This window comes from Ranitomeya variabilis, chromosome 7, assembly GCF_051348905.1.
Source record: "Ranitomeya variabilis isolate aRanVar5 chromosome 7, aRanVar5.hap1, whole genome shotgun sequence".
In the NCBI taxonomy this organism is placed as follows: domain Eukaryota; kingdom Metazoa; phylum Chordata; class Amphibia; order Anura; family Dendrobatidae; genus Ranitomeya; species Ranitomeya variabilis.
In genome coordinates this window covers 188,857,780-188,922,210 of record NC_135238.1, presented here as the reverse complement: position 1 = coordinate 188,922,210, position 64,431 = coordinate 188,857,780, and the positions used below count along the sequence as shown (strand labels likewise).

Genomic DNA, 64,431 nt, shown 5'->3' with positions numbered 1-64,431 from the left:
GCACAGCCGCCGCACCCAGCACAGCCGCCCACAGCCACGCACAGCCGCCCACAACCGCTGCACCCAGCACAGCCGCCGCACCCAGCACAGCCACGCACAGCCGCTGCACCCAGCACAGCCACCGCACCCAGCACAGCCGTCCACAGCCGCCGCACCCAGCACAGCCACCGCACAGCCGCCCACAGCCACGCACAGCCGCCTACAGCCACGGACAGCCGCCGCACCCAGCACAGCCACCGCACCCAGCACAGCCACGCACAGCCGCCCACAGCCACGCACAGCCGCCGCACCCAGCACAGCCGCCCACAGCCACGCACAGCCGCCCACAGCCACGCACAACCGCTGCACCCAGCACAGCCGCCGCACCCAGCACAGCCACGCACAGCCGCTGCACCCAGCACAGCCGCCGCACCCAGCACAGCCGTCCACAGCCGCCGCACCCAGCACAGCCGCCGCACCCAGCACAGCCGCCGCACCCAGCACAGCCGCCCACAGCCACGCACAGCCGCTGCACCCAGTACAGCCACCGCACCCAGCACAGCCGCCGCACCCAGCACAGCCACCCACAGCCACCCACAGCCGCCGCACCCAGCACAGCCGCCGCACCCAGCACAGCCACCCACAGCCGCCGCACCCAGCACAGCCGCCGCACCCAGCACAGCCACGCACAGCCGCCCACAGCCACGCACAGCCGCCGCACCCAGCACAGCCACGCACAGCCTCCCACAGCCACGCACAGCCTCCCACAGCCACGCACAGCCGCTGCACCCAGCACAGCCACCACACCCAGCACAGCCGTCCACAGCTGCCGCACCCAGCACAGCCGCCCGCACCCAGCACAGCCACGTCACATACAGCCGCCCACACTCAGCACAGCCACATACAGCCGCCCGCACTCAGCACAGCCGCCCACACTCAGCACAGCCGCCCACACTCAGCACAGCCGCCCACACTCAGCACAGCCGCCCGCACTGATGGGGGCGCAGGATGGAGCAGCACGTGATAGGATGGGGGCGCAGGATGGGAGCACATGACAGGATGGGGATGAGGTTGGAGCAGCACATGACACGATGGAGTGGCACATGACAGGATGGGGGCGCAGGATGGAGCAGCACATGACACGGTGGAGCAGCACATGACAGGATGGGGGCGCAGGATGGAGCAGCACATGACACGGTGGAGCAGCACATGACAGGATGGGGATGCAGGATGGAGCAGCACATGACATGGTGGAGCAGCACATGACAGGATGGGGGCGCAGGATGGAGCAGCACATGACACGGTGGAGCAGCACATGACAGGATGGGGGCGCAGGATGGAGCAGCACATACCAGGATGGAGACCATATTCCAATATAAATGCTCGCCACCCGGGCGTAGAACGGGTTCAATAGCTAGTGATTATATAGTGTGTATCACTTTTTGAATAATTTTGATTCGATATTTTCACAGATGTGACGTCACTAACCAAAAGGAGAATCAGCCATTTAGATTTCTTTTCTATTATGCTGTTTGCCGTATGGAATCCAAAAATATATTGTAATAGTGCAGGCAACTTCAGATGGTAGAACACTTGGTCCTTGAGCATAAGAGCAAAAAGAAAATCTTTTCTTGCAGCTGTGAGGTGACCCTTCGCATTCGTCTATTGGGCTCTAAACACCCCGGTCTGACACTGGGGAGACATGCTGCTACATCATTGGGAGAGAATGGAAAACCCCTTGTAGCATTAGTGAGATAGAAGTCATGGGACAAGCCAAGTTAGAACAGAAATCAAGAGAAGCACTAACCTGTTCTTGAAAAGAAGTAAAATGATTGTGTTTTCATCAGTACTTCAGAGAAGATGCCGATCATCGCAACTGCTTATGAAATAACAGAAAGGTAGATAGTGAATTCACTTAGCTTGACTACACAATTTTGGAAAAGTGCTTGAGAAATCATGGATGGAGATATAACGGTACTGCAAAAACACTTGGCCAAGTTGAATCAAGGTATAACTTACAGAGAGAAATGATGCTCCGCAGATCTGTGAGATGGCACTGAAGACATGCACATCCCCGGCGAAAAAAAACGGATCCGGCGGAAAAAAACGGATCCGGCGGGAAAAAAACGGATCCGGCACAAAAAAAAACAGATCAGCAGGAAAAAACGGATCCGTCGGAAAAAACGGATCCGTTGGAAAAAAAACTGATCTGGCTTGTCAAAAAAACAGATCCGGCGCAAAAAAATCCCCGATTGGCGGGAACAAAACGGATTAGGCAAAAAGAAAAAACGGATCGGCGGAAAAAAACGGATCTGGCGGAAAAAAACGGATCTGGCGTAAAAAAAACGGATTAGGTGGAAAAAACGGATCGGTGAAAAAAAACGGATTAGGTAAAAAAAAACGGATCGGCGAAAAAAAAACGGATCTGGCTTGTAAAAAAACGGATCCGGCGCAAAAAAACCCCGATCGGCGGAAAAACATGGATCCGGCGAAAAAAAACCGGATCTGGGGTAAAAAAAACCGGATACGGCGCAAAAACAAACAGATTGGCGGAAAAAAACGGATTCGGCAAAAAAAACGGATCTGCGGAAAAAAACCGAATCCGGCGGAAAAAAAAAACGGATCCGGCGGAAAAACGGATCGGCGGAAAAATACGGATCCGGCGAAAAAAAACGGATCTGGTGTAAAAAAACGGATCCGGCGCAAAAACAAACCGATTGGCGGAAAAAAACAGATTTGGCAAAAAAACACGGATCGGCGGGAAAAAAACGGATCCAGCGGAAAAACAAACAGATTGGCGGGGAAAAAAAACGGATTCGGCAAAAAAAAAACGGATCTGCGGAAAAAAAACGAATCCGGCGGGAAAAAAAACGGATCCGGCGGAAAAACGGATCGGCGGAAAAATACGGATCCGGCGGAAAAACGGATCGGCGGAAAAATACGGATCCGGCGGAAAAACGGATCGGCGGAAAAAAAACGGATCCGGCGGAAAAACGGATCGGCGGAAAAATACGGATCCGGCGAAAAAAAACGGATCTGGTGTAAAAAAACGGATCCGGCGCAAAAACAAACCGATTGGCGGAAAAAAACAGATTCGGCAAAAAAACACGGATCGGCGGAAAAAAAACGGATCCAGCGGAAAAACAAACAGATTGGCGGGAAAAAAAACGGATTCGGCAAAAAAAAAACGGATCTGCGGAAAAAAAACGAATCCGGCGGAAAAAAAACGGATCTCGCGGAAAAACGGATCGGCGGAAAAATACGGATCCGGCGAAAAAAACCGGATCTGGTGTAAAAAAACGGATCCGGCGCAAAAACAAACCGACTGGTGAAAAAACGACGGATTCGGCAAAAAAAAAACGGATCGGCGGAAAAAAACGGACCCGGCGGAAAAAACGGATCCGGCAGAAAGATAAAACCAATCCGGCGGAAAAAAAAAGGATCCGGCCGACAAAAAATGGATCCTGCGTCTAGAGACTACAGCCGTCGGCCTTACCATTGCACCACAAGGTCAAGTGATCCCAGGTACTAATTTTTGCTAATTTTACTAATTTTACTAATTTCCTGTATCAGAGTCAAGTATCAGACTCCGGTATCAGAGTATTTCTGAGGTTTGACTTTCATTTGTGACTTTGATATGTGAAAGTCAGGTATCAGAATCAAGTATCAGACTCCGGTGTCAGAGTATTTCTGAGGTTATTTCTGATGTTACTGTGATTTGTGACCATGTTGCAGCGGTATACTGACTTATGTTACTGACTTTATGGCAGGTTCATCCTGCAGACACTAGATGGCGCTGTGGCTCCCGATGACGTCACGGCTCCTTGCAGCCTCTAGTCAGTAATAGCAGCACTAGACAATCGCCGGGCGCGGTGGCGTGCGCCTGTAATCCTAGTTACCAGGGAGGCTGAGTGCTGGAGCGCTTGAGTCCAGGTGTTCTGGGCTGCCCTGTGCTATGCCGATTGGGGTGTCAACATCAGGTCGGTATTTGTGACCCTGGGGGACCTCAGAACTAACCAGTGGTCCTGAAGTGGGAGGAGGCCGGACGCGGCCTAAGAGACCCCATGCCGATCAGCGGTGCGGATCGCCCCGTCCATAGCCCTCGTTGTAGAGTCTACAATGGGGAGCAGGCTGGACAACACAGCGTGACAACCACTTTTTATACACACAGAAAATATTCATTTTAGATCGGGAAATCATTATTAATGTAGAAAAGGATCCAATTTCTTAAAATTGTGATGTTTATTAGAAAATTCAATGCAAACATTCAAGACTGTCTATGTAAATACTATGCATTGAACTTTGTACTTAGTTTTCTAATAAACATCGACATTTTAAGACGCTGAATTGTTTCTACATTTGATCCCTTGGCTTCCGTGCTACAATGCCCCTAGAGTCGGAGCTGTTTTTTCTTTTTTCACCAGATCATTATTAACCCTCAGTCACATCTGCAATAATTATTATTCGGTTGCTGCTTTGAAGGTAAAAATAATGAACTATGCAAAATATGAAAATGTAAATATATATATATATATATATATATTCCTCCTGTACTTTCTCACTATCTCCCCAGATTCTGATATTACGTCTCCTTATCTCTCTGTGATGCGGTTACACTGAGCGCTACTGACACCTACTGGCGAAACCAATAAAATGCTTCCATCTGTTGTGCAGTACTAGGTGTTACCAGCAGAGGCCACTCCAGCTCTAAACCTTCAGGACGAAACATGAATCACCTGCAAATATCACATTATAATGAGGTTACGCTGAAGGCCTCATGAGAAAATGACCTATTGTTTATATCAGGTTTTTTTTCTTCAATTTATTTTTTTCCATATAACAATCTGTATTAAAAATATAGTAGTAATATAATATATCAAAAATTATTAACACAAATAAATATATTTTAAAAATTACCAATAATAAGTATAAAATAAACAGACCACAAATCAACCCCCTAAAAACACAAGAAGATCCTAAGGGTGCGTGTCCACGTTCAGGATGGCCGGCGCTTTGGGCGGAGCGGAAAACTCGCTCTGCCCTAAGCCCCGCCCCCTTCTGGAGACACGATGATGCCGGATGTGTTCATTGCACACATCCGGCATCATCGCACCCCACACATAGGGCCCTGTGATTTACCTTGCAGCGGCGCAGCAAGGTAAACGGACATGCTGCGATCTAAAAAGACGCGCCGCATGTCCGGAATCGCAGGGCCGCCGGGTGCGTATTAGCACGCATAGTGGAGACGGGATTTCATAAAATCCCCTCCACTATGCTGTAACATCTGGACGCGGCAGATTGAATGCTGCGGCTCTGCTCAGCGTTCAATCCGCTGCTATTCCGGATGTAAAACGGCCCGTGGACACATACCCTAAGACAAACACACTGACGAGCAAAAGAGTAACAATGTTTTGACCTTTTGACTTTCAGGCTCCATATCTCACCATCCACTACTGCTTCCAACGTGAGACTCCCATCATTTTATAGACAATCATCTTGGCTGTCTTATACACAAATGTATTGTTTATTGTTGATGCGTTTCAGATTCCACCGACTCCTTCCTCAGGATAACCATACAAAAATCAATCAATTGTCCTGCAGACGTTACACAAGTCTGGAAGCTGCAAATAAGGTGAGAGACTTCAACTTCACTATTGTGATGAGAAGCGTTGGCTTGAGTTTGCAAAAACGTATGACAAATGGACAGTATAAGATTGAAGATGGGTGATTTGGAGCGATGAGATGAAAGGCAACAGACTAGTCTCTGATGGGTGCAAATGGGTCTGGAAGAAACAAGGGAAAACGGGGCCAATGGCTGCAATCATTGAAGGAACTGTCAAGTTTTGGTAGAGGAAACCTGATCATATGGGGTTGTTTCAGGGTATGTACACACTTTCCGGATTTTTTGCGTTTTTTCGCTATAAAAACGCATACATATGCATCCCATCATTTAGAATGCATTCCGCAATTTTTGTGCATATGTCACTTTTTTTTCCCGCGAAAAAAATGCATCGCGGTAAAAAACGCAGCATGTTCATTAATTTTGCTGATTTTTTGCGGATTTCCCACCATATTATTGCATTTGGAACCCCCGGAAAAATCTGCAAAAAAATCCACACAAAAAATGCGAGAAAAACATGAAAAAACGCACAGGATTTCTTGCAGAAAATGTCCGGTTTTGGTCAGGAAATTTCTGCAAGAAATCCTGACGTGTGCACATAGCCTCACAGCCAAAGATGTTGGATACTTGACCAGGATCGATGGTGGTCTCACGGCTGAGCTATATGTGTATTTTGATCTGACGTTTAGATCGGACTCGGACATCACTAAGATGACAGTTCTGTTCGATTTTTACACAGACCCATAGACTTGCATTGACAATTTTGTTCTGACGTTTGGATCAGTATGGAACATATCTCCATGATTTTGTATGGACTACAAACAATCCCGGACATGTGAACTGCCCCATTCACTATTTTAGGCACAAGTGTTATCTGTGAAAAGCACGGATAGCACATCCCACCCTATTTCCTTATAGATTGTAGCTTGCGAGCAGGACCCTCACTCCTCCTGTACCTGCTGATCTGTGTCACTTTGTGATATATTTATTGTCTGTTCATGTCCCTGCTTAATTGTAAAGTGGTCAGAAAATGTTGGCGCTATAGAAATAAAAATATCATCATCACTAGTATAAGAAAATATAACGTGTGAATGAGCCGTTGATAATTATCAATTGTATTAATTAATTTAGTTCCAAGTTTATTAAGCTAATTTATAGATGAATGGGAAAGTGTCTAATATTTCTAGGGAAGACCACAAATGTATTACATAGGGCAAAAATGTGACGGGTTTGGCAGAGGTTTTAGGACAGTTAGGCCGGCGTCACACTAGCGAGTTTTACGGACGTATGAGCGCAAGAAAATACGTCCGTAAAATACGCATTACACACGGCCCAATGATTCTCTATGGCCCAGCTCCTATCAGCCGTATTTTACGGATCTGTATTATACGGCCGTAGAAAATCGCAGCATGCTGCGTTTGTCACCGTATTGCGCAAAAAAATCGCCAATGAAAGTCTATGGGGGCGAGAAAAATATGGATTACTCACGAACCAGCAGTGTGACTTGCAAGAAATACGCAGCGGTGTTATAGAGAAAAGCCGGCAATTCAATTGCCGGCTTTTGCTATCTCCTTCCCAAACCCGACAGGATATGAGACATGGTTTACATACAGTAAACCATCTCATATCCCTTTTTTTTTTGCATATTCCACACTACTAATGTTAGTAGTGTGTATGTGCAAAATTTGGGCCCTCTAGCTATTAAATTAAAGGGTTAAATCACGGAAAAAATTGGCGTGGGCTCCCGCACAATTTTCTCCACCAGAGTGGTAAAGCCAGTGACTGAGGGCAGATATTAATAGCCTGGAGAGGGTCCATGGTTATTGGCCCCCCCCCTGGCTAAAAACATCTGCCCCCAGCCACCCCAGAAAAGGCACATCTGGAAGATGCGCCTATTCTGGCACTTGGCCACTCTCTTCCCACTCCCGTGTAGCGGTGGGATATGGGGTAATGAAGGGTTAATGTCACCTTGCTATTGTAAGGTGACATTAAGCCAGATTAATAACGGAGAGGCGTCAATTATGACACCTATCCATTATTAATCCAATAGTATGAAATGGTTAAGAAAACACACATTATTACAAAGTATTTTAATGAAATAAAGACAGATGTTGTTGTAATATTTTATTAGACTCTTAATCCACCTGAAGACCCTTGTCACCTGAAACAGAGTAAAAAACAAACAAACAACAATATTCCATACCTTCTGTCGTTCTGTCCCACGTTGCAAATCCATCTGAAAGGGTTAACTAATTTTACAAGCAGAAGCCTGTTAATGCAGCCGCACCTGCCTGTAAAAACCAGGGGAATGAATGGAAAGCAGGGTGACCTGTAGTTACCTTGAGTTGCGGTGATGCGCCCTCTGCTGGATGTCCTCATGAACTGGAGCCTGTGAAAAGTTCCCACGCTCGAGTTCATATGAGGACATCCAGCAGAGGGCTAGGTAGTAGGTAGGGATGTGAACGCTGTGTTCTGGGATGGGTGGGCGCAGAGGAGTCTGCGGGATGTGCCATGGTGCTGTGCCTGGATTTGCCATTGTGCCACGTCGGGATGTGCCGTGATGCTTGGATGTGCCGTGATGCTTGGATGTGCTGTGGTGCCGGCATGTGCCGGTGCCTGCGCCGGGATGTGTCGGCGCCGAGATGTGCCGTGGTGCCGGCATCTGCCGGTGCCTGCGCCGGCATGTGTCGGCGCCGGGATGTGCTGTGGGGCTACGCCGGGCGGTGCGGTGGGTCCGCTGGCCGTGCTGGGGTCTGCTGCAGGCATCATTGCTGTGTGTGTCTCTGTGTGCAGGCGTCGTCCGATGGGACTACAAGTCCTATCGGACGATGCCTGCTACAGTGACAGTGAGTGACACATTAGCCAATGATGGGACAGTAGTAGTCCCATCCAGAAGCAAAAGCAGGGGAGAAGCCAGCACTGCTGAAGGTCAAAACGCAATATCTAAAGTGCACATGCACATAATAAATTCTGACTGTATTGTACTGCTTATGTATTGGTATGTGGCTGACCACCACTGTTGCCGCGCACGCTGGGTCATATGCGCCATTCTGTCTGGGTTCACTATGATTGATAGGCTGCTGTGCACACACACACAGCAGCCCTGCCCTGCCTCAGGCTCTAGTCAATTAGGCAGCTGTGCCTCAGCCAGTTTCATGCTTTAAGGCCGGGGTCACACTAGACCGTAATACGGACGAGTGCTATGCGATAAAAAATCGCATAGCACTCGGCCCAATGTTAATCTATGGTTCAGCTCCCATCATCCGATATTTTCTCCACCGTATTTCGGATCCGAGGGAACTCGCAGCAGGCTGCGATTGTCAGCGTATCTCGGCCGAGACTCGCCAATGCAAGTCTATGGGTGCGAGAAAAAATCGGATTCCACACGGACCATGCGTGTGCATTGCGAGAAATACGCAGCGGTGTTCTATAGAAAAGCCGGTAATTCAATTGCCGGCTTTGCATTTCTCCTGCACAAACCCGACAGGATATGAGACATGGTTTACATACAGTAAACCATCTCATATCCCCATTTTTTTTGCATATTCCACACTACTAATGTTAGTAGTGTGTATGTGCAAAATTTCAGCGCTGTAGCTGCTGAAATAAAGGGTTAAATGGCGGAAAAAATTGGCGTGGGCTCCCGCGCAATTTTCTCCGCCAGAATGGTAAAGCCAGTGACTGAGGGCAGATATTAATAGCTAGGAGAGGGTCCATGGTTATTGGCCCCCCCGTGGCTAAAAACATCTGCCCCCAGCCACCCCAGAAAAGGCACATCTGGAAGATGCGCCTATTCTGGCACTTGGCCACTCTCTTCCCACTCCCTGTAGCGGTGGGCTATGGGGTAATGAAGGGTTAATGCCACCTTGCTATTGTAAGGTGACATTAAGCCAGATTAATAATGGAGAGGCGTCAATTATGACACCTATCCATTATTAATCCAATTGTTGGAAAGGGTTAAAAAACACACACTCACATGATTTAAAAGTAGTTTAATGAAATAAACACAGCGGTTGTTGTAATAATTTATTGTTCTCGCAATCCATCAGGACCACCCTCGCTTGGAAAAATAATAAACGCACAAGATACATACCTTCTGGTGAACCGTCTCGTCCCACGAAGTAATCCATCTGAAGGGGTTAACTAATATTACAAGCAGGAGCCCTGCAAATGCAGCTGTGCTCCGTGCCTGTAATCCCCGGCGAATGAATGAAATGTAGGTCATTGACCTACATTTCCTTCAGTCGCGGTGAGGCGCCCCCTGGTGGATGTCCTCATATGACCTGGAGCGTGGGAAAAAGTTCCCAGGCTGCAGTTCATGAGAACATCCAGCAGGGGCGCATCACCGCGACTGAAGGAAATGTAGGTCAATGACCTACATTTCATTCATTCGCCGGGGATTACAGGCACGGAGCACAGCTGCATTTGCAGGGCTCCTGCTTGTAATATTAGTTAACCCCTTCAGATGGATTACTTCGTGGGATGAGACGGTTCACCAGAAGGTATGTATCTTGTGCGTTTATTATTTTTCCAAGCGAGGGTGGTCCTGATGGATTGCGAGAACAATAAATTATTACAACAACCGCTGTGTTTATTTCATTAAACTACTTTTAAATCATGTGTGTGTGTTTTTTAACCCTTTCCAACAATTGGATTAATAATGGATAGGTGTCATAATTGACGCCTCTCCATTATTAATCTGGCTTAATGTCACCTTACAATAGCAAGGTGGCATTAACCCTTCATTACCCCATATCCCACCGCTACAGGGAGTGGGAAGAGAGTGGCCAAGTGCCAGAATAGGCGCATCTTCCAGATGTGCCTTTTCTGGGGTGGCTGGGGGCAGATGTTTTTAGCCACGGGGGGGCCAATAACCATGGACCCTCTCCTGGCTATTAATATCTGCCCTCAGTCACTGGCTTTACCATTCTGGCGGAGAAAATTGCGCGGGAGCCCACGCCAATTTTTTCCGCCATTTAACCCTTTATTTCAGCAGCTACAGCGCTGAAATTTTGCATACACACACTACTAACATTAGTAGTGTGGAATATGCAAAAAAAATGGGGATATGAGATGGTTTACTGTATGTAAACCATGTCTCATATCCTGTCGGGTTTAGGCAGGAGAAATGCAAAGCCGGCAATTGAATTACCGGCTGTTCACAGATATCGCACTGAATGAAATATAAATACAGAATATATATATATGTGTCTCAATGATATATATATATATATATATATATATATATTGTATATGTGTTTTCCCGAACATTTGAGCACATAAATCCATTAGATGTTGGTTTTGCAAGCTTGCGAGAAAATCTCGGCATACGGATGCCATACGGATGTCACACGGATGTCACACGGATCATTTGATGCGAGGAAATCGCATCCTCGCACTGCACACGGATCACTGTTTTTGAAACATTTGTGCGATTCTCGGCCGTGAAAAACGGACCGTTTTTTTATACGTTAAGTGTGTCCCCGGCCTAACTTTGGTGTTGGTTTGGCAGTGTGGGGGCCAGATCTGATATGTCCGCACAGGACCTGATCGGCCTCTATCCGCGCTCGCCTTCCTGGCACTAAGGGAGTGATTCTGTCAATGCTCCAGGTACAGTTTGTCATGTAATGTTATTTAATGTGGTTTGTCCTTTTTTTTTTTTTTTTCTCACTCTCAATACATTTAGGAGGCCGTAATGGCACAATGTAATAAAAAACGTAGAGTTAGGACTGCCCCATTATGAGATTGCCGTGAAGTGGCGGGGTAGCTCAAAGAATTGATCAATTATTTGCTAAATATCTCATATTTGAAATACAGTCAGAATTTATTATGTGCATGTGCACTTTGGATATTGCGTTTTGACCTTCAGCAGTGCTGGCTTCTCTTCTTTTTGCTTATGTATTGGTATGTGGCTGACCACCACTGTTGCCGCGCACGCTGGGTCATATGCGCCATTCTGTCTGGGTTCACTATGATTGATAGGCTGCTGTGCACACACACACAGCAGCCCTGCCCTGCCTCAGGCTCTAGTCAATTAGGCAGCTGTGCCTCAGCCAGTTTCATGCTTTAACTTTGGTGTTGTTTGGCAGTGTGGGGGCCAGATCTGATATGTCCGCACAGGACCTGATCGGCCTCTATCCGCGCTCGCCTTCCTGGCACTAAGGGAGTGATTCTGTCAATGCTCCAGGTACAGTTTGTCATGTAATGTTATTTAATGTGGTTTGTCCTTTTTTTTTTTTTTTTCTCACTCTCAATACATTTAGGAGGCCGTAATGGCACAATGTAATAAAAAACGTAGAGTTAGGACTGCCCCATTATGAGATTGCCGTGAAGTGGCGGGGTAGCTCAAAGAATTGATCAATTATTTGCTAAATATCTCATATTTGAAATACAGTCAGAATTTATTATGTGCATGTGCACTTTGGATATTGCGTTTTGACCTTCAGCAGTGCTGGCTTCTCTTCTTTTTGCTTATGTATTGGTATGTGGCTGACCACCACTGTTGCCGCGCACGCTGGGTCATATGCGCCATTCTGTCTGGGTTCACTATGATTGATAGGCTGCTGTGCACACACACACAGCAGCCCTGCCCTGCCTCAGGCTCTAGTCAATTAGGCAGCTGTGCCTCAGCCAGTTTCATGCTTTAACTTTGGTGTTGGTTTGGCAGTGAGGGGGCCAGATCTGATATGTCCGCACAGGACCTGATCGGCCTCTATCCGCGCTCGCCTTCCTGGCACTAAGGGAGTGATTCTGTCAATGCTCCAGGTACAGTTTGTCATGTAATGTTATTTAATGTGGTTTGTCCTTTTTTTTTTTTTTTTCTCACTCTCAATACATTTAGGAGGCCGTAATGGCACAGTGTAATAAAAAACGTAGAGTTAGGACTGCCCCATTATGAGATTGCCGTGAAGTGGCGGGGTAGCTCAAAGAATTGATCAATTATTTGCTAAATATCTCATATTTGAAATACAGTCAGAATTTATTATGTGCATGTGCACTTTGGATATTGCGTTTTGACCTTCAGCAGTGCTGGCTTCTCTTCTTTTTGCTGTTCTAGTAGTAGTCCCATCATCCAGCTAATGTGTTGAATGTAAAAAAAACCAACACACACACACACACACACGTACATACAGTCATGGCCAAAAGTATTCACACCCCTGCAATTCTGTCAGATAATACTCAGTTTCTTTCTGAAAATGATTGCAAACACAAATTCTTTGGTATTATTATCTTCATTTAATTTGTCTTAAGTGAAAAACCACAAAAGAGAATGAAGCAAAAAGCAAATCAATGTGATCATTTCACACAAAACTCCAAAAATGGGCCAGACAAAAGTATTGGCACCCTCAGCCTAATACTTGGTTGCACAACCTTTAGCCAAAATAACTACGACCAACCACTTCCGGTAACCATCAATGAGTTTCTTACAATGCTCTGCTGGAATTTTAGACCATTCTTCTTTGGCAAACTGCTCCAGGTCCCTGATATTTGAAGGGTGCCTTCTCCAAACTGCCATTTTTAGATCTCTCCACAGGTGTTCTATGGGTTTCAGGTCTGGACTCATTGCTGGCCACCTTAGAAGTCTCCAGTGCTTTCTCTCAAACCATTTTCTAGTGCTTTTTGAAGTGTGTTTTGGGTCATTGTCCTGCTGGAAGACCCATGACCTCTGAGGGAGACCCAGCTTTCTCACACTGAGCCCTACATTATGCTGCAAAATTTGTTGGTAGTCTTCAGACTTCATAATGCCATGCACACGGTCAAGCAGTCCAGTGCCAGAGGCAGCAAAGCAACCCCAAAACATCAGGGAACCTTCGCCATGTTTGACTGTAGGGACCGTGTTCTTTTCTTTGAATGCCTCTTTTTTTCTCCTGTAAACTCTATGTTGATGCCTTTGCCCAAAAAGCTCTACTTTTGTCTCATCTGACCAGAGAACATTCTTCCAAAACGTTTTAGGCTTTTTTAGGTAAGTTTTGGCAAACTCCAGCCTGGCTTTTTTATGTCTCGGGGTAAGAAGTGGGGTCTTCCTGGGTCTCCTACCATAGAGTCCCTTTTCATTCAGACGCCGACGGATAGTACGGGTTGACACTGTTGTACCCTCGGACTGCAGGGCAGCTTGAACTTGTTTGGATGTTAGTCGAGGTTCTTTATCCAACATCCGCACAATCTTGCATTGAAATCTCTTGTCAATTTTTCTTTTCCGTCCACATCTAGGGAGGTTAGCCACAGTGCCATGGGCTTTAAACTTCTTGATGACACTGCGCACGGTAGACATAGGAACATTCAGTTCTTTAGAGATGGACTTGTAGCCTTGAGATTGCTCATGCTTCCTCACAATTTGGTTTCTCAAGTCCTCAGACAGTTCTTTGGTCTTCTTTCTTTTCTCCATGCTCAATGTGGTACACACAAGGACACAGGACAGAGGTTGAGTCAACTTTAATCCATGTTAACCGGCTGAAAGTGTGATTTAGTTATTGCCAACACCTGTTAGGTGCCACAGGTAAGATACAGGTGCTGTTAATTACACAAATTAGAGAAGCATCACATGATTTTTCGAACAGTGCCAATACTTTTGTCCACCCCCTTTTTTATGTTTGGTGTGGAATTATATCCAATTTGGCTTTAGAACAATTCTTTTTGTCTTTTTTTCATTTAAGACAAACTAAATGAAGATAATAATACCAAAGAATTTGTGTTTGCAATCATTTTCAGGAAGAAACTGAGTATTATCTGACAGAATTGCAGGGGTGTGAATACTTTTGGCCATGACTGTACATACAGACATACAGTACATACAACATGCAGACACAGTACATACAGACATACAACATACACCATGTGACATGCAACATGTGGCGACATGAGAGGGAATGCGACATATGACATGCAAAATGTTACATGCAACATGCGACGACATGCAACATGCCACATGCAACATGCAACAACATGTGACATGCAACGACATGTGACATGCGTCAACATGCAACATGTGACAACATGCGACATGCGACATGTGACATGAGATGACATGCGAAATGCAACATGTGGCAGCATGCGACATATGACAACATGTGACATGCAACATGCGACGACATGCAGCATTCGACGACATGCAACATGCGACGACATGCGACGACATGCGACATGTGACATGCGGCGACATGCAACATTCGACAACATACGACGACATGCAATGACATGCAACATGTGACATGCGACGACATGCAACGACATGCGACAACATGCAACATGCGACGGCATGCAACAACATGCAACATGTGACATGCGACGAAATGCGACATACAACATGCGAGGGCATGCGACATGTGACAACATGTGACATGCGACAACATGCAACATGAGACATGTGATATGCGACATGCACCATGCGAGAACATGCAACATGTGACGACATGCAACATGTGACATGAAACATGCAACATGCGACGACATGCAACATACGACATGCAACATGCCACATACAGTACATACATACAGTACATACATACAACATACATACAGACGTACAGTACATAAAACATAGAGTACATACTCACTATCACTTGTCACTTTGTTCCTCGAAGCCAGTGTTACCTGTAAAAAATATTAAAATAATAAACAAACACTATACTCCCTGATCCGCAGAAATCCAATTAAAACGAGTGTCCCTCGCCGATCTCCCGTGGAGAGCAGGAGCATCAGCTGATGCGACCGCTCTCCAGGGGCTCCAGGAATACAATGATGGAAGGTATCCTTCCACAATGTTTTCCCCACAATGTATTCCTACGCCCCTGTGAGAAAATAGTCCCTAGTCTCACTTTTGGCATTGCTGTGTGAGAAAGTTCCCACGCAGCTTTTTGCCATAAAGTGAGACCAGTGAACTATAGTAACCTCTCAGTGATGCACTGCAGGAGCCATTGTCTCCTGTCAGTGTGTCACATAGGGTCCTATAGAGCAGTGACATCACCCGATGTCACTGTTCTATAGGGGAGATCGTCATGGGACACTTGTTATTAATTGGACTACGGTGGACAGGTAGTATACGGTTTATTATTTTACATTTTTTGCAGGTGCCGAAGTATGGTAAGTATGCTTAAATGAAGAATATTAACCCCTTTCTGCCAGCTGACGGAATAGTACGTTAGCTGGCAGATCCCCTGCTTTAAGGTGGGCTCCGGCGGTGAGCCCACCTTAAAGCCGCAATATGTCAGCTGTTTTGTACAGCTGACATGTGTGCGCAATGAGCGCGAGCGGAATCGCGATCCGCCCGCCCCCATTAACTAGTTAAATGCCGCCGTCAAGCGCTGACAGCGGCATTTAACTAGCGCTCCCGGCTGCACGGCCGGAAGTGCTCACACCGCTGACCCCCGTCACATGATCAAGGGTCAGCGGTGCATTGCCATAACAACCAGAGGTCTCCTTGAGACCTCTATGGTTGTTGATGGCCGATTGCTTTGAGCGCCACCCTGTGGTCGGCGCTCAAAGTACACCACCATTTCTACTACATAGAGGTGATCTGTACTTCACCTCTATGTAGCAGAGCCGATCGTGTAGTGCATGCTTTTAGCCTCCTATGGAGGCTATTGAAGCATGCCAAAATAAAAAAAAAAAGTGTTTAAAAATATAAAAAATATATAAAAGTTTAAATCACCCCCCTTTCGCCCCAATCAAAATAAAACAATTAAAAAAAAATCAAACCTACACATATTTGGTATCACCGCGTTCAGAATCGCCCGATCTATCAATAAAAACAAAGGATTAACCTGACCACTAAATGGCGTAGCGAGAAAAAAAATAAAAACGCCAAAATTATGGTTTTTTGGTCGCCGCGACATTGCATTAAAGTGCAATAACGGGCGATCAAAGAACGTATCTACACCAAAATGGTATCATTAAAAATGACAGCTTGGCATGCAAAAAAGAAGCGCTCACCTGACCCCAGATCACGAAAATTGGAGACGCTACGGGTATCGGAAAATCGCACACTTTTTTTTTTTTTTTGCAAACTTTGGAATTTGTATCCACCACTTAGATAAAACATAAACTAGACATGTTAGGTGTCTATGAACTCGTAATGACCTGGAGAATCATAATGGCAGGTTAGTTTTAGCATTTAGTGAACCTAGCAAAAAAGCCAAACGAAAAACAAGTCTGAGATTGCACTTTTTTTTGCAATTTCATCACACTTGGAATTTTTTTCCCATTTTCTGTTACATGGCATGGTAAAACCAATGGTATCGTTCAAAAGTACATCTCGTCCCGCAAAAAATAAGCCCTCATATGGCCATATTGACTGAAAAATAAAAAAGTTATGGTTCTGGGAAGTAGGGGAGCGAAAAACAAAAACGAAAAAACGGAAAAAGCTCTGGGGGTGAAGGGGTTAAAATACTTTTTTCCTAATGTGGGTGTGTTTTATTAATCCTTTAATACTATTGGATTAATAACGGATAGGCGTCTTATTGACGCCTCTCCGTTATTAACCCGGCTTAATGTCACCTTACAATAGCAAGGTGACATTAACCCCTTATTACCCCATATCCCACCGCTACACCGGAGTGGGAAGATAGGGGCTAAGTGCCGGAATTGGCGCATCTTACAGATGCGCCATTTCTGGGGCGGCTGCGGACTGGTATTTGTAGCTGGGGGGAGGGCCAATATCCATGGCCCCTCTCTAGGCTATGAATATCAGCCCGCAGCTGTCTGCGTAGCCTTTCTGGCTATGAAATATAGGGGGACCCCACGTCATTTTTTTGGGGGGTCCCCCTATTTTAATAGCCAGTAAAGGCTACGCAGACAGCTGCGGGCTGATATTCATAGCAGGCTACAAATATTGGCCCTCGGCTGTCGGCTTTCCCCCTCTGGCGCAGAAAATTTCGCGGGAGCCCACGCCATATTTTTTTTTCTTCGTTTTTTTTTAACTGAAACATATTGTTCATTAACCCCTTTCTGCCAGCTGACGGAATAGTACATCAGCTGGCATTATCCCAACGCTTTGAGGTGGGCTTCGGCGGTGAGCAACATGTCAGTTGTTTTCATTACAACCAAAAAAATTATGTTTTTTTGGTCGCCGCGACATTGCATCAAAATGCAATAATGGGCAATCAAAAGAACGTATCTGCACAAAAGTGGTATCATTAAAAACGTCAGCTCGGCGAGCAAAAAATTAGCCCTCACCCGACCCAATATCTCAGAAAATATAGACGCTACGGGTATCGGAAAACGGCGCAATTATTTTATTTCTTTTTAGCAAAGTTTTGAATTTTTTTTTACCACTTAGATAAAAAATAATCTACACGTGTTTGGTGTCTATGAACTCGTAATGACCTGGAAAATCATAATGGCAGGTCAATTTTATGCTGTGTGCACACGTTGCAGATTTGGGTGCAGAATTTTCTGCACAAAATCTGCATCTCCTTGCTGAAAACGCAGCTGCGTTTTTTATGCATTTTTTTCACGTTTTTTTCATATTTTTTGCGTGGTTTTCATGCGGGTTTTTTGTGTGGTTTTGATGCAGTTCTTGGTGCGGTTTTTGCGTGGTTTTGATTCAGTTTTTGCTGCAGTATTTGGTGCGGTTTTTTGCGTGGTTTTGATTCAGGTTTTTGATGCTTTTTTATGCAGTGTTTGGTGAAGTTTTGATGCAGTTTTTGATTCAGTTTTGATGCAGTTTTTGGTGCGGTTATGATGCAGTTTTTGGTGCGGTTTTGATGCAGTTTTTGGTGCGGTTTTGATGCTGTTTTTGGTGCGGTTTTGATTCAGTTTTTGGTGCAGTTTTGATGCAGTATTTGGTGTGGTTTTGATGCAGTATTTGGTGCTGTTTTGATGCAGTTTTTGGTGCGGTTATGATGCAGTATTTGGTGCGGTTTTGATGCTGTTGTTGGTGCGGTTTTGATGCTGTTTTTGGTGCCGTTTTGCTGCAGTTTTTGATACAGTTCTTGGTGAGGGTTTGATGCATTTTTGGTGCATTTTTGATGCAATATTTGGAGCAGTTTTGATGCAGTTTTTGGTGTGGTTTTTGCGCGGTTTTGATTCAGTTTTTGCTGCAGTATTTGGTGCTTTTTTGCGTGGTTTTGATTCAGGTTTTTGATGCTTTTTTATGCAGTTTTTGGCGAACTTTTGATGCAGTATTTGGTGCGGTTTTGATGCAGTATTTGGTGTGGTTTTGATGCAGTTTTTGGTGCGGTTTTGAAGCAGTTTTTTGTGCGTTTAGGCCATGTGCCCACGCTGCGGATTCCGCTGCGGAATTTTCTGCAGCGGATTTGATAAATCCGCAGTGCAAAACCGCTGTGGTTATTACTGCGGATTTATCGCGGTTTCTATAGCGGTTTCCGCTGCGGATTTACACCTGCAGTTTTCTATTGGAGCAGGTGTAAACCCGCAGCGCAATCCGCACAAAGAAATGACATGCTGCGGTATATAAACCGATGCGTTTCCGCTCGTTTTTTCCGCAGCATGTACACTGCGGAATTCATTTCCCATAGGTTTATATTGTACTGTAAACTCATGGGAAACCGCTGCGGACCCGCAGCTGCGGAAACGCTGCGGTTCCGCAGCAAAATCCGCAGCGTGTGCACATACCCTTATGATGCCGTTTTTGGTGCGGTTTTGATGCAGTTTTTGGTGCGGTTTTGATGCGGTTTTGATGCAGTTTTTGGTGCGGTTTTGATGCTGTTGTTGGTGGGGTTTTGATACAGTTTTTGGTGCAGTTTTGATGCTGTTGTTGGTGCGGTTTTGATGCAGTTTTTGCTGCAGTTTTGATGCAGTTTTTTTGTGGAGTTTTTTCGCGCTTTTGATGCATTTTTTAATTTTTTTTGGTGCGGTTTTTGCGTGTTTTTTGTGCGTTTTTGTATGCATTTTTGAAAGCTAAATAAAGATGTATTATTGAACAAAAAAAAGATTTGTGATGTCATTATTGTCCAACCTCCTCTTTTACATTTGTCCAACCCACACTCAATTACACACAGATAGATAGACATATAGATGATAGATGAAATGGATAGACAGAGCTACATATAGATAGATCTATAGATGCATACATCTATCTATTCCTATATCTATCTATAGATATATCTGGATAGATATATCTATTGATAGATGTATGGATAGTGTAGGGTGCGTGTCCACTGTCCAGATTACATCCAAATTAGCTGCAAATTGGATGCTGCGTACTTGTAGTCCCATCAGATGATGCCTGCACACACCCCAAAAGACCCCCCGCACAGCCCCGCACACACCCGAACAGTCCCGCACACACCCGAACAGTCCCGCAGACCCCGTCCGCACACACATACACGCACACCATCACCGCCCACACACTTCCCTCCTCCCGAACTGCAGCGTTTCTCGGACCCACATCCGCATCTAAACTGCAGCTCTTTTTTACATCTGCGGTTTTGCTGCAGATGTGCCCGACTCAATGAAAGTCTATGGGTACAGAAACGCTGCAGTTTGGCAAAAAAAGAAGTGATATGCTGCTGAAAAAAAAAAGCTGCGTTTCGGTGTGTCTTTTTCCGCAGCATGTGCACAACAAGTCTGCTGCTCCCATAGACTTACATTGGTTGAGCACTACACTGCGGATTTGATGCAACTCTGGGCAGCAAAAAACCCTGCGGATCTGCAATCAAATCCGCAACGTGTGCACAGCCTTAGCATTTAGTGAACCTAGCAAAAAAGCCAAGCAAAAAACAAGTGTGGGATTGCACTTTTTTTGCAATTTCATCGCACTTTGACTTTTTTTTCACATTTTCTGTTACACGACATGGTAAAACCAATGGTGTCGTTCAAAAGTAGAACTTGTCCCGCAAAAGATAAGCCCTCACATGGCCATATTGATGGAAACATTATGGCTCTGGAAAGAAGGGGAGAGATAAACGAAAAAAGCTCCAGGGGTGAAGGGGGTTTAGAAACATGGATATGGACATATCTATGGAAATAGACATAGATATATAGATATATCTGTATGTATCTATCTATCCATCCTATATCTCTGTATCTATCTATCTATCTATCTATCTATAATAATAATTTTTATTTATATAGCGCCAACATATTCCGCAGCGCTTTACAACTTATAGAGGGGACTTGTACAGACAATAGACATTACAGCATAACAGAAATCACAGTTCAAAACAGATACCAGGAGATATGAGGGCCCTGCTCGCAAGCTTACAAACTATGAGGAAAAGGGGAGACACGAGAGGTGGATGGTAACAATTGCTTTAGTTGTTCGGACCAGCCATAGTGTAAGGCTCGGGTGTTCATGTAAAGCTGCATGAACCAGTTAACTGCCTAAGTATGTAGCAGTACAGACACAGAGGGCTATTAACTGCATAAAGTGTATGAGAACATGATGAGAGGAACCTGATAATGTTTATTTTTATTTATTTTTTTATTTTTTTTAGGCCACACAGGGATAGTTAGGTTAATGCGTTGAGGCGGTAGGCCAGTCTGAACAAATGCGTTTTTAGGGCACGCTTAAAACTGTGGTGTATTGGGGATTAATCGTATTAACCTGGGTAGTGCATTCCAAAGAATTGGCGCAGCACGTGTAAAGTCTTGGAGACGGGAATGGGAGGTTCTGATTATTGAGGATGCTAACCTGAGGTCATTAGCGGAGCGGAGGGCACGGGTAGGGTGGTAGACTGAGACCAGAGAGGAGATGTAGGGTGGTGCTGAGCCATGGAGTGCTTTGTGGATGAGGGTAGTAGTTTTGTACTGGATTCTGGAGTGGATGGGTAGCCAGTGTAATGACTGGCACAAGGTAGAGGCATCGGTGTAATGGTTGGTGAGGCATATGATTCTGGCAGCAGCATTCAGGACAGATTGGAGCGGGGAGAGTTTGGTAAGAGGGAGGCCGATTAGTAGAGAGTTACAATAGTCCAGACGAGAATGAATAAGTGAGACAGTAATAGTTTTTGCAGAGTCGAAAGTAAAAAAAGGGCGAATTCTAGAAATGTTTTTGAGATGCAGATAGGAAGAGCGAGCCAGTGATCGGATGTGGGGGATGAATGAAAGCTTGGAATCAAGGATGACCCCAAGGCAGCGGGCATGTTGCTTTGGAGTAATGGTGGAACCGCACACGGAGATGGCAATGTCAGGCAAAGGTAGGTTAGTAGAGGGAGAGAACACGAGGAGTTCAGTTTTTGACAGGTTCAGTTTCAGATAGAGGGAGGACATGATGTTAGAGAGAGACATCTGTGTGTAATGGAGTGTGCGTTGGACAAATGTAAAAGAGGAGGTTGGACAGAAATGACATCACAAATCTTTTTGAAGCTAGAGGAGGTTCCTGCTTAGTGGCAGTGCAATGCATCATGGAACTTGTAGTATTAGAGCACAATAACTCAGGAGAAAGGAAGTTGTCGATTAACCCCATGAGAGCTAGATCCAGCACTGAAGATGTGCTGCTACAGCATGATAAAAGGTAATATTGCTAAAATAAAGACAGTGGATGTTTTCAGTAGCACATAATTGCAAGATTTATGAAAAAAAAAAAATTATTGTAGTGGACAACTTATTTAAGTCTGAAGTTCCAGCCTGGACTCACCGGACTCAAGTTAGTCTGCAGTTAGCTATTAGTTATTAGCTATTCGATTTTCATGTATGGCAGTTAGCTATTAGTTATTAGTTAGCTATTCGATTTTCATATATGGCAGTTAGCTATTTGTTATTAGTTAGCTATTCGATTTTCATGTATGGTTAATTATACATAGAGTGGATATTGTTTGGGTAAAATTTTGATCAGGACTTTGAGATGTTTATTTTGACTACTTGTGGTCCTGGGTTATTCACGTAAATCGCTTATGCCGCACATAATCAAACGCACTCAATCGTACGTAAATTCAATTTGAAAACAGGTACCCTTGACCACTAGTATTAAAAATGAACATATCAATGTCCTGAATAATATTTACCAAAAAAATTATCAACTCTGTGTAGTTCAGAAGTTATTCACATAAATCGCTTATGTCGCGCATAATCAAACACACTCAATCATACGTAAGTTCAATTTGAAAACAGGTACTCTAGACCACTAGTACTCAAAATGACCAGCTCAATGTCCTGAACAATATTTGCCAAAAAAATTATCAACTCTATGTGTAGTTCAGAAGTTATTCACGTAAATCGCTTATTTTTGTATGTTAACAGAACCTTGGAAGAGTTTCACCAGTAACTTGCTAGAACTATCATCAAAATGTACTTCATGGCCAGAATGTTGTCAACTACATCCAGTAAGACATTAATTATTCACAGAATCAGCTTACCTTGAACCACAAGTAGTCAAATGAAACAAGTTCAAGTTCTGCACATAATCTGAAATAAAATATCAGAACTCTGTATAGTTCAGAAGCGAAAAGGAAAAATCACTTATTTCCATGTGTGAAAATAAACATGGTAAAATGTCGTTAATAATGTATTAGGTGTGTTTTCAAAATGTTTTATACCTTGTCAGTAAACAATGCAATCAGTTTGGGAGTTAGGCCGGAGTCACACACAACATATAAAAATACAGTCCGTTTTTGATGGCCGAGATAAGCAGAAAATTTCCTGAACAGTGATCCGTATTCAATGCGAGGATGCAATTTTTTCTCCTACAATTATCCGTGTGCCATCCGTGTGGCATCCGTATGGCGAAATTTTCTCGACGGCTTGCAAAATGGACATAGAATGGTTCCATGGCCTCAAATATTCCTTATAACATATATACAGTCTATATATACACTGTGTTCCAAATTATTATGCAAATAATATTTCCTCATATTTTCTCTAAATTACCTATCTGAATTGCAGTCATTGTTATTTTCCAGTCATCTACTATTCTAGTATAATTGCAATGTTTTGGAAAAAACTGCCTATGAAAACAGTATCTTTTTTAAAAAAAATAAACACTCAAAATGCATGTTCCAAATTATTATGCACAGCAGAGTTTTCAACCTCTTTTTTTTATTTTGAACAAAAAAAGGTCAATTGTGAAGTTATAAGCATTATCAGCTTATTACAAAATGAAATCAAACAGTTTTCAAGTGAAAACTTTATTCTAGGTGATGTTACATTTGCACATAGGACCCCTTGTTCGAAAAAAGCTTCTGAACTCTCTCGTCCATTGAATTTGTCAGTTTTTGGATGGTTTCTGCTTCATTTGTTTTGCATGTGGACAGAATACCCTCCCAGAGCTGTTGCTTAGATGTGAACTGCCTCCCGCCATCATAGACACTCCTTTTGATGATGCTCCAGAGGTTCTCAATGGGGTTGAGGTCAGGGGAAGATGGTGGCCACACCATAAGTTTGTCCTCTTTTATGCCCATAGCAGCCAGAGATGCAGATGTGTTTTTTGCAGCATGAGATGGTGCATTATCATGCATGAAAATGATCTTGCTGCGGTTCTTCCTCTTGAACCATGGCAGGAAGTGTTGTTTTAGAAACTCCACATAGATTATGGAGTTCATCTTTACCCCTTCAGGGATCATAAAGGGGCCGACAATCTCTCTCCCCATGATTCCAGCCCAAAACATTACTCCACCTCCTTGTTGGCGCCTTAGCCGTGTTTTCATGGGGTGTCCATCAACCAGCCATCCTCCACTCCATCCATCTGGACCAACGAGCGTTGCGCGGCACTCATCGGTGAACAAAACAGTTTGGAAGTCAGTCTTCGTTTGTTTTAAGTTTCTTTTTATTAGTTTTACACAAATAACAGATAGGTAAATGGTAACATGTGGATTTGAGATACATCAGTATGACATATAACCCAATCTCGGGAAGGCTAGTTCAATAATAACATGTAACATTAGTGATGAACATGTAGATAAACATGTGGATAAACATAAGATTACAGTAAGATGCAATCATTAAGAAAGTTCAGATTTGAAGTCTTGTGACTTCCCGAAGGCTAGATCAGAAACCAAAAACAACTCCACATTAATGCGACATTTAACCAATACACACATACTGTAAATAGAAAGAAAGAAAGAAGAGGAGAAAGGGGGTAGGTGATAGATCCACTAGAAGGGGAGGGTTCGGCTTATCGTAAAATAGGTGCAAGGGATTTAGAGGGGGGACATCGACACGTTCATTTCTGGATTAGGAAGAGATCCAAACCTCTAAAGAGATTTCTAATTGTTAATGAGAGCCAAATACTCATCACTTGATCTGAAAGATTTCCAGGGGACCTATGTTGTGTGGAATTTCTCTTGTGAGAAAAAAGTGAAAGCAGAAATTTCTTCTATATAGTATAACTGGTCCACTTTGTTGACCCAATCCGAAATGCTCGGGCAGTTTTTAGTCAACCAGTGGACTGGGATAAGAAGCTTAGCTGCTGATAGAAGGAAAGCCAACAGGGATTTATTTTTATATTTCGAGTTGTCCCCCTTCCAGTTTAAAAAAATGAGTGTCAGGGAGGGTGGATGTAGTAATTTGCATATTTTAGTTATATGTTTTAATACTTCTTTCCAAAAAGTTTGTAGTATTTCACAAGACCACCACATATGCAGAAAAGTACCAACGTCTTTAGTACATCTCCAACAGGTTGGTGAAGAATTAGGATACCAAAGATGAGATAGAGTTGGAGTAGTGTACCATCTAGTGACTATTTTATACGAATTTTCCTGTACTCTTATACAACTAGATGGGCCATGCGAATTTTTGTAAATTTGATCTACCTCCCAGTCCTGAAATTCAGTATCAAGGTCTTTTTCCCAGTTATGTATGTAAGCTCTGTGATATATGTGATGCAGTAACCCCTGTAACAGGTAGGGGGCGCTGCATGGTCTCCCCGGAATCTGCACGGAGTTGTATTGAGGCCGTGAGAATTGACCTGCAGTGATGTCAGGATCACGTGACCAGTCCATGTGATCCATTACTGTGGGTGTGGTTACAGGTACATAACGTGACCAGAGTGTGGGTCACATGTTCCTGTGTGGTTCCAGTGTTTGGACCTGAAGGGTCCAAGTGCAAAATCCCTGAGGGAGTTCCTGAGGGCTCGGTGTGTTCCTGTGTTGGAAGCCTGGGAGGAGGCTTCCTGGAAAGCACCTGCTGGCGTGGGAGGTCCTAGTAGGAGGACCGGATCCCGGAGCCGTGCACAGTGGAACTGGGGAAGCTGGAGTCCTTCGGTGAGGTCTGGACTGACTAGTGTGTGCCGGCCAGGCAAGTTGGTGATCCCTGTAAGGCAGCTTACCCGGAGGTGTGGACTGGCGAGGAGTCAGCAGGTGGAGCCGGAGCTCCCGTCAGGTATCGTACAGGCCGTAGTGCTTGTGAAGTCTATGAACTATGTGGTCTCCCTTGGGAACTGGTTAAGGGAGGACCAGCGTGTTAGTGTCCGTGAGGCAAAGCCGTACACTGAAGTGTTAGAAGCTGCAAGTAAATATTACCAGTTGGTGCCTGTTGTGTTTCATGTTATGAACTGTGCGTAACCCGGTTTATGAGGCTTAATAAACCGCATGGACTGCTTTGTTTTATAAACCCGTGCCCGTGTGCTTGAATATCGCGGCCAAGTGAGTGTCCCCCAACACTCTCAGTGAGAGAAACCTTACAATTGGTGGAGAATTTTGGCAACAATCCCGCTAGCACACGTGGAGTTAATTGCTGTGGCAGAGCCACGAAGATGACAAGCGTCTAGCGGTAACTCGGCGGGGTTACGAAAGTGACAAGCGTCTGCTGTGACTCGGCGGGGTCACAAAGGTGACAAGCGGCAGCGGTGGAGCCGTGCAGAGCCGTGTGGAGAGTAGCCGTGGTTGCAGCGAGAGGTTCCACAGCAGGCGGAGCTGTAGTGGCTTGTGGTTGGCAGCACCTGGAGGTGCCGGTTGTGTGTGACTGCAGCGGGAGCTGTGGCGGTACCAGCAGGAGCTGGTGAAAGTGACATAGAGAAAAAAAAAAAAAAAAATCTTTTTGTGCAGACTCTTAAAAGGCCAGTACAAGCCCAGAGACATTGGGGTGTACTGTGTGAACTGGGGCCTGAGTGCCGTGGGGGAGTCCACGGGGTGTATCCCAGGGAGGGGAGTATCCCTAATAGTGAGCGGTGGCCCAAACGGGGATGGTTGCCCAAAAGGGGGCGGAGACCCAAAAAGGGGCGGTAACCCGAATAGGGGTAATGGCCCAAAAAGGGGTGGAATCCCGAAGGGGGGCTGAATCTCGAACCGGGGTGGTATCAAAAAGCGGAGCACTTGCCCAGAAAGGGGGTGGAGCCAAAAAAGGGGCGGCAATCAGTGAGGTGTCACGACTGTGTCCTTTTTGGCTGGATGGAAAGTGTGTGCAAGGGTTGATAGACCCGGGGAGAGAAGCGTCTGTGCTGGGAACCCGTCCAGAAGATTCTGTGTCACCTGGCGACACTGAATATCTCCAGGTAGCCACTATCTACATTGTCGCAGCGGAGGTTTCCACATACCATGAGGTGGTTGTAGACCCGATCTTGCCGTATCCTATGGTAATAGGACAATGGAGCGCCCCCACACCGCCGCAGGGCCGAGGGGTACCCGGAGCCGGGCCTCTAGGTCTCAGTCCTGGGGTTGTCACGGTGGCTAGACCCGGTCCGTGGCCCTGTCTGTCAGTGGGGGACGTCCGGTGCAATAAGTGATGATGATGGTGCAGTTGTGGGGTGCAAGTCGCGGTAAATAACGAGGACACCAGGTTGCAGTCTCTTTACCTCTTTACTGAAGGTTTTGGAGACCTCAGTCCAGAGCGCTGTTAACTGGGTTGTCCGAGACCGGCCGGTCCAAAGGCACATCAGGAGTTCTCTTTACAGGTGGGAATCAGTGTCTACCTTCTAGCGCTGGATGTTGTAGTTCTTCCCTGCTGAGCTCCCGGGATAGTCCTCACAACTGTTTCTGTCTGTCTCAGATGTTCGTTCTCTCCGTCCCCCAGATGATATGGTAGGACGCACCCGTATGACGGGGTAGGCCTGGAGTTCTTCCGGGACCCTAGAGTCGCCCCTCTCCCACAACTGCCTCCGTTGTCTGCTTAGGTGTTAAGTGAGACAGCCAACCTATAATTAGCTGTCCGGCCGTGGTTTGCAGTGTACTTAAAGTCTCTTACTTGCTCGGCGTTCCGGCCACCGACTGTTTGCGCCTCAGAAGGATGTTGCCTCGGTCTAACAGCACGACTCCTTCTGGTCCCAATACTTCTTTACTGTATTCCCGTTGTGCACTGGTTAGTTCTGTTCTGAGGAGTCTGCCAGGATCCCATCCCCGACAGGTCCTCTCACTAGCTCTTCCCAGCTACTTCTCCCTGTCTTCCTGTCCAACCCCCAGTTTTACCATAGTGTGAGGAGTGGCCTACTAGATAGGACCACCCCCCCTGGTGGCCGGAGTGTGAAGTGTAGTGAGGTGTTACCTGGTCAGAGAAACTCCTTTAGTGCAATCAGACGTACCATAGCTCCCCATAGTGGCGGAGCCACAGTACTGCAACAACCAGGACTCTGGGGTGCTGCAACAAGATTTGGTAGCACTGTGGGAAAAGGCTGAAGTGTTTGTGGATATAATGTGGATGTCAGTTAGTAATGTTGAGAAGGCAGGCCTGACCAGAGGGAAAGGTGCGACTGTCCAACTAACTGACCTGACGTCACCTGAAGTGTGCCACAATACGACTGATAGTGGTCTGCTGGATAAAACACGTGGAGCTGACACCCAGACAGAGAGTGACTTGCAGGGTCATCAGACTGTGGGGTGTGACACAGATTCTGGGGGTGACTGTGACAAATCATGGCCAGTAACAAGCGCATATGCCCTGGTGACAGGTGGAGGACGGGGTCCAGGACCTGTGGTAACGGGTGGAGGACGGGGTCCAGGACCTGTGGTAACAATAATTAATAACAAGAATAATAATAATAATTAGTAACAATAACAATTCAATACAATTAAATGTCATAAGGACTTCAAAAATGGCGTTATTAGACGTAGGCGCCGCGAGCTAAATTTCCAGCGCTTTGCCTTTTGCTGATTCGTCAGACCGCTCGCGGTCGGTGGCCAGTAGGAATCGCTGGGAGAATTTAGTTGTGATTTTTAAGAGTTTTAGACGTGTGTGAAAGAAATACTGCAAAGTTAGAATGCTTTAATAAATAGAAGTGTTGATACTTTATTATTATAAATGAACAAAATGCAAAGAGAATGAAAAAGAAGGAAATCAAATCAGGATTCGGCATCCTTCGAAATCGCATCAAAGAACGTATTCTTCTGTGTACACTCGCACAAAGTCATGGATGATGTAGGATTATAGCCGGGTGTATAAACCATTATACAAAACGGGGGGGAATGATCATCATTTACATAGGAAGGTTAAAATACAGTCGTTGACTGAAACAGAAACAGCTGTGTAGGAGGCTTAATACTGGGCGAAGAACAGCCGAACTCTATACAAAGGTGAGGTTGTGGAAGACAGTTTCATGTTATAGATCTTTCACCATTAAAGTAGAGAGGAGTGCAGTGGATCCCGGGCGCTGCTGCTACTAAGGTTAATCCTCAGGTATGCTTAAGGGAGGAGTAGGTTCTACGCACACATTTTTATTTATCCTCTGTTCCGGGATCCACCTCACTGATCTTTCCTTTCCTTGTTGTGTCCTCTTTCCATTTGGTCTGCATACGGCGGATATTGGATAATATCTAACTCTTTACATAGTTGTGCCGCACACAACCTGTTCAGATGAGCGACCAACCCTCTGACTTGCCCTGACTAGTGATGAGCGAATATACTGGTTACTCGAGATTTCTCGAGCACGCTCAGGGGTCCTCTGAGTATTTTTTAGTGCTCGGAGATTTAGTTTTTCGTGCCGCAGCTGAATGATTTACATCTCTTAACCAGCTTGATTACATGTGGGGATTCCCTAGCAACCAGGCAACCCCCACATGTACTTATGCTGGCTAACAGATGTAAATCATTCAGCTGAGGTGAGGAAAACTAAATCTCCGAGCACTAAAAAATACTCGGAGGACCCCCGAGCATGCTCGGGAAATCTCGAGTAACGAGTATATTCGCTCATCACTAGCCCTGACCTGTTGCCCACAGTGTTACACAGGGAGCACCTCTTGTATTTTCTCTCTTCAGGTCTTTCACCATAGGCAGACCGAGCCATGGTCTTCAGCTGAGGACCATAGTTGGATGTGAGACTAGTCTGACTCTTCTTGGTATTTTGCAGCACTGCATCAGGTGATTCGCAGTCGTGGGACCCGTCAATCACCTGCTGTGGCACTTGGACTTTCTGGACTTGGTTTCTCTATTGCTATGGTCCACGGCCGGATCTTTAAAGTATATTATCTCTGAAAAAAATATCACTGGCTGTAATCAGGCAGCCAGGCTCTGATTAATGCTGCCTATTGTTTGGGCAGCATAAATCAAGCGACAGGTTTCTTTTAATGGTAACCCGAAGAAAGCCAGCAAGGATTACTATAAATAAAATGGCTCAGTGCTTTCCTAGCATTCTGTAGGGGTCCCAGTGACTTCACCTCCAGGCAATCGGCATAGGTGACATATCCTAGTTATATACCACCACTGTATAAGGCGGGCTGATTATGATACTAAAGATCACTCTCCTTCTTACTGGGCAGAAGTGTAAGTTTAAGGCTTTAAACATTCCAAAGATATTGCATTATTCCTTCCCATAGCATGCTGGTCTTTGGGGTTCTAGGATCCCTGGCGATCCTGAGGATGGGGCTCTTGATAAAGGGAACGAGGCTTGGCATAGTCCAATCTCGAAATGAGCGGTAGGTGCACATGCTCAACCTCCGCACCATTCATTGTGTATGGGACTGCTGGAAATAGCTGAGTGCTAAGCTTGGTTTATAAGCTCCAGTGTTCTTTTTTGGAGATTTTTTGGGGGTATGAGAAGTTGGGACTCCAGCAGCCAGTAAGTCAACCCTTATCTTTAGAAGAGGGGACGATTTACTAAACTAGAAATCACCCTTTAAACTCACCATGTAATTACATGGATGAAATGGGTCTGACACGTTCTCCACCCGATCATTCAAAGGGAGGGTAGGGTGCGATCTTCTTTGATGTCCTTATGCCTCAATAGTAGTGTTGAGCGATACCGTCCGATACTTGAAAGTATCGGTATCGGAAAGTATCGGCCGATACCGGCAAAATATCGGATCCAATCCGATACCGATACCCGATACCAATACAAGTCAATGGGACTCAGGTATCGGACGGTATTCCTGATGGTTCCCAGGGTCTGAAGGAGAGGAAACTCTCCTTCAGGCCCTGGGAACCATATAAATGTGTAAAATAAAGAATTAAAATAAAAAATATCGCTATACTCACCCTCCGACGCAGCCGGGACCTCGGCGATTGTAAGCGGCAGCGTTGTTTCTTTAAAATTCGCGCTTTTACTTGCTTACGTGAATTCCCGGCTTCTGATTGGTCAGGGCGGCCATGTTGCCGGGACTCGGACCAATCACAGCAAGCCGTGACGAAATTACGTCACGGCTTGCTGTGATTGGTCCGCGTCCCGGCAATATGGCGCCGTGACCAATCACAAGCCGTGACGTCACGGGAGGCTGGACACGCGCGCTTTTCAAAATAAGCGCGTGTCCAGCCTCCCGTGACGTCACGGCTTGTGATTGGTTAATGGCGGCCATGTTCCTGGGACGCGGACCAATCACAGCAAGCCGTGACGTAATTTCGTCACGGCTTGCTGTGATTGGTCTGCATCCCGGCAATATGGCGCCGTGACCAATCACAAGCCGTGACGTCACGGGAGGCTGGACACGCGCGCTTTTCAAAATAAGCGCGTGTCCAGCCTCCCGTGACGTCACGGCTTGTGATTGGTTAATGGCGGCCATGTTGCCGTGACGCGGACCAATCACAGCAAGCCGTGACGTAATTTCGTCACGGCTTGCTGTGATTGGTCCGCGTCCCGGCAACATGGCCGCCCTGACCAATCAGAAGCCGGGAATTCACGTAAGCAAGTAAAAGCGCGAATTTTAAACAAACAACGCTGCCGGTTCCTTCGCTGAGGTCCCGGCTGCGTCGGACAGGTGAGTATAGCGATTTTTTTTATTTTAATTCTTTCTTTTACACCTTTTTACATTAATGTTGTTTCGATACCGATATCCGATATTACAAAAATATCGGATCTCGGTATCGGAAATTCCGATACAGCAAGTATCGCCCGATACCCGATACTTGCAGCATCGGAATGCTCAACACTACTCAATAGGTTTGTTTTTATCACCAGATGCTAAAAAATGCTCTGGACAAATAACTTTAAGCTTCATATTCTAATATACAGGGGTGCATATGCTGGCATAAATGTCTATTCATATTATTATTTTTATACTATGTGGATAGGTAGATGCTGTCCTGCCGGTTGCATGGCCAGAAGGGTCACCAGACCTTACCCAGATTGACTTGATTTTTATTTGGGAAGTTATAAAAAATGAGGTTTGTTTAAGAAAATCATGCACAATTGATAACATTCAACTATTATTTAAACTGTACACCTGGAGCGCCCCCACACCGCCGCAGGGCCGAGGGGTACCCAGAGCCGGGCCTCTGAGTCTCAGTTCTGGGGTTGTCACGGTGGCTAGACCCGGTCCGTGGCCCTGTCTGTCAGTGGGGGACGTCCGGTGCAATAAGTGATGATGATGGTGCAGTGGTGGGGTGCAAGTCGCGGTAAATAACGAGGACACCAGGTTGCAGTCTCTTTACCTCTTTACTGAAGGTTTCGGAGACCTCAGTCCAGAGCGCTGTTAACTGGGTTGTCAGAGACTGGCCGGTCCAAAGGCACATCAGGAGTTCTCTTTACAGGTGGGAATCAGTGTCTACCTTCTAGCGCTGTGTGTTGTAGTCCTTCCCTGCTGAGCTCCCGGGATAGTCCTCACAACTGTTTCTGTCTGTCTCAGATGTTCGTTCTCTTCGTCCCCCAGATGATAGGGTAGGACGCACCCGTATGACGGGGTAGGCCTGGAGTTCTTCCGGGACCCTAGAGTCGCCCCTCTCCCACAACTGCCTCCGTTGTCTGCTTAGGTGTTAAGTGAGACAGCCAACCTATAATTAGCTGTCCGGCCGTGGTTTGCAGTAGTACTTAAAGTCTCTTACTTGCTCGGCGTTCCGGCCACCGACTGTTTGCGCCTCAGAAGGATGTTGCCTCGGTCTAACAGCACGACTCCTTCTGGTCCCAATACTTCTTTACTGTATTCCCGTTGTGCACTGGTTAGTTCTGTTCTGAGGAGTCTGCCAGGATCCCATCCCTGACAGGTCCTCTCACTAGCTCTTCCCAGCTACTTCTCTCTGTCTTCCTGTCCAACCCCCAGTTTTACCAGAGTGTGAGGAGTGGCCTACTAGATAGGACCACCCCCCCTGGTGGCCGGAGTGTGAAGTGTAGTGAGGTGTTACCTGGTCAGAGAAACTCCTTTAGTGCAATCAGACGTACCATAGCTCCCCATAGTGGCGGAGCCACAGTACTGCAACGACCAGGACTCTGGGGCGCTGCACTCCCCCCCGGTTAAATCCAGTACTCCGGGACTGGGAAAACAAGAACAATAATACATGTTAACAGAAAACACACAAATTTTTGAAATAGTATAACAATTGAACATAACAATGCTTCCCTTTACGGGAGGTGAGGATTCTTGAACGTTGCGAAAGTTAGGTCATGCACAGTTTATGACTCTCAGTTCAGTGGTTGAAACAGCGGGGACCCCGGGTAAACAAATGGGTTCCCCTTATGAAAGTTTTTGAGCAATTCACCGTCCATTACTCTATTGTCCATTTAAAACCTGTAACAAAAATACACACAAAAACATTCTTAACTAAAGAGCAGCCCTATTTAATACCTCCAAGTTTTGTAGCGGAGGGGAGTTTGGTTTTGAGTGCTGCGTGTGGACCTTCGCAGCGCAGGGGTGGCTATTGGCCCAACAGGGCCCGCTATGCTTGCTACCGTTGGTGTAGTGCACTGTCTTCTAGCTACACTTCTAGTGAGTCGGGGTAGCACTGGCAGGTTAGGGCTCTCAGAGCTGCTGCTATCAACAGTGGGTACAGCAGATTCACCGATAGCAGAGGGAGGATTTGTCGGTTCCACGGTTGGCATGGCATCTTCAGGTAAGGCTTGTTGAGGTAGCGGGACCGGATGATCTGGTACCACAATTGCTTCTGGTGGGTCTGGCTGTTGAAACATTAGAACAGGCACCACGAGGGCTTGATTTATCTGAGTCCAGGACTGGGGAAAGTCACCAAGGACGGTATGGAACATCTTCTCCTTTTCTACCGGCGGAGAGATCTCTGGGACCGTCTCTCTCTCTTTCAACTTATCGGGGCAGACCTTAAGGTGATCCCTGGATATCGCTGTTGAGGTCTCCCCTCTGTCCTTGCTGATGAGACAGACCTTTGTGTTATCAAAGTCGGATGGCAGGATGGTATACGGTTCCGCTTCCCATTGGTCATCGAGCTTGTGTAATCTCCTCTTTCGTTTAAGTACTTGTTCACCAGGGGGCAGGGGAATCGCAGGAGCGTGTTGGTTGTAGTCCCTTTCTTGTTTTTGCCTAGCCTGGGCGAGACTTCTTTCTACACACTCCTGTACCTCGCGGTACCTTCGCTGCCTTTCTGCATCCCAGTCGGCATCCGGCGAGGTATCTTCGGGTACTAGGACCCCCATGTCCAGATCAACGGGTAACCGACTAGACCTTCCTCGCATCAGGTACGCTGGAGTACAGTTGGTGGAACTTACTGGGATGTGGTTGTACATATCCACCAGGTCAGGCAACTTTGTCGGCCACAGGTTCCGTTCCTCCACAGGCAAGGTCTTCAATAAATCGATTACTACCTGGTTCATCTTCTCGCACATCCCGTTGGTTTGAGGGTGGTACGGGGTGGTTCTGATCTTCTTACACCCGTACAGCTGGCAGAATTCTTGGAACACTTCTGCTTCGAAGGCAGGTCCCTGGTCGGTCAGTACCTTCTCTGGGTAGCCATGGGGCCTACAAAAGTGCTGCTGGAAGGCCCTGGCGGCAGTCCTGGCCGTTAGATCTTTAACAGGCACAACCACCAAAAACCTGGAGTAGTGGTCCACGATGGTAAGGGCGTAGATATAGCCCGACCGGCTAGGTGTCAGCTTCACATGATCCAGTGCGACCAGTTCAAGCGGCCGTTTGGTAATGATAGGCCGCAGGGGAGCCCCTGACGAATGATCGTGTATCCGAAACGCGCGTCGGGGAGCGCTCTGTTGGATACGGTGACACCATAAGGTATTTGTCCTCCATCTTCTTTTCTGCTTTAGTGCAAAACACTTGATATATGTGTGAGTGATTCACACCAGTTTATATTGCACGATTTCACTTTGCACTTTGCCACTTTATATTTAGCACTGGTTTTCTTCGTTTTAACCCTATTACGGGTTATTTTTTAACGTTCCACGTTTTTACACTTATTTTACTCTATCTTGGAAGACATATACATATAGGTATTATATAAACATCACCTATCTTTTTGGGAAACCGTATGCTTATATTGGCTATATTTTCTTTGAGATTTTAATCCTGTTATACTATCCAACATGTGCACTGTTATTTATATGTACCACTACCATTAATAAAGAATTATATATATTATACGTATACCCTGCTCTGTTATCCTTGCTTCTGGGGTTGGTATCCTTGCTCTAGGTGATTGGTTCTTTGCCCTTATACATAAGGAGTGGTTTCCACTCGTTCCTTGTTGTTTTCACTGGGGTTTCTATATACTTATATATATATATATATATATATTATAATATATTACACAATATTTCCCCTTAAAGTGTTGACAATTTTTCTAACGGTCCTTTCTGCGCAGACTACATGGACCACACTCCCGACACCACTTCTCAATGGTTCTCTTCATGCCAATCCAATAGAACCTCCCTCGGAGTAGCTTCTCCAGCTTCCTCCATCCGAAGTGTCCGGCTCCATCATGGTAGGCTCCCAGAACCATGGGCGCATCTCGCCTTGGCACCACTATCTGCCACACCAATTCATGAGTACGTGGGTCGATGCTCCTCCTGCACAGCTTGCCATCATGGATAAACAGCTTGCTTCTCCCCTTCCACAGCTGTTGGGTTTCTTGTGGATCATCTGGGCCAGGGTGCAACCCAGCCTGCGTCAAGAGCTCCTTCACCTGACGGACCGCGGGGTCACTATCCTGGGTTTCTGCCCCTCCGTGGTGGGGCAGGGGATTCAGCGTGGCATCCGGTTGGTTCTTGTGCCTGTTCTTCACATGGTGAGAGTTCTGAGTGGCTTTGGGGCGATGGAAGGCAGGCAGCTCCACCTCTTCAAGTGCCTCCGGGTCTTCCCCCACTTCTGGTAAATTGGGCATTCGGGACAGGGCATCGGCATTGGCATTCTGGTGTCCTGCTCGATATTTGATGGTGAAATCCTAGTTGGACAGCCGGGCCATCCACCGCTGTTCCAAAGCCCCGAGTTTGGCAGTACCTAGATGCGTTAACGGATTGTTGTCCGTGAAGACGGTGAATTTCGCGGAGGCCAGGTAGTGCTTAAACCTCTCTGTCACTGCCCAGACCAAGGCAAGGAATTCCAGTTTGAAGGAACTGTAGTTGTCAGGGTTCCTTTCCGTGGGACGGAGTTTCCTGCTGGCGTAAGCAATCACTCTTTCTTTGCCTTTCTGGACTTGGGACAGCACGGCTCCTAGTCCCACATTACTGGCATCTGTGTACAGCACAAACGGTTGGTCGTATTCGGGGTAAGCCAGTACCTCTTCTCCCGTCAGCGCCGACTTCAAGCAGGTGAAGGACTCCTCCAGCTCCCCGTTCCAGTCAAAGGGGGTGTTCTTCCCCCTGGTCTTCTTTGGCTGGCCCACCAACAGGTTTTGCAAGGGTGCGGCCTTCTTGGTGAAGTCTTTAATGAACCTCCGGTAGTAGCCTACCAGCCCGAGGAACTGCCGGACTTCGTGGAGGTCACTGGGCTTTGGCCAGTCCTTGATCACTGTGACCTTGTCGGGGTCTGGGGCCACTCCTTCAGCGCTCACCACATGGCCCAGGTACTGCACTTTAGGTTTCAGCAGATGACACTTGGACGGTTTCACCTTTAAGCCAAAGTTGGATAGGGCTTCAAACACCTCGGCCAGGTGCTTCAGGTGGTCTTCGTAGGTCTTAGAGAAGACAATGACATCATCCAAATATAGCAGCACGGTTTCAAAGTTCAGGTGTCCCAGGCAGCACTCCATCATCCTCTGGAACGTTCCGGGAGCATTGCACAATCCGAAGGGCATGTAGTTGAACTCACAGAGACCCATTGGCGTCGTGAAGGCCGTCTTCTCTTTGTCCGCCTCCGCTACAGGAACCTGCCAGTACCCACTGGTGAGATCTAAGGTAGAGAAGTAGTTAGCAGATTTTAAGGCAGCCAGAGACTCCTCTATCCTAGGCAGTGGGTATGCGTCCTTATGTGTAATGCGATTCAACTGCCTGTAATCAACACACATCCTCATTGTACCATCTTTCTTTTTAACAAGGACTAACGGAGCTGCCCAGGGGCTACAGCTGTCTCTCACCACCCCAGCCTCCTTCATTTCCCGCAACATGTCCTTGGCACACTGGTAATGAGCTGGGGGTACAGGGCGATATCTCTCTTTTATGGGTCGGTGATCTCCCGTGGGGATGTGATGTTGGATCCCTTTCACCTGCCCAAAATCCGAGGGGTGTTTGCTGAATATCTGCTCGTACTCGTGTACCACCCTGTAGGCCCCCTGTTTTTGATGGGATGGGGTAGAGTCAGTGCCCACATGCAATTCCCGACACCAGTCCTTCGAGGGCTCTGAAGAACCTTTGTTCTCCGCCAAGTTTGACGGGACCAAGGGTTCAGGTGTCTGTATCACATTATTATTGACAGTGAACAATTTGGCGAGCGTGGTATACTTGGTGAGGTGAACCTCTTCCTCCCCACAATTGAGGACACGTACGGGCACTCTCCCCTGGCGGACGTCGACCACCCCCCGGGCTGTCAGAACAGTAGGCCTATTGTCTGAATATACGGGTTCTACCAAGGCCTGGTAGTCCTTACCCCTGAGGCCTATGGCTGCTCGACACCATATTAACATTTCACTCTTGGGGGGTATCGCGATGGGGTTTGAATCACTCACAGTGACACGACCAATCTCACCACCAGTCAGCTCGACCTGCTGTCTCTGCATCAGAGCTCTGATTTCCTTCTGCAGGGCACGTTGCTCACTGTGGCCAGCGGTTTCTGCCACCTGTTGCAACAAAACAATCACTTCTGCAAGACAATTTTCTATAACATTAGTTCCAAGAGTCATCATGGGATTACATTCTCGACGATCAATATCAACAATCACAATCCCTTGGGCTTTCAATTCCACCCGCCCCACTTTGATGGTGACCTCCTTATACCCCACTTGTGGCAACGGCTGACCATTACTGGCGATTATGGTGAAATCATCGTCAGGGCCACGAGTAATATCAGCGTCCTCCCAATACCGTTTGTAGAGCACGTAAGGTATAGTCGTCACCTGAGAACCGGTGTCCAGCAAAGCATTCAAGGGGATTCCATCAATCACTACAGGGAGAACTGGTCGTCCTCCAATATACTTGGTTCTCCAATGCTGCGGGCCTGACCGTCCTACTCCTGGGGGTTGGCCCTTTGCCCCAGGGGTTGCTCGTTTAAAGGACAGTACCTTGCAAGATGGCCCACCTGGTGACATCGGCGGCAGATGGGTCGTCCGTCCTGATGGAAACGATCGCTGTCCCGGCCTCTGGTCGGTGGGGTCCTCTTCTGTCGCATCCAGGGAACATCCTCTGGTCCGGAGGCTAGCTGGATCTTTTTCTTGGGGGCCTCCTGTAGGGACTGCACCGTCCGGGCTAGGGCAGCAACGTTCTTGGTCAGCTCCTGCATCTGAAGACGGAGTCCTGCAGGGGAGTCGTCCTCGAAGCTCTGGGCGTCGGCCTCCGCGGCAACTGGGGTATCCGATGCCACCTCCTGGTGGTATGTGAGAGCGGGGCTCCTGGGTGGTATTGCGCGGCTGGGCTGTCGCTCCTGCAATGCCTGGATAGCTTTATCTTTGAACTGCGCAAAAGTCAAGTCTGGATTTTGCATGGCCAGGAAGTGCAATTGGCCCCGCTGGTGACTGCACAGGAGCCCCTCAATGAACCGCTCCTTCAGAAGTTTATCTTCATCCTGCATGCTGCCGGGGTCACTCTGCTTAATGGCCCGCATCGCCTCCTGGAGATTAAGGGCATAGTCCCGTAAGCTATCCTGTGGCCTCTGTTTGCATCCATAAAAAGTCAGTTTAATTTCCGTAGCAGTGCGAGTATCAAAGGTGGCTTTAAGCTTGGCAAAAATCTGTTGTGCAGTTCCTTTATCCTCAGCGGGCCAGGATTTCAATTCTCTCAGAGCCGCCCCAAAGAGTTGGCCGGTTATCATATGAACCTTCTGGGGCTCTGTCAGGGGATAGAACTCGAGCAGGCTGCAGAGCCCTTCCTTAAAGTCAGTGAATGTATGCGACTCCCCAGAGTATCGTGGGAGCCAGGTGGCTCCGGGCAGGTACGGCATAGAAAAGGGCATTATGGCTTTTGTGTTAGCGGCAGTGTCCGGCTGGCTGAGGGGAACAGCGGGTTCTGCGGCAACCGGTGGTGGTATTAGGGCCGCGGCTTCGCCCGCTGCGGGGACCGGAGCTGCCCCTACGTCCGCGGCTGCGACCGCCACCTCCTCTCCTCCCGACTCAGACATGGCTGTCCCTACCTCCCACTAACCTGCTGGGGGTCGGAGTTCCTCTTCCGGGATTGGCGCCTTACCGCGCTTTCCGTTCCGCGCTTCTTTTGGCTGGTTCCGCCCGCGTAGCTAGGGCTCCTCCCTCCGTGCGCGGCAATGGCGAATTTTGGCGGTAAATGGCACAGCACACAGTCTTTTCAATAAAGTACAGTCCAAGCACAATAAATCACAGTTCCAAGGCACACATGACCTGATTCTTCAGGCTTAAGTAGATCCTGTTCGTGACGCCAAGTTTGGAGCGCCCCCACACCGCCGCAGGGCCGAGGGGTACCCGGAGCCGGGCCTCTGAGTCTCAGTTCTGGGGTTGTCACGGTGGCTAGACCCGGTCCGTGGCCCTGTCTGTCAGTGGGGGACGTCCGGTGCAATAAGTGATGATGATGGTGGGGTGCAAGTCGCGGTAAATAACGAGGACACCAGGTTGCAGTCTCTTTACCTCTTTACTGAAGGTTTCGGAGACCTCAGTCCAGAGCGCTGTTAACTGGGTTGTCAGAGACTGGCCGGTCCAAAGGCACATCAGGAGTTCTCTTTACAGGTGGGAATCAGTGTCTACCTTCTAGCGCTGTGTGTTGTAGTCCTTCCCTGCTGAGCTCCCGGGATAGTCCTCACAACTGTTTCTGTCTGTCTCAGATGTTCGTTCTCTTCGTCCCCCAGATGATAGGGTAGGACGCACCCGTATGACGGGGTAGGCCTGGAGTTCTTCCGGGACCCTAGAGTCGCCCCTCTCCCACAACTGCCTCCGTTGTCTGCTTAGGTGTTAAGTGAGACAGCCAACCTATAATTAGCTGTCCGGCCGTGGTTTGCAGTAGTACTTAAAGTCTCTTACTTGCTCGGCGTTCCGGCCACCGACTGTTTGCGCCTCAGAAGGATGTTGCCTCGGTCTAACAGCACGACTCCTTCTGGTCCCAATACTTCTTTACTGTATTCCCGTTGTGCACTGGTTAGTTCTGTTCTGAGGAGTCTGCCAGGATCCCATCCCTGACAGGTCCTCTCACTAGCTCTTCCCAGCTACTTCTCTCTGTCTTCCTGTCCAACCCCCAGTTTTACCAGAGTGTGAGGAGTGGCCTACTAGATAGGACCACCCCCCCTGGTGGCCGGAGTGTGAAGTGTAGTGAGGTGTTACCTGGTCAGAGAAACTCCTTTAGTGCAATCAGACGTACCATAGCTCCCCATAGTGGCGGAGCCACAGTACTGCAACGACCAGGACTCTGGGGCACTGCACACCGACTTCTGCACCCCCTGTATACCAATACCATATAATAAGTATGTTAAAATGCTGATTGTATAATCTGTATGTGGAAAGAACACAGCCTTACATATAAGTTGTGGGTCCACTATTATTATTATTCCTTTTTTATCTCTTCCTTTACAGATGGCTTTAATCAAAGTGTCTTATCATATCTTGAAGTAACAAGATCTTCTCCGGAGAGAGGAATATCCACTTTCTAAGAAGATGTTGGAAGAAAAGACATAGAATATTTTTATTTCTCTAAGGTCCTAAGCCTTTCGTACAGTCCAGACATGTTCTGCTGGAGGAGGGCTTTGCCTCTTTCTCTGCGCTTCTTTCAGATGCGTAGTATCAGTTCGGATCCGCTCCTGGATCAGTTGATGACTAGCACAAACCAATTCCAGATTTTTCAACTCGTTGGCATCCATAAGTCTAAGCTTACAGTACATCATGTGGGTTGCGCCATCAATACATTATGGGAGCTTCAGAAGGGGAAGCCGAGTGCAAACGCAAATCATGAAACCGTCCGAAATCACCCGGAATTTATTGCTCTTCGGATCCTGGCAGAAAATAAAATTGACTTTATGAGCGACACCACCCTGGTGAATACGCTGTATGCCGTTATAAGGTACGAGCCACTTGCTCCATTGCTCGGTCCTTATGTTGCATCTCGTTTACCATTGTTGTATTCTGTATTTCAAGGTTTAATGTGGAAGCGCACGACTCTTTGGTGCAGCAGCTGCTAATGGAAGGCTGGAGAAGACTGGAAAAGTAAGGCTGGTGGAATGTTTGATTACCAATCCCAGCAGCCATTTTGCCATTTAGTTGCCCAGCATTAGCTCTTTGGCTCTTGAGGTTCGTCATGCTGTGTGTTGCCCAAAGGTTTTCCGCATTGTATCCCTCTTCTCCCACTAGTATACACGTCATAGCATTTCATTGTAGCATCGTAAACATGAGACAAGATGCACAGCCAGGACAGTGGAGTCCTGCACTTTTGCAACTGCGGACTGGAAAAACGAAACCTAAAAAGTTAGATCAATAAATAACTTTTTTATAAAGAAATCTTTTGGATTTTATCCTATATAACTGTATGGCGCATTGTTTGTTATTTTGTATTTATATGATTGATTGTATGTTTTTACCTGTTTCAGGTTTGAACCGGAGACGTTGTCGAAATTCTCAGTTTGTTTGGAAAAACTAGATCTGGGCAGCAGTCCGTTAATGGGAAAGGTAGCCAATGCCCTGAACACGGGCCTGGAGAACATACAAAATATTAGGTAAGCGGTCACCAGTATCTAAGACTACTGGAAGTGATTTAAAGGGATCCTGTCAGGTCACAGTGGCTCTCTCAGAGCTGAAATAATTGTCTTCACAGTCCTTATGTTTCCAAAGGTAATTTATTCCTATTTACTTATATCTACTACTTCCCTATTGTAGTATAACCTGATATGTTTGGTGATGGGTCGACTCCAAAGGGGAAAACTCCTCCTCAGGATGTGAGTTATCTCTGACCAGAGGTGTTGTTTTCATAGAACTATCCGGATAGTGAATGAGGGCAATACAAATGTGGAGGATATGCATAACTTTATGCTACAGGAAGGGCATGATTTTATTGCTGGATTATGGCAAGTAAATCATCATGTCAGCAGTTTGCGAGTCCTGAGTGACCTGACAGGTTTCCTTTAAGAAGCTAACGAGGAGTGGTCCCCATTGACCCCTTAAAGTGGACGCATCACTGTCAAACATATCAAGTTATTTTACAGCGGAGAGATAGCACATATAACTAAATATACAATAAATTACCTTTGGAAGCAATAGGACTGTTAAACAGTCATTTTAGTTCCGCCAAAGTCGTGGTAAATACAGCTCATGGGAGCAGCCATCTTGGCTCCGTCAGCTCTGCCTCTGGTGTTCTAATAGGACACGCCCCCAAATTCCAGCCTTGTTGTTATTTTTCTACTGAATCTTGCATATGTATATTTGTTTTAATTTCTTTTTCACCCATGGATTTCTATAGGCAGAGACTGGTGCAACTATCCTTCAATGTCATCACCCCACACACTAAATAAAAAAAAATAAATAAAAATAAAACATCATTTTTTAAATGTAAGGGTATGTATCCACGTTCAGGAAACGCTGCGTTTTTGACGCAGCGCTGAGCCGCAGCATCAAAAACGCAGCGTCCAGATGTTCCAGCATAGTGGAGGGGATTTAAGGAAATCCCGTCTCCACTGTGCATTAAAAAACGCATGCGTTTTTCCTGCGAAAACGCACATGCGGAGCGTTTTTTCAGAACGCAGCATGTTGCTACTATGAGCAAAACACGCAGGAACACCGCAGGTGACCTGCCAGTGACCTCAGGTGCATTTTTGGTCAGGATTTTACCTGCATAAAATCCTGACCAAAGCCTGAAGCAAACCTGAACGTGGACACATACCCTAAGGGTATGTGTCCACGTTCAGGATTGCATCAGGATTTGGTCAGGATTTTTCATCAGTATTTGTAAGCCAAAACCAGGAGTGGGTGATAAATGCAAAAGTGGAGCATATGTTTCTATTATACTTTTCCTCTAATTGTTCCACTCCTGGTTTTGGCTTACAAATACTGATGAAAAATCCAGACCAAATCCTGATGCAATCCTGAACGTGGACACATACCCTAATACTTCCATTTACTGTCTGAAGCAACCTATGATGTTAAAAATATTACTAATAAATGCGTAAGGCAAAATAGTACTTGTCTACAAAAATAAGACCATATTGACCTGTGGTGACACGCGAATGAAAACAATGAAAAAAAATTCTAGAATGCTGAAAAGGGAAAAAAATTAACGTGCTTAACTGTTTTTTTTTTTTTTTTAAAGCCAAATCTGGAAATGCTGTAAAATAACAAAACAAGTATAACTTCCCTGCTGAAGCCAATGCCGATCCCGCGTTACCTCTCTGCTGATACTTAGAGCAGGGAGATTAATTTGATTAACTTGCTATTTGGGCTCGTGCATAAGACGTATTTTCTCAGATGAGTGCTATGTGTAGTTTTCACTTGTAGCGCTCGTAACTATGATATTCAATAGGGCTGTGCACATGTCCAAAATTTATTTAATCTTTTTATCGGACTCTGCGGGAAAAATGCGGGAAAAAATGTGGGTTATGTCTGATTTTGACCCATCTGAGTGCAGTATGATGGAGGGGCAGAGACTCTGATTCCAGCGATGTGTCACTTACTGGGCTGCTTGCTGTAGTTTTGATAAAGTTCCTGTTTTCTCTGCTGCAGATCTTGCAGTGCTCTAAATACTGAGCTCTGTATAACCCGGCCCACACCTCTGATTGGCTGCTTTCTGCGTAGGGTGTCAGGATAAGCTCACTGATGGACTCTCAGTTAACTCATTTTGCAAGCCACTCTCTATATCACACACTTCATATGTGCTATAGATCACATTCATGATCCTTTTTAATCCTTTTCCAGATACCTGTCCAGCCTTATGATGAAGACATTCCCGGTCACCTCTAAGCGGTTGCAGCACTGACTGATCAGCAAGGCAGAATCCTTAATGGAGGGGGATAACTACATAGATGTGCACAGCGTGCGCCGGGTCGTCCAGTTTCTGTGCCTTATGAAGTATGACTACCAGCCCCTCTTGGATAAATGCAATCAGATTTTTGTGCGGGACAAGAATAAAATGAGCACGGACACCATGTGCATCGTCAGCGGCCTCTACCGGCAAATGGCTTTCAAGCAGTACGAGTTTCAGGTGATGTCAAAATTGTCTCTGCTCGAAATATCAAACCTATGGAATAATGCGGATCATTTCGGAAAAATATTTTGTGCCTTATTTCCGATGGCTTCTCAAGAGATAAGAAATAGGTGAGTGGGACCCTTAAAGGGATGTGATGAATCGGCCCCTTAAAGGGATACTACATATCAGCCCTGAACCAACAGAAAAAATCCCGTAATGCAATGATAATACTCAAATAGAACTCGTATTCCCTAATTAGAGGAAGCTCCTGATTATTTTGAAGTCTAATCTAGGAATTCAGTACTGGAAACAAGTGCCAAATGTTGGATTTGTAAAGGTTTGAGCTCCTTTGCTCCCTCCAGGCTTGAAGACGACCTTGTCATACTGGCAGATAAGATCCATCACATCAGTCTGGTGTACGTGCTGGAGACCATGGCGGAGGCCGAGTGCAAGAACCCAATCCTCATTCAGAAGTAAGTGGATCCTCTAAGCCGTGAATGGTTTGGAGCTGGATCCTTCCTGTCCAATCTGACATTGTCCATATTATCACGGTCCGGGTACGGGCTGCACCCCGGCGAGGGTCTGCTGACCCAACTATACATGTGTGAGGCCAGGAGATCCTCGGCCAATTCGGTCCGTACCTGGATCATAATATATGGACGTCTGAATCCTGCTATATTTCCATTTACTGTTCAGATGGATGCTGTTGTTCCCTGTAATCAGCTATTTCAGACTCTTAGTATTCTCCTCCTAGCAAATAAGTACTGAGAGGTTTTATTTTTTTAATGTTTTTTTCCTGATCCCTTTGATGTACAGACCGATGAGTCCGATGGTGGATTTCTCCACTCCTCAATGCATGAGCCACCCTACTGAGCATTCATGTCCATTGGGGGAATAGAGCGAGAGCGAGCTGATGGCCAGATGAACGCTTGGCCGACCCTTACGGTATATGGGGCCTTTACAAACCTATGAGCCATTTTATATGGTGCACACTCGACGTTCATGCACATTCTTGAAGCATCTTTACACTGGAACAAGGAGCGTCCACCACTTATTAGAGACTCTGTCAGCCGTTTCCTAACTTATTGATGACACTGGCGCAGTGTGTTGTGTCGTTTTTGCCATCAAAGTTACAAAAACCCATATGTACATCAGTGGGGCTTGTGGTCTGGGTGAGATATGTTCTGCCACACACGGCACCCTGCGTGGGAGCGTCCCTTCTGGATGAGGACGTGGCACGGCGGTGGATGGAGTCTCGTTATGTTGCTTGATGACGTGTGATCTTTTTCTCTCCGTTCAGGATCTGCTCCGCCATCCAGGACAATCTGGATCATTACCATCGCCTGTATCTATGTAAGCTCACAGATGCCGTGGTTTGCCTGCCCTGCCAAAACTATCAACTGTTTGCGGATCTACAAAAACGTCTAACTGCGTAAGTGCAATTTCCATGCATGTGTGGCGAGTAATCGGGTTAAAGGGACATGTGGACGGCCCTATTAGAATGGCGCTGGGTTTACCATGTGGGTAAGACAAGGTCACTATTAAGAATACAAACATATGACTGGTATACCGTGAGGGCCAGGAGCGGACACAGACAGCAGAGGCCCCTGTGCAAGAACAATATATGGACCATTTGCAGCCGGAGAGCTCCTTATAATGCACAATGCCACCTGCTTTGGGGAATGCAGTGGCCCCCGGACCTCTCGGGCCCCTGTGCGGCTGCACTGGTTGCACCAATGGTATGTCCGCTACTGGTCAAGGTGACATTGGGGAGTCCTCCAGCGTGTATGCGCACAGTGTAACTGCAGAGGCCTGTGCGCGCTAACTGACCGCGCTCACTGACCTCTCTCCTCTGCTGTGGCTGCTCGCTCCACGGAAAGATGCAGAAGTGTGGCGAGCAAGAAGCGTTAAAGAAAGAAGAGGGAGGAAAATCGCATGGCCGCAGCAGAGAGGAGAGAGATCTGTCAGCGCGTGCGCTGGCTCCTGCTGCTACATTGTGTGCTTTCCCCAAGCGAGCACTGTCAATCAACACAGGAGGCAAAAAAATATCTTGGCCGTGCCAACAACGGACACCCAAATTTTAACATAAATATGCTCAACAATAATAGTTTATTACTACAAACATATGGGTTGTATAAGGACTATTTTATAAGGCTTATTTTAACTAGTAATTTTGGAGTGACACTCATCACAAAGTGTTTTTTTTTTTTTTGTTTGTTTTTAATAAAGACGTGACATTTTTGTTCTATGGACCTCTTATTTTATCTTTTGCCTGGGGAAACCACAAAAATAAAGCCCACATTAATGTGTTTTGAGGGTTTTGGTGGCTTCTTTTTGTTCCCTTTGTCACATGTATAAATGATTTGATTCTGAGATGGTGACTTGTTTTTGGTGCCTGAAATGTCCCTTCCCGTAGCTTTATGAAGACGTCTCATGTCCCATCTATGGTGGTTATGATGACCAGGTCACTGTCGCTGCTGACCCTTACTAGAGTGGATGAAGCCGTCCTTAGAAAGATTGACGACGTCATTCCCCAGTGTGACCTCAGCGACCTGAATAGCATCGCGAACAGCGTCATCCGGTGGTTACAGCCCGTCCAGTCTGTCCAGGCAGAATAAATCCGGGATGTATGAGAAACTCCTCCATAAAGTGAGCCGATACGGACTGGAGAGAGTGAAGAATATGGACGACATTGATCATCTGTTGAATGAGCTGACGTACGTGATGAACGGGCAGTGGCTGCAGAATATGCTGATAGACGACATCCTGCTCACCTGCCAGCGCCTGCTGCACCAGGTCACCTGGAGGAACGCACCGTTTCTGGCGCTGGTTATTAGTTACTGTAATACTCTGTGTCCTCCGGTTCTGGACAAGATCGCAGAAGTCACCATGGAGAATGTCACAAAGGTAGAAGCCCCGTGGGTTCAGATTGGAAGGCCAGTCACTGGCCCAAACGAAACATCTGGTGGCCAAAGGTCTATTCAGTGCGTGCACCTGACAGCTGTCTAGGGGCGGCTTAAAGAGCACCAGTCCTGTGTGTTACACTATGGTACCCCCATGTAATAATTATTCCGGAGCATCTTTTCATTGTTGTTCCTCTGTTATTCCTTCAGGAAATCCTTAAAGGGATTCTCTCATCATGTATCTTTGGTAGCACCCATCTCCCCTGCCTCCCGACTTTTTGCTTGCAATGGGGTAAGGGGACAGTGGTGAGCTCCTAAGGTCCAGATGGCCTGCAGAGGCAGATGTGCATGCTGCTTGTCTGGGAAACTGGACACTTCTGACAAGCTGCAGGAGTGGCTGGTAACCTAGACAATGAGCAGTAAACTATAGAATTAAAACTCCTTCCATTATTGCAAACGGAGAGGATTTTAAAGTAAGAAGTAAATTGTTTTTACAAGCACTTTTGGCCACTATAGATGAGACAATTCCTTTAAATGAAGGATTTGGTGTTGCTGTTCTACCAGTCAATACTTGTACTCTTAGGACACAGTCAGATGACCAAATAAATTGGACTGTGATCGGACCACAATGCACAGACTGGCCGGCGGCTCTCCCGACCTGAGCATGACCGCTTCATGTTTTCCTGTACAGCCATCATGCTCAGGTCGGTAGAACCGCTGGACAGTCTTTGCATTGTGGTCCAATCACAGTCCAATTTATATGGTCGTCTGACTGCGCCCTTAGGTCTCAGACGTCTGGTTTTTTTCATACATGTTCTCAGTGTTTCTCACAGATCATGTACCTATTATAGTCTATGGGGCTGTTTACATGTATGTTTTGCTTTTTTGCAGTGCCTGCAAAAAACCAAACTGAGATATGGTCACTTTTGATCTGAATCATGGATCAATTTCTCTGATGCAAGTCTATTGGTTCGTGAAAAAAACAAAAAAGATACAAGAAAATGAAACTCCTTAATGGAGGAAAAAGCAAAAAAAACCAACGGACTTACAGATTAGAAATGGATGAAAATCTGATCCAGCACATTAATGGCAAACAGACCATTTTCTCTGCGATCACTTTATCATTAGCTATCACTGATGACCCAGCAGTAGCAGATTGATGGATGTAGTGCTCCTCTGAGCTGTGATTTGCACTGATGGGGTATCCTTAGGAAAGATCATCAATGCTGTGATTGCAGAAATCCCTCTCATTTACTGGACTATGTCATGTACACACTGTGTTAGTAAAGACTATTTGTCAGATTAATAATGTATTTTTTTGTTTGTTTTTTTAAGATCCATCCCACAGACTTGAACAGAGTTTTATTTGCCTTTGTCAATCTGGGCTATGATCCCCCGCGAGAAGAAGAATTCTTTACAATGTGTATTCAGCATATTCTCGCTAATTTAAGTAAGTATTCATTGTATTCTCAGTATAAGTGGAGATCTGGCCACGCTTCACCCCAGGAGTAATCACAGCCCTGGAAGATTAAAGAGACACATTTTTCTACCTGTGATTTCCGCCTCCGCGTTGCAAAAAGTGAAAATATGCAAAAAATTCCACATTATCATTAACAAGCTGCAGATTAGAAAACCTAAACCCCACAACTTTTTTTTATTATTTTTAGTACATTGTGGTTATTGTGCAGATAATCACATCAGAATTTCAGTGATGAATTTCCCATATTATAGACTGTGGTCACACGGGCAAGTGAAGAAAAGAGAAAAAAAAAGAATTGTCCCGTTTTCATCTAAAAAATGTAGCCCTAATGTTATAATTTCCTTATCTTTATGGATTGGGACCTTGTCTAAAATAATTGTTAATAAAGTTTCTACATCATCCCTTATTATGATCCTGAGCTGCAGATTATTTCTTTTCCCTGCCGCTGTCCAACCTATCATCAGAATACAGGCCGCCACGTACAGCAGTCATTGCTCTACACCGGTTCCCCTTAAAAAAAAACAAAAAAAAAAAACATGTTCTGCACAAGAATTCTACCATTTTCTAATCTATTTCTTCCTTTTTCACAAAGAAAATGAAGGTATTGTAGCTGAGTGACATCGCCGCATTTACGCATTTTAAGCCCTAGGAAACAGACACATTCCATAAGGCTCCGTTCACCTCTGTGTCATCTGATCCCAGCGGCGGCTGTCATTTCCCATTGGTTTCTGACAGCAGTATCTTTTCCATTAAAGACTCCGTAACCAGTAGCCGAGCCGCCGGTGCAGATGTGAACAGATCCGTAAAAATGAATGGAATTTGCCCAGAGGGGTCGGGCTGATTCCTCCTCCTGCTAACATACCTTATTCTTAAAGAGTGACTGGCGATTTTGTAATATATTCTATGAGAGAAATGTGCTACTTCCCCTCCTTTCAATCTCCATTCTCTATATAGACAGATTTTCCCATTACTGTGAGATAGGTTGGTGCTTATAAAATTCTATGGAGAGGAGGTGGAGACGGACACAGACTTTCCGTTGTAAGTTCTTCTGAATCGTCAGTTACACTTCTCCATGGAACTTTATGAGCACCAGCTGTCTCCTATCTCAGTAAGGGCTGTCCCACACGTCCAGATAATTCCGGTACCAGAAAATTCGGTACCGGAGTTATCCGTGTCCGTGTGCCCCTACGTTTCTTGTGTACATCAGTGTGTCACACTTGCGGCACACGTGTGCCGCCCGTGTTCCCACTGGGTACCACACGCACCGTGCTGGGTACCACACGTAGGAGCATCTGGTGCTGAAGCTGCGATTCATATGTTCCCTGCCGCATCGTTTGCGGCAGAGAAGATATGAATAATAGTGTTTAAAATAAAGATCTATCTGTCCGCAGGCCCCCCACCCCCTGTGCGCCCCCCCCCCCCCGCTCTTCAGAAAATACTTACCCGCTCCCTCGCTGCTTCCTGGTCTGGCCGCGGCTTCTAGTGTATGCGGTCACGTGGGGCCGATCATTTACAGTCATGAATATGTGGCTCCACCTCCCATAGGGGCGGAGCCGACTATTCATGATTGTAAATGATCGGCCCCACGTGACCGCATACAGTAGGAGGCGCGGGGCAGAGAGGAAGGAGTGACAGCCAACGTGGGAGCGGGTGAGTATTTTCAGGACAGCGGGGGGGGGGGGCGCACAGGGGGTGGGGGGGCGGCGGACACATAGATCTTTATTTTAAACACTATTATTCATATTTTCTCTGCCGCAAACGCTGCTACAGGGAACATATGAATGGCGGCTTCAGCACCATGTGGGGGGGACAGCGCTTACTGTAACGCTGTCTCCTGCACGCACACGGACCCCAGACGGAGAATGTCCGTGTGAGGTGCGTGTTTTACACGGACCCATTGACTCTATTGGGTCCGTGTAATACGTGCGCTCCCACGAACACTGACATGTCTCCGTGTTTTGCACACGGAGACACGGTCCGCAAAAAATCAATGACATCTGAACAGATGCATTGATTTTTATGGGTCTACGTGTGTCAGTGTCTCCGGTACGGGAGGAAACTGTCACCTCACGTACCGGAGCCACTGACGTGTGAAACCGGCCTAATGGAAGATTTTACTCATGAACTGAGCGTGAAAGATCAGTCCAGGAGGAGAGGAAAAAAAAAGCCGATTTGTCTGATAAGACTTATTTTCTCTTCGCCACGACAGCACCCACTTGAGAGAGGGGATCCGCCCCTAGGAACAGGAAACCCTATGGAGAGATAAAAGGGGCGGTCCCCCTCGCTCCCACAGTTGGTTTCCTGTTCCTACGGGAGACCCTTGGAGAGAAGAGGATGCCCAGCCTGGATGCCGCTTGCGCAGTTTACCTTTATGGGACGGCAAGGGCTCCAGAAGCTGGAAGCAGCGTCGGGGGTCCTATGGTAGCTTCCCCCCTCTGCTGGCAGGTACCGTGAGGCCGGGTCCGGGGAGTCGCCTGGCTCACGGAGATTCACCCAGCGGACCTGCGGAGACCAAAAACGCTGGGGTAAGTTGATCCTGCGGCGCCATCTCGGATGGTGCGCAGGCAGCGTGGGTCCGATGTACTGTCCCCCGGAAGCAGTATCGCAAAACTTCCGGGGTGACTCAGGAGAGACGGCGCCTGCGCTGAGGCTGGTGAGAGCGCAGGCGCATACAGTATGGCCGTGACCCGGATGTAGCGGTTACTTCCGGGTGCGGCAGGAAGCAAGATGGCGGCCCCCATTAGAAAAGGACGCCGGCACTGATCCTCCGGCGTCCATCATGGCATCTCCACAGGACCCAGCGATGGCTTCATCTGAAGTCACCGCTATTACACCTGTCAGCCGCACAAGCAGCAGCCACAGATCTTCTGCTAAAAGCAAAAAGTCGGGCCGGTCAGTTCCATCTGTGCCAAAAAAGTCGTCTCCTCCTCATCAGTCGGTATTGTAACAACAACCTCACTGGGTGAGTGTGTGAGTGTGTGTACCCTTTTAGGCTGATTATACTTCCCCTCTTTGTCTATATTTCCTAGGCAAAAAGAACGGGGAAAACAAAACACATACAATGTGCATTATGCTCTCAGCCGCTCCCCGATAATTATTTAAAAAAGCTGTGCCAACCTTGCATCGAATCCACATTACGTGAGGAATCTTCAGTAAGGTCGGAAGATATAAGGAGTATGATTAGGGAAGAATTGCGGGCCTTCCGGAGCTCAGAAAAAATTCTTGAGAGTAGGAGAAAATATGATTCCCCTAGGTCTGAACAGTCCTCTGATATTGAAAAAGATTCGGATGATTCCCAAAAGATCATTTCCTCAGATGATGAGAGAGATACATGCTTTCCCACAGACAGCATTGATAATCTAGTAAGATCAGTTTGCAACACCATGGGTATTGAGGACACAAAAACCCCTAAAACCCCACAGGACGTGATGTTTGCAGGCCTGTCAGAGAGGAAAAAACCTTCCTTTCCTGTAATTCCAGCAATAAAAAATGTAGTTAAAAAGGAGTGGGAAAGCCAGGGACAAAGAGGATTACCGTCTTCATCAAAAAGACGCTATCCCTTTAACGATGAAGATTTCTCCATATGGTTGAAAGCCCCGAAGGTGGATGCAGCTGTGGCCTCCACCTCTAGGAAATCTTTACTACCCGTGGAAGATTCCGGCTCCTTACAAGACCCGCTGGACCGGAAGGCCGATACCCTCCTAAAAAGAGCATGGGAATCCTGTACTGGAGCCTTCAGGCCGGCTATATCAGCCACATGTACTGCCAGATCCATGTTGGTCTGGTTGAATGATTTAGAAGAAGGATTAAAAAGCGGCCTTTCCCGAGATAGACTAATCTCTTCCTTGCCGTTAATTAGGGGAGCTACAGCCTTTTTAGCAGATTCCTCAGCTGATTCCATACGGCTGGCGGCCAAATCGGCAGGTCTAACTAACGCGGCTCGTCGAGCCTTATGGCTAAAGGGGTGGAAAGGAGATCCCCAAACAAAGTCCAAACTGTGTGGTCTTCCATGCCAGGGTGAGTACCTATTCGGTACTAAGTTAGACGAAATTCTAACTAAAGCGGGTGAGAGGAAGAAGGGGTTCCCCAATAACACTTATCTTCCATCCTACAGGAGAGCGTTCCGAAAGCCCATGTTTAATAGGAGAAAAGACTATAAAAACCAAGACCGCTGGGCTAATAAAGACTTTAAACAGAAAGGAGCATTTTTCGGAAAGCGTCCATTCAAACCTGAGGAAAAACCCCGTTAGGACAGATCTACCCGTTGGTGGTAGGTTGTCTTTCTTTTCGTCACAATGGCTGACAATAACCTCTAACCCGTGGGCAACTAGCCTTATATCTACGGGTTTAAAATTAAAATTTGCCCGAGTCCCTCCGGACTCATTCTTATTGACTTCCTTAAGGTCTCAATCACAACAGGAGGCCTTAGAACAAGAAATAATAAATCTCCTGTCCAAAGGGGTACTAGTGGAAGTCCCTTTTCATCAAAAAGGAAAAGGTTTTTATTCCCCTTTGTTTTTGATTCCGAAACCAGACGGATCGTTTAGAACAATAATTAACCTAAAAAGACTAAACGTATTCTTAGAAAACCAAACCTTTAAAATGGAATCTATACGATCAACTATTAAGCTTCTGTTTCCCCATTGCTTCATGGCAGTGCTTGACCTTAAAGATGCGTATTATCATCTACCAATCTTCATTGAACATCAACAATATCTTCGGGTGGCAGTTATGATGGGAGGTCAAGTAAGGCATTATCAATATACAGCAATGCCCTTCGGTCTATCAATAGCCCCGAGAGTCTTCACAAAATTAATGTCGGAAGTAATGTCATACTTGAGATTAAAAGACACACTTGTGATACCATATTTAGATGACCTCTTGATAGTGGGTAACTCCTTTTCCCAATGCCATCAACGAGTACTTGATACAATTTCCTCCCTGCAAGAGTTGGGGTGGTTAGTAAACTGGGAAAAGTCCAGATTATCCCCCACAACTCGACAAACATTCCTGGGGCTTATTCTAGACTCTACAAGTCAGAGGTGCTTTCTTCCCGACTCTAAACAAATAGCGATTATCAACAAAGTACAATCGGTGATTAATAACCCCCTAATTTCCCTAAGAGAAGGGATGTCCCTTCTTGGTTCTTTTACATCGTGTATTCCGGCTGTCCCATGGGCTCAATACCATAGTAGAAAATTACAGTATAATATTCTGCAAGAGGAAGAGAGGTTACAAGGCCAATTAGATAGTCGATTGTCTTTTCCAACAGACGTGTTAAATTCTCTTACCTGGTGGTTAGATCACAGTCATTTTACCAGTGGGGTTCCCTGGGTGGTTAATCCTTCAAGAACAATCTTTACCGATGCCAGTCCTAGTGGTTGGGGAGCACACTTAGGAGATCAAATAGCTCAAGGTCTGTGGTCTCTTGAAGAATCGAACGATTCTTCTAATAAAAAAGAACTGAAGGCTGTCTATTATGCCATATGTAAATTTCTTCCACAGCTACACGGAAAGCATACAAGAATCCTTTCAGACAACATGACAGCAGTGGCATACTTAAATCACCAAGGGGGTACAAGATCAGAAGCTCTCATGTCTATAGCCGGCGACATTCTATCCATAGCAGAGAAGCACCTCCTATCCTTGTCAGCACTGCACGTGAGAGGAGTCGACAATCCAAAAGCGGACTTTCTCAGCCGCCACACTCTTCGCCAAGGAGAGTGGGTTCTCAGCCGACGTATCTTTTTAATGATAGTCAAAAAATGGGGCACTCCCGAGATAGACCTTTTTTCGACAAGACGCAACAGACAAGTCAAAAGGTTCGCTTCACTATTCCGGTCCGACAATCCAGATATCTTCGATGCTCTGCAGGTCCCATGGACATTCCAGAAAGCATATGCCTTTCCCCCACTAATACTTCTTCCAATAGTGATCAGGAAGATAAGGGAAGACAGAGCTCATGTGATCTTAATAGCTCCATTTTGGCCCAAGAGGCCATGGTTTTCCTGGCTGAGAGCCATGTCGATCTCAGACCCGTGGATCCTTCCGGAGGATCAGGATCTTCTCTCTCAAGGCCCCTTCAACCACCCTCAAGTGAAGGGTCTACGATTGACAGCCTGGCATTTGAAAGGCAGCTGCTAAAAAGGAGAGGATTTTCTAACAAAGTAATTGACACTCTGCTACTAAGTAGGAAAAAATCCACCACAACCATTTATGTGAGAGTGTGGAAAAAATTTCTAAACCTCTACCCAACAGCACTATCAGACAAAATTCATATCCCTATGATTCTAGAATTTCTTCAAAAAGGGCGTGATTTAGGACTGGCAGTCAGTACCCTAAAAGTACATATTTCTGCGCTTGGTGCTTTATATGGTCACGATATTGCAGGTGACAGGTGGGTAGCTAGGTTTATCGCAGCTTGCCAAAGGTCAGAGACAGTCCAAATTCCCCATGTACCACCTTGGGATGTTAATTTGGTCCTCGAAGCTCTAACAGACCACCCCTTTGAGCCACTACATTCAGCTCACATAAAACATGTTTCCTTCAAAACAGCTCTTCTTGTTGCTTTGGTATCAGCTAGAAGAGTAAGCGACATACAGGCATTGTCAATAGATCCACCATTTATGTCTATATTTCCAGATAGAATTATCCTAAAAACAGACCCTTCCTACTTGCCCAAAGTATGTACTAAATTCCATAGGTCACAAGAGATTTTTCTCCCCTCCTTCTATGATAACCCTACGAATCAGGAAGAACAAAAATACCACACATTAGATGTGAGGAGAGCCATATTAGCCTATTTAGATAGAACTAGCGCCTGGAGGAAGAGCAGGGCTCTCTTTATTTCCTTCCAGGGCCATAGAAAAGGAGATGGAGTCACGAAGGGTACCTTATCTCGGTGGATTCGGGATGCAATATGTTTGGCCTATTCATCCAAAGGGGAGAAGCCGCCTGAGACTGTAAAAGCACATTCCACCCGGGCGATAGCCTCATCCTGGGCCGAGCGTGCGGAAGTTCCAATAGAACTAATATGTAAGGCCGCAACCTGGGCTTCTCCTACTACATTCTATAATCACTATAGATTGGATTTGTCTTCTTCATCTGACCTGTCCTTTGGTAGATCAGTTCTTAACACTGTAATCCCTCCCAAATGACTATCTCTGAAAGTCTCTCAAGTGGGTGCTGTCGTGGCGAAGAGAAAACACCGGATTATGTACCGGTAATGCTCTTTTATAGAGCCACGACAGCACCCCTTTACTTCCCACCCTATTAGGTTATTTTTATAAAAGCACGATTAAGGGTGTTTTTTGGTTCTTATAGTTAGCCATACTAAGTTAACTAATGATAAATGATGAAATCATATTGCCTACTAATCTGGTGGGCGGTTCCTCGCAATCTCTGTAACCCAACTGTGGGAGCGAGGGGGACCGCCCCTTTTATCTCTCCATAGGGTTTCCTGTTCCTAGGGGCGGATCCCCTCTCTCAAGTGGGTGCTGTCGTGGCTCTATAAAAGAGCATTACCGGTACGTAATCCGGTGTTTTTATGAGTGCTATTGATTTATGAAATAAAAATGAAAACTCTTTAATACTTCAGCTTCGTCTAATATCAGATCAGGAATGAAAAAAAAAAATGTATAAGATAGTGGTTGTGTTATTTTACCTTCCAGACTCCTTCCCTCCTCATCTCTTGGTTCTGGTGGGCTTCACTCTTGCTGTTGCACAGTATTTCCCAGAAGATCTGATTAAAGCCATTTTCAATATTCGTTTCCTAACTAAACTGGATTCCGAACTGGACAGTAAGTGTCATGTGAGCGAATGCTCCACCTTTATCCATTTAGGTTCTATATTGCTCATGTTGCCCCTAGGACTTAGGCTGGCCGTACATATGAGAGGCTTTGTCTTCTCTGATCTCCCAGCACCATGTATGCTCGTGTCTTCTGAGCGTGCATCTTTATTTTAATGGGGTAAGGGATCACTTTGCAAATATGCCCCATCCTCATTTCCCCAACATCTGTCATCAGGGTCGGCTAATATAAATCGAATATTTCTTTGCAGCTTTACCTGCATTACCCATCCTGGTGCGAGACCCGGCACAAAAAGCCTAATACCCTATAAAATTTAATAAAGCTTTTATTTAACCCTTACACAACTGGGCAATTTTTTTTTTGTTTTGTTTTTAATTATTATTTATTTTCTGTTATTTTTTTTATCATTCTACTTTCAATTTTCAATATTAATTTGTTATTTTTGCACAAGACAAATTGTAATGAATTCAGTTAACCGTATAATGCACACACAAAATTCCAAGAGCAGTGAAATGGTGAAAAAAAGACGCAATTCTGCCATTGTTGTTGTTTTTTTTTTTTTTAAACAATAACCCAGCAGTGTGACTCTTCAAGTCGGAACGTTTATAGTTGTCTTGTTTGTTTTAGTTCCTTTTTCTTTTTTTTCACCAATGGTGGGGGTTAGGTTCTTTATATTTCAGTGGCAACAAGAAAATCAGAACTTTTTGTGCATGAACATTTTTAAGTTTGTGACTTTTTCTGAGATCTGGAAGTTTTTTGTTTTGTTTTTCCCATTGTTCCATTATTGGAACCAATGTATTAGGCCTTGTTTTTTTTAATCAAATGTTTGGGAAATGAGGATCTTTGATATCAACCAACCTGATCCTTTACTCCATTGAAATAAAGATGCACGATCAGTTGACAAGGTCATACATGGTTCTGGGAGGTCAAACAAGATTGTCACCATTTTGGGGTACTTAAAACCTTTTATATAGAAGGGTTCACATATGTAAGAAAAAAAAAAATATATATATATAATGTAATGTAATTTTTATTTTGGGATTTTTTTGTATTTTAAAACTGGATAGTAGTACAAAGTAAAAATCTCAGTCTCCTATGATGCCTAAAACTTTACAGGAGTACTAATCTGATGACAATAATAGCCTTTAATAGACCCACACTGCACTAATAACCCATGGCCACCCCATGGTCTCTTGGGGGGTGGGGTACAGTGGGCAATCGAGGCTAGCGCCAGTCATAGTGTTACAGGCGGGTGCTGGCTGTGTAACGCCGCTGGCACCCGCTATGTACGGCGCAGGCTCAGTATCACATGTTGGGAACGCTTTTGATTTCTGTGTGTTGTAGATTTTCTCTTTCTTCACTAATTATATTATTTTTTAGCTTTTCTGCCTGACAAAAGTGCCAAGATACGAATGCGCCTGATGCAATTAAATCGGGCGGTTTGTCTCGAGTGCCCGGAATACCAAGTCCCATGGTTTCATGAAGAATACTGTCGACAGATGAAGCATAGAGGTGCGGGGCTCGTTTTATTCATTTAGTTGTTAGTTTGTTTTTGTATGCTTAAGAAAAAAAAAAAAAATTGAGTGACACATGATAAAAAAAAAAAAAAATCAGCGCTCAAATTCCAGTGCCGGCTCCCAGCTGAGGCTCTGGTCTCAGTGTTTGAGGGCTGTCCCACACGTCCAGATAATTCCGGTACCGGAATAAATCGGTACCGGAGTTATCCGTGTCCGTGTGCCTGGGAACTCACAGAGGCCATACGTGCGGCACACGTGTGCCGCCCGTATGGCGAGTGGGTACCACACGGAGCGTGTGGTACCCACTCTGCATGGTGCTGAAGCTGCGATTCATATCTTCCCTGCAGCAGCGTTTGCTGCAGAGAAAATATGAAGAATAGTGTTTAAAATAAAGATCCATGTGTCCGCCGCCCTCCCACCCCCTGTGCGCCCCCCCGCTGCGCCCCCCCGCTGCGCCCCCCCGCTGGTCAGAAAATACTTACCCGCTCCCTCGCTGCTTCCTGGTCTGGCCGCGGCTTCTCCTGCATACAGTCACGTGGGGCCGATCATTTACAGTCATGAATATGTGGCTCCACCTCCCATAGGGGCGGAGCCGACTATTCATGATTGTAAATGATCGGCCCCACGGGACCGCATACAGTAGGAGGCGCGGCCAGACCAGGAAGCAGCGAGGGAGCGGGTAAGTATTTTCTGACCAGCGGGGGGGCGCAGTGGGGGGGCGCACAGGGGGTGGGGGGGCGGCGGACACCTAAATCTTTATTTTTAACACTATTCTTCATATTTTCTCTACAGCAAACGCTGCTGCAGGGAAGATATGAATACCGGCTTCAGCACCATGTGGGGGGGACAGCGCTTACTGTAGCGCTGTCTCCTGCACGCACACGGACCCCAGACGGAGAATGTCCGTGTGAGGTCCGTGTTTTACGCGGACCCATTGACTCTATTGGGTCCGTGTAAAACGTGCGCTCCCACGAACACTGACATGTCTCCGTGTTTGGCACACGGAGACACGGTCCGCAAAAAATCAATGACATCTGAACAGATGCATTGATTTTTATGGGTCTACGTGTGTCAGTGTCTCCGGTACGTGAGGAAACTGTCACCTCACGTACCGGAGCCACTGACGTGTGAAACCGGCCTCAACAGTGATGTTGCGTTGACAGTGCTCAGCACCACTGCAGCCAATCACTGAGCACAGAGGCTCTGCCGCCTACCTCGTTGAGCTTAGGCTGGTTTCACACTTGCGTTTTGATCTGCAGCGTTTTAGCGCTAAAAAACGCATGCGTTTTTTTTTCTGTACTTAACATTAAAAAAATGCATGCGTTTTTTAGCGTGTGTTTTGACGCGTTTTCGGCAACGCATGCGTTTTTTGACGCGTGCGTTCATTTGCAGAAATGCAACCTGCAGTAATTTCTAGCTGCGTTTTTTCCCCGCAAAAAACGCATGCGTTTATTCGCGGCAAAAAAATGCATTGCTGTCTACGCATGCGTTTTTAAGCACATGCGTTTGCTTGCGTTAAAAACGCATGCGTTTTTATAGAAAAACACAAGAAAAAACAAGAAAACCCTAACCCTAAACACAAGAAAAAACAAGAAAACCCTAACCCTAGGGTTACTAGGGATCCTAACCCTTAGGTTAGGATCCCTAGTAACCCTAGGGATCCTAACCCTAGGGATCCTAACCCTAACCCTAGGGATCCTAACCCTAACCCTTAGGGTTAGGGTTACGATCCTAACCCTTAGGGTTAGGATCCCTAGGGTTAGGGTTAGGATCCCTAGGGTTAGGGTTAGGATCCCTAGGGTTACTAGGGATCCTAACCCTAACCCTAGCTATTTCTGTTTTTAGTGGGTTTTCTAGTTGATTTTGATGATTGGCAGCTGTCACACACTTCTCAGCCTGCGTTTAAAAAACGCAAACGCAGGAAAAAACGCATGTAAATGCCGCAAAACACCGCGTTTTTTTTTCTGCATGCAAAAACGCATGCGTCTAAAAAACGTGGTGTTTTGCCGCGTTTACATGCGTTTTTTCACCACACGCGTTTTTTTTTTAAAACGCTGCAGATCAAAACGCAAGTGTGAAACCAGCCTTAGTGATTGACTACAGCGGTGATTTGGGCTGTCGGACATAACGTCATCTCTGCAGCCCAAACTGAGACTGGAGCAGCGAGAGGGAACCGGCACTGAAACCGGGGAGGACATGTACCTGCTCTGTTTGTTATTTTAGAGTGTTTGGGGTCCACTTTTCTGAAAGTGAACAATCCCTTTAATATTCTCCACTGCAAAAGTATATTGTGCGATTTATGGATATGCAATAAGGAATAATCCTTAGAATATTAAAAAGTTGTTTTTTGTTTGTTTTCTTTTTTTGCTCAGAAGGTAACAGTAAGAGATCCATATACCATCAAATCCACTTATTTCTCGGAGATCTCTTTGGGGGAGTTAATTATGCCAAGATGTTTGTGACTACTCCATATTATTACACAGTAGGTAAGATTGTGAAATGTAAAAAAATATATATTTTGCTGCACTAAGAAATCACAAACGCCGCTCTGCTCTGGAAAGAAATGTTATAATTTAAAGATATGTCAAAATTCATCAAATATTGTGACTGTTTAATAACTTTTGTGCAAATAAAAGCAACACAGCCACAAGCAAAACACTGACATATGAGGCAATGGGAGATCCTGGGGGGATGTAATTCAGGGTGGGGACAGTTTGAGTTGCATTTTAGTATATGATATCACAGGATGACTTCCACACACATCTACTTCATATTATATCACGTTTCTTAGCGGAGGACCCACTGGTGATCGTTGTCTAAAAGCCCGCAGTTCCTTTATTTGTTTAGTTCTTCATACGGTTGTTGCCATAAAAAAAATTAAAACAAAAGTCTATACAGTCAATCAATATTCTGCACAGAATCGTAATTGAGCAGGGGTCGCCCACTCCTTTTATTCTTTACAGGACTGCTTGAAATGGCTGAGTGCGGTCAGACACCCCCAAGAGATCAGTAACTTGCCTCCTGTTTTATAGAAAGGGGATAACTTTTAAAAACCCTTTTAAGCTGTGTGCACACGTTCCAGATTATTCGCAGATTTTTTGCACATTTTTTCGCAACCAAAACGCTTAAAAAACGCATACATATGCATTCCATCATTTATAATGGTTTCCACAATTTTTGTGCACATGTTGCGTATTTTTCCGCGAAAAACGCATGCGGAAAAATACGCAGCATGTTCATTAATTTTGCGGATTTTAAGCGGATTTCCCACTATATTATTACATTGGGAACCTCCGGAAAAAAAGCGAAAAATCTGCGCGAAATACGCGATAAAAACGCGTGCAGAATTCCTGCGGAAAACCTCAGGGTTTTCTCAGGAAATTTCTGCATACTTTCCGGATGTGTGCACATACCCTTAAAGTGTTTTTCCGGCTTTTGAAAACAAGTGTCCAATTGATTGTAGTTTGTTTTAAAAACAAAAAAAAAAGTGCGCCTGGCTCACCCTCCCCAGGTCCAGCATTGAGCCTCTGCCGCTGTTGCCATCATGTCGACCATAAGTGAGCTCAGCGGCTCTGGTCAAGTTGATGACACTAATTGGCTGTTGATGTGACCTGAGCACTGCACACACCAGGAGCTCGCTGAGTGGACCCAGTGAGGGTTTTTGGAAGGTGTTGGACTGTGATTCTCCTAACATTTGATGCTTGCTTTCTATAGACTTCGAGTGCATCCTGAGCAAAAATAAAAAGCCTATTGCCTACATAGAGGAGAACAAGCTGTCCGCCAATGTGGCCGAAGTCCAGTGGGGCCAGGACAGTCAGATGTGTGATAACAAGTCTCTACCTCAAGGAGCCCAGAGGTCGGTGATTCTGTGTGTAGACATGTGGTGCTAGATCACGACGCAGCCTCATTCTCTTAAAAAATAGCCTTCATTTTAAGTTTTCTTACATAAATCCATAGAAGACATGCAAATAAGAAACTTTGTAATATGTCTGATCATAGAAATCTGCTTCTTTCTCCTCCTGAACTGATCGTTCATTCTCAAAATTCTCAACTTCCAAGTAAAATCTGTTTTCCGTGAATACAGATTTTCCCGTTACTGAGATAGGAGATGACAGTTAGTGCTCACAAAGTTCTATGGAGACTGATATAGCAGAATGTCTGTGTTCCGCTAGCTCCTCTCCCCCCTCCATAGAATTTTAAAAGCACCAACTGTCATCTCCTATCTTAATCGAGGAGGAGAAAAGGGCGGTTTCTCCATTGAGGAACAGAGGAGCTAGAGAGATGAGCAGCAAAATCAGTATAATTTTTTTTTTTTTACAAATGAATGGCTTTTTCCGGTTCAGAAAAATAGCGGTTTGGGCAAATGGATGTTTTTTTGGAAAAATTTGAGTAGAATTCAATTCCTCTTGATTTTGTTTGTTGGACTCTAACATATTATTTCTTTCATCTTTATAGAGTTGCCATTGACTTTCTTAATCCAGCGGCATTTTGCAGAAACTCTTCCAAGATTAAAGGCTTAAATGCCATGAAGAAGAGACATTTGGAGATCCTGGGGTACTATGTAGTTCAGGTTGGTTACAATTCGAGTTGTGTTTTAGGATATTATATCATGATGGGTTCCTCATGTCTGTATAATAGTATCTTCTCCTATGTCAGTCTGTGTGTTTTATATATATATATATAGTGCCTTGCGAAAGTATTCAGGCCCCTTTTCAACCTTTTCCCACATATGCTTCAAATCATGTTTGAAGCATGATATGTGGGAAAAGGTTGAAAAGTTCCAGGGGGCCGAATACTTTAGCAAGGCACTATATATATATATATAATTTTCTCTGAGACAATTTCTATAGATGACTTCCCGCAGTTACATGTTAGTTCTCTATTACAGATCCCTAGTTTTGAATGGAATTCAATGGACCTTGGAACAAAGGAAACGTGGATTAACTACCTCCGGAAGAAGATTTTTGCTAGTGAACTGTGAAATGTTTTGTGCCACCCTGTAAATAAAGTATATTTTTTATTCATTCATATATGTGTGTTCTCTTACAAAGGAGCAGTACTTGCAAAACATGATTTTTGGCGAAAGGTCAATAAACATAGCTGTATAACGTAAGAAAAACATGGCTGGCATCTGGCACCAAGATATTATCAGCAGATTGGGTTCGTTCTGCTCCGTTCACTGTCGAATTGAGAAGCAAGCGGAGCAGGTGACGTCACATCTGGAGATCGGGGCACGTGTTCCAGCAGGTGGCTAATCTGATGTCAACTACCCCTACCCTTAAAGTTGTGAGGTTCGGGCTCCATGGATCAGACTCGTTTTTTCCTGCACGTCCCAAACACCCAATCTGATTGACATCCGGGAAGTTTGGAGCCCAAGTCATCACTTTGAACTTTTGTCATGTACCTGTCAAGTCCTCCTGGGAGATTTAGGGTTAGAAGATCACTACGTATTGTGAATCGCAGATCTTCCATTTAGCCTGTGTATTTGTGTCCCATGTTAAATTAATTTGGTGCTGAAGAGGTTAACAACTTTTTCTATGTTGGTCAGAAACTTGCAAGCTCCATTTTCAGCTGCTTCTGATCTGGTCATTGCCTCTCCCTGTTAAACCTGGCCAGACCTTCTCTGCATTGCCAGTGAAATCTTTCCTTCCTAGCTCCTTGGAGACTCTGTGCTGAGTTGTAGATCGTTGTTGCTGCTGGAGATTGTTGCATGCTGTTTTTGGGTGTATGCTTTCCTCATTGTCCTATTCCCATTTGGTTGGTACATTCCTATTCTTCCCTATATGCCTCTTTACCTTTGGTGAGTGTTTGTATTTCTGTTGCTTAGGCTAGGTTCCCATTGCGTTAATGGGAGAGCGCTAACGGACAGCGTTGCACGGCGAAATTAACGCCGTGCACCGCGTCCGTTAGCGCTCCCATTGCCGGCAATGTTAAAGCGCATTGCTAGCGCGTGTCATTTTCGGCACGCGCTAGCGATGTGCCGGTCTTTTGTAGCGCGCCTCGGACGCTGCTTGCAGCGTTCGCGGCGCGCCAGAGGTCCGTTCCCCGCTCTCGCAGATCGGGGATCTGCGAGAGCGGGGACGTTAACGCGACCCCTAAACGCGGCCCCGAAAAAGACATTGCGTTAGCGCAATCCGCTAGCGCTAAACGGATTGCACTAATGCAATCTGAACCTAGCCTAACTGTTATCCCTGTTTGGTCTTTGTGTCCTGTTTACCTTACATTTCTGTCCCAGAGTGGAGGAGGAGACAGAACAGAGTTTAACAGGAGCATAGTAAGGTTGGAGACTTCTACCTTCAAGAGTACCTCCGGGACAGGGAAAGTTAGGGTCCCAGTTACAGGGACAGTTTTAGGCCCCCCCTTCCTTACTGAAGACGTCACAACGTGACATGAAGTTTTTGCAGCGTGGTACGGGCATTATCCTGCTGAAAGAGGCCACTACTATTAGGAAATTCCATCACTGCAAAGGGGGCTACT

At 45.9% G+C, this 64,431-nt stretch overlaps 1 pseudogene; it reads left to right on the top strand.

Moving 5' to 3' along the window:
- Window positions 1-5,230: 5,230 nt before the first annotated feature.
- On the top strand, window positions 5,231-62,967 carry LOC143785852 (FAST kinase domain-containing protein 1, mitochondrial-like; annotated as a pseudogene).
- Window positions 62,968-64,431: the final 1,464 nt, after the last annotated feature.